The sequence below is a fragment of the Chelonia mydas genome, chromosome 1 (assembly GCF_015237465.2).
Source record: "Chelonia mydas isolate rCheMyd1 chromosome 1, rCheMyd1.pri.v2, whole genome shotgun sequence".
In the NCBI taxonomy this organism is placed as follows: Eukaryota; Metazoa; Chordata; order Testudines; family Cheloniidae; genus Chelonia; species Chelonia mydas.
The window spans coordinates 272806407-272878495 of NC_057849.1; the positions used below are offsets into that span (position 1 = coordinate 272806407).

At 41.8% G+C, this 72089-nt stretch overlaps 1 protein-coding gene across 3 annotated transcripts; it reads left to right on the forward strand.

The window, feature by feature from the left end:
* The first annotated feature begins 4554 nt into the window (after nt 1-4554).
* On the forward strand, nt 4555-59807 carry SLC6A15 (solute carrier family 6 member 15). 3 transcript variants are annotated; one of them, XM_027831736.3, is made up of 13 exons: nt 4603-4890; nt 7944-8055; nt 24292-24781; nt 34528-34685; nt 35134-35260; nt 40487-40668; nt 43383-43493; nt 46161-46402; nt 46507-46699; nt 49396-49588; nt 52745-52904; nt 56143-56305; nt 57412-59799. In XM_027831736.3, exons 3-13 carry the CDS (start codon nt 24493-24495, stop codon nt 57781-57783), a joined length of 2190 nt encoding a protein of 729 aa, XP_027687537.2. In that variant the 5' UTR covers nt 4603-4890; nt 7944-8055; nt 24292-24492; the 3' UTR covers nt 57784-59799. The 3 variants fall into 3 exon arrangements, with proteins under 3 accessions (XP_007069664.2, XP_027687537.2, XP_037741604.1); XM_037885676.2 differs by lacking the exon at nt 4603-4890 and adding an exon at nt 5196-5302 and having other exon boundaries at nt 57412-59788; XM_007069602.4 differs by lacking the exon at nt 7944-8055 and having other exon boundaries at nt 4555-4890; nt 57412-59807.
* Nucleotides 59808-72089: the final 12282 nt, after the last annotated feature.

Consider the following 72089-nt stretch of genomic DNA (forward strand, 5'->3'; position numbering starts at 1 on the left):
GGGTAGAAATGGGAAGCTTAATGGGGACCTCCCAGGCCGTGATGCTTCTCTCCCCTTTCCAGTCTCCTCTCCACTGCAACAACAACCAAAGCCCAAAATAAAAACAAACCATTTGTCTCTGAGTTCTGGCTTATGACTGATTCTGGTAGTAGCTTCCAGCTTGTTCTGTCGCCTCCCTGTAAGTGAAGCTATCTGGGAAACTGAGTCCTGAGCTCTGTAGCCATTGCTGCTGTACTCCAGGGGCAAGTCCCTTAGCGGCTTAGGGTAATATGTCAGGAACAACCAACTCCAGAGAGGGTTACAAAAACATGTACGTAATTTGTTTGATAATTAAATTTAGATGTGGATTGTGGAAATCTTTAGTGAGGAGGGCCATCAACAACAGCAAAAAATACAGAAAACCTTCATGACAACATCTTGTTGGAAAATGAGGTAAGAAAATTGACTTAAGTTTCCATTCAAACATTCTGACCAACACAGTACCCCTGAAACAGCAACTTTATAATCCTTTTCAATGAAAAATATTTGACTAGTTCTTGCATTGTAAAAATACTAAAAAAAAAAAAAAATGTTTTTGGTGTTTTTGTTTTAATTTGTAAGTCACTTTGCAAAATAAAAGTTATAAAAGGAGAGTTAGAGATAGAGAAAAAATGCCTCTGAGGATATTTTCAAAAATAGAATAAAGAAGATTCCACTTAGAGAAAACATAGCACTGTATACGTCAGGTTTAAGTAGCTGCAATAATTATGCACACAGACACACACGCTATAGGCAGCCCTTTCTAAATGTCATTAAGATTGTCCAACATTTCCCACCATACGATCCTGTTTTCTGTTGTTTATAACTTTGTCAAACATAAAGTGTTCACGCTGAAGTTTTCCAAGCCAGGTATGTGCCCCAGGCTGAATATTTCGGGAGAATTTCAGACAAAGTGGTTCAGATTTTTCCGAGAACAATGACTGAGAAAATCATATTATTTTCCCCATGTTAAAAACGTCTGGCAACCTTTTTTAAAAAATGCTCTAGAGCTCCTTGTTTTGGAGCATGTTTTTAATTTTGGCAGTGGGGTCTCCTTTCTGTCATGGATGTGCTTGTTGCTGTACCCATGAAAATCTGTCCAAATTTGGCCAAGTTATAAGCATTTGAAAAATCACAGTTTGCATATGCTCAGTAGAGACTGGTTGGAGCTTATCAGCTAAAATCTCAGAAGATCCCACCCTCTCTGAACATGCTTCAGCCTCTCACAACATAAAGTGGTGACCAAACTATGCATGTGCTATTCCCACACAGTAATTGAGCATGTTCCATGCCCTCACAGCTCCTGTGTTTGACCAGACTGCACATGCGCTGTCCTCACAGAGTGACTGATCATGCTTTCTCCAGCCCAGGGCTATAACGGCTCAGAGTAGCCATACCTGTGAAAGCTGCTCCCAGCTGCTCAGGGCCAGTGTCGGGCCAGGCATTAGAACTGAGAGCAGGAACGTGTTTCTCCTGTGCTCTCAATGATCCATCTGCTGCCACACTGGATGGAGGAGGAAACTGACTCAAATGCACCTGGGACAAAAACTGGACCGGGGAAAAGGAAAGGAGTAGACTGGAACAAGGAGTCTGGTGAGACTGGGACTGGAGGTAGGGGTGGGGGAGTGAAACTGTGGGATTTGGCGGGGTGGAGACTAACAGCTGGAGGGAAGAGAGGGTGAAACCAGTTGGGCAAGGAGACAGGGACTGGGAGACAGTGAGTAAAACAAGACTGGGAGCCAGTTGGCTGTTGTTGGTGGGAACTCTGAGATTGGATGAGAGCTGGAGGGAGCACGAGAGACTGGAACCAGGAATCAGTGGGAGAGGGAAAGGGAAAGGAGGAGGAGCAACAAATTTGACACAGAGAAGAGGTGTGGGTTAATTGGGATTGAGTGGGACAAGGATCCAGGAAGGCGTTGAGGGGGAAGTTGAGATCAGATGAGGAGCTCAAGGACAGAGACTGGGACTGTGAGCCACTGAGATGGAAGATGAGAGACAGATTGGATGAGGAGCCAGATGGAGGAACTGGTACTGGCTGGGCAAGGAGACTAGGGACAAGGTGTTCGGATGGCAGGGGGAAATTGGGACTAAGTGTGGGGAGGGGTAGAGACTTGGACTCTGACAGCGAGCTGAAAGGGGAGACTAGGACTGACCAAGCAAGGAGACTGGGTCTGGTTTGAGAAGCCTGAGGAGTGAAGACTAGACTAGGTGGACAATGAGAATGGGCGTGGTATAAGGATCCTGGGGTAGAAGACAGTCAGGACTAGGAAAGGTACAAGTTAGAGGGGATGGGGCAGAAGGGGTCGAGCTTAGGGGAAATGGTCAGAAGAATCTGTGAACACTGGAGCACATTCCCCTCCAAAGCTTGGAATGGAAGCCAAGATTCTTGAGTCTCATCATTCCTCCATTGTCAGTGAAACCTACAGGCACAGTATGTGTCTCACTCCCCACTTGTGCTAGTTCATATAAAGGATGACCACATACTATTGCTATTAGTTGCTCAGTTAGCTCAAGTGGCAGAGGTAAAGTTTCCAACCCTGCTGATGTGGGTGTCAATATGATGCCACACAATGCAATTTCTATTTTTTCAATACGATTTTTTAAAAACCTAGGAAATTACACAGAAAAACTATGTTAAAAACACAATTAAGGTTGCAAAGTCAAGCACTCAAAAGTTAGGAAATGCTAGATTTAAAGTTGTCTGTATTACCTTGATTCATCCCCTTTGTGTTTATGCCTTGTGATAGTCTTTAGTAACATGATCACATATGATTTTTTTCCACAGGACTCCTGCCTTATTCAGCGTATAGAATTGTCTTGCTGCAAGGATGAATCAGGGTTATGTAATAAAGGAGGTTGTCACTTGTAGGGCCTCTCCTCATTTGTTGCAGAAATTGAAGGGTGTGTAGTGAATAAAGCAGGGATTAAGAGAAGAGAAATGATGGTTTCATGGCCAAAGCAGTTGGATACTGCCCTGGAGAACTGGATTCTGTCCCTGCCTCTGCCACTCCTGTGTGATGTTAAACAAGTCATTTAACCCAAGCTTTTCAGAGGTGGTCACTACCTATGTGCTCCTCATTTTCTGGATGCCTGACTTGAGATCCTGAGGTCTGACTTTTGCAGAAGTGCTGTGTGCTCACAAATGCCACTGCAGTAATTGAGAGCTGTGCTTCAAAGTGCTATATAATGCTAAGTACTCTGAAAAGTCGAGTCTTAGGTGTCTCAAATTGCACAACCAAAATTAATGGATATATTTACCTTAATCTCTGTGTGCCTCAGCTCCCATCTGTAAAATGGGGGTACCACCCTATCACTTTACAGGGGTGTTGTGAAGATAAATTAATTGTGGAACACTCAGATACTATACTGAAAAACACCATGAAAAGCCCATGAGGAAATTAATAATTTGATCTTCATAACAGAGTTTGAATAGTGTACAGTAGATAACGCCCAGGACAACACACTGAACAGTGATGAAAAAACAAAATATTCCATAACTGCTCATTAAGTGAACACAGTCTGTCCTGTGTACTGAATGAAGCAAAGCATCCTGTGGGAAAAACAGTATGTGATCACATAAGTAAAAACTGTATTATAATGCGTATGCACAAGAGGACAGAATTAAGGTTGCACAAGGAAATGTCTCCTCTCCAAACTTTTGCAGTCCTTTCGAAGTCACCCACAGGATGGCTGCAGGACTCATGCATTGTTACTCCTGATCTCAATTTTTCAAATGTATGCTCTTCATGATCAGATCCTCATTCCCAGGCCTCCGTCTCACTAATTTCCCAAATCACCTCCTCACGTCCACTCTTCCATCTTCCTACTCTCCCATCCCTCAGAGATCTCTTCTTCCTCACTCCTCCATTAACTGTCCTGCCCCCAACTCCCAGCACAACTCCTCACCCCTGAACCCTCCATCCTATCCAATTCTACAGAATACAGCTGGGCTCCTCACCTACTCCTGGGCTCCTGCACCACCCAGCTCAGCTCCTCCACATCCTCTTTCCCTTCTGTGTACTTTTTAGCTCTTCACTCCTGTGTTTCTACACCCCTGGGTGCCCACCCTTCTCTATCAGCATGTCAACCACAAAACACACACAAATACACACACCCCTCCCACCCACTGCCTTATAGATCCCAACTCTCCATCCCGCCGGGCTGCAGTGGAAGCGCTGGGCCTGGGCCAAGGGCATGGTAAGAGCGGTAACTGCTTCACTTTCCCACAACCCTTGGGCAGACAGATACCTCGCACGCGTGCGCTAGGGGTGCAGTGGTGGTAGCAGAGGGGAAGAGGGTGGAAAAAGGCGCCTCTTGCCTTTGTGAGGCAGGGCAAGGAGCATACTGCGGATGCCACGGGCCGTTCCAGCGCAGGAGCCAGGGTGGGGCCAGCTGGGGGCTGCTGATGGTTCTTGAACACAAAGCTGAAGCAAAGCCTTAAACAAACAGGGCTAAAGACCACCAGGCAGCGGCACGCTTGTGGAATGGAGCCCTGGGCCCCGGCTCCACCCCTCCGCTCCCCACACCCATCACCCCCATCGCTGGCTGAGCCAGGATGCAACTGCGGGCGGGTGTCGCAGAGTTTCCTCTGCGTCAAGGGAGGTGCGGCTCCCCCTGCTCAGCCCTGCCCTCCCTCCTTCCACCGGCGCCGCCCCCCCCCCCCTCGTTTTCTCTTTTTCTTTTTTTTTTTTTTTGTTGTGTCCGCCTTTAAGCCGCCGCTGCATAGAGGGCTGGGCACATGTGCGCCTGCATCTCGCTCTCCATCACGCACACAAGCCCTACGACAAACACGCTCATTCATTCACTCCAAGCACACAGGGCGAAGCCAGCCTCCGCCGCAGGTCCTCGCCCCGGGGGACGCCCCAAAGAAAGGTCGGTAAGGGGGCCGCACCGCCGGGCAAGGGGGCATGTCTGGGGCGCGGGGAGCGGGATGGAGAGGGATCAGCAGGATGCCCCACAGGATGCTCTCGGCTTTAGTGCTCCCAAGCCATCTTGTGTGGGTCCTGGTCTGGCAGAGCGGGATGGAAGGAAACGCAGGATCGGGAGGCACCGTTTGCCGGTGGTGGGGTTCGTGGGCACCGGAGAGCTCACGCTGGGGGTGTAAAGAGAGACCCGCCCGCTTATCTGTGTGCGCTGGGAGGGGAAGTGGTTTCTCTCCGCCCGGTGTTTCCCCTCTCGTAGAAGCCAGGGGCATTGTCACTGAACATCGCCTGTTCGGAGGGAAGCGTGTTTGGGGAAACAACAGTATGGCCAGATGGAAAGAGCCGCCTGGTGCTTTGATTCGGTGGGGTTGGGTTTCTTTCTTCCTTTCTTTCTCTTTGGCGGGCAGTTCCTCTCCTGGTGTGGATCAAAAGCATTTCGTTCAGGTCCCGCGGGTTGTGTAAAACGCCTTCATTGCTGGTGTGTCTGCAGCGCAGGGAAGGGAGCATTTAATCTGGAGATCTGCCTTTCTGGATGGAGCTATTTCGGTGGCTTCAAGGCTTATTAAGAGGAAACTGCCTGATCTTAATCGTTTAAGCTATTTGGGGGATGAAAGAGGATGAATAGCGCCGGTTGCGCCTGTAGCCGTTCCCAAATCTGCATCTCTCTCTCTCTCTCTCTCTAACGGGAGGGCGGCGAACGGAGGAGAGGTTTAGGGAAATATCTTCAGAAGGCAGGATCTGCTCAGCTGAGGCTACTGGCATATTATTTTGGAGACGGGGTGGATGGGCCTGGATCTAAGATCATTTTAGCGGTGGTGGGGAAGAAGAGGTCCGGATGCTGTCTCATTCTGTGTATTCAATGGTCATGGCCAGTGCGTGTTCCTCCTTCTCCCCCGCCTTCCGAATCCCAGTCTGGCTGGAGTAACTCGGGGGCGGGGGGGGGGGGGGGGGGGGGGGGGGGGGGGGGGGGGGGGGGGGGGGGGGGGGGGGGGGGGCAAGGCTGGTCTACTGTGATGTCAGCCATGTTTGGGTGGGTATGTTAATGAGGATTTCTCCCCAGCCTTGTTCGGTCTTGGGTCCCCCCCCCGCATTTTAAGGCTCATCCCCTCTCTCCAGCACTCATGTACAAAATATATATCTCAGAGAGAGGGGAGATTCACGCCTGTAATTTTCATGCTGTGTTTGGACTCTGCGCTGTCGGATTCCTTTGATAACCCTCCTCATTGCCTACATGCTCCTGTAGTATTTTCCTTTGGGGCTTGCTAGGATGAGAATGAACTGCCAGCCAGGCAGAGAGGTTCAGCATTTCTCTGCCATACTTTGTTTCGGTTGAGGAAGCACATAGGATTTTTAAAAGGTATCATCGCCTCCCTGCCCTTAGGGATGCAAAGGAATGTGGATTTCTATTGCAGAGAATTGAATGCTATTTGTTAAATTTTGCAGTCAAAGTTTTATATTACCGTGTGGATCAGCCATTTTAGACCATCTCGTATTTAGTATTGCTACATATCAATCACAGTGAGTGTAGTAGCATTGGTTTATAGGAGACCCTAACTATTTTCAAAACACAGTCTTCCTCTTAGGAGGCAATTATTATTTTTAATAGAGAATATAAATGCTGGTTTCTCCCAATTTCTTTTCCCCTCAAAAATGCATAAATTAGCACTAGTGATTTCATAAGAGTCAGGTGTTACATCAGCCGTTATGCATGTGCACACAGATATGTTCTCCAGACAACTTTCTCCCTTTGATAAAAATGACACAATTTCCCCCAAATCCTTCTGTGTTGCAACTTACTTCCCAGACAACCATTTGTATGGATCTTTTCTGCATTAAAAAGAAAATTTAGTTAACTAAATGTTAGAAAACCCAAATCAGGGTTTCTCCATTTTGGACTCCATTATTGAAGGATTGAATTTATGCATTGGTGCTATTAAGAAAATAGCTCCTTACACACACACAACTCCCTAGGAGCTCAATATTACACTCCAAATACAAGGGGAGGGGAGCCTTCCTGTTGATTTAGGTCTTAGAATCCAAAATTGGGTCCACTCATAGAAGTTCAGATGTGCCACCAACAGTGGAATTAAGAAGTTGCTGATGCAATTCCAAGTTACTTTTTCAGAATACAGCTGATTCATAGATTCCAAGGCCAGAAGGGACAATTGGGACCATCCAGTCTGACCTACTTTATAACATAGATCATAGAACTTCCCCCAAATAATTCATTTTAGAAAAATAACCAGTATTGATTTAAAAATTGTTGGTGATGAAGAATCCACCACAACCCTTGGTAAGTTGTTCAAATGGTTAATTACTCTGATTGTAAAAAACGTATGCCTTATTTCCTGTCTGAATTTTTGTTCTCTGTATTTTAAATTATTTTAAAATGTTGGTATCCTTTAATATTAAAGTAAAATATTTTCCTTCATGTTCCTTCCTATCAGGCTTCTCTTTGTCATCCTCTTCTTTTGGTAATTATCTCATGACATAAGTATCAGTAGCAATTTTTCAGGCAAGCGATTTGGCAACTACATAGTTTCCTGAAGGTGCTGTCATGTTGTTAAATTATTTTTGGTTAGTTACGGAGACTATTTTGTCCACACTTACTACATTTTTCATTTTAATCCCCTCTAATGCAAAAGAATATCTGAACTTTTCACCAATTAAATATTAAGTTCTATAAAATCTACTATGAAGTTACTTACAGTTGAGTGAATTAAGATGGCTGACAAAACTGCTTTACTTAATGCAAGCTTTTAGCACTTTTGGTCCTTATAATCAGACTTGGTAACAATCCTTATATTTACATGGCCTAGTAGCTTCTGTTATAAAAGATTCTTGTGAGCTTTTTTTAGAAACGCTAACACATCCACTGGTTGCAGCAGGTCTTTGAAGTTTTGCACAGAGAAGCACCCAGGCTAGAGAAGTACATTTTTCTTTTGTCCTCTGAAATTTCATACAGATTTAACTCCTTTTCCCTTTTTCACTTGTATTCCTCAGGGAAAATTTAGCAAACTGCCATAATAATAACTGAATACCAACGTTCTAAAGACCTGGGCCCACACCACCAAATAGCAGCAGAACTCACTGTACTTGGTCTGCCACATCTCAGGTGAGTACCCTAAACACTGGGCTAAAAGTTAGGAGGGAAGTCATTTTGTGTGGAACTGCACACCTACAGGATCGGGCCCCCCAGGTGAGTAAGACGGAGGAGGCCATTAGTGCATCACACTGGGGCTTAAGAATCTGGATGTCTAGAATAAGGCAGCAGTGCACATGCTCAAACGCAGGGACATAGGTGTTTAGGGAAGTTTTGCTGGAAAAACATAGGTGATGAGTGAGGTTAGATTGCAGCTGAAAAAGGGGTTTGGGAATAGTAGTGGTACCTAAATCTGGGATTTAGGTGCCTAAAGTGGCAGTTAGGAAGCTAGATCCCTTTGTGAATCTGGCCCTTTGTAATATTTAAAATATCTTTATATCCTCTGCCACCTTAAGTAAGACTTAAGGAGTAAGGGTTTTTGATAAACTCTTGATCATAATGTAATGGCAAATACATGATTAGGGCAGAAAAAGGAAAATCTCTGTGAATTTGCTTACCTTTGTGCCTTGTGTTGGCCTGGTGGATGTTTTCACTATTGCTTATCCATTGCCTCCTCCCAGTTATAACTGGAGTTATGGGGACTTAAGCAGGGGTGCTGGAACAATTTGTATAGTGCGGGTGCTGAGAGTCACTGAACTGAACTGTAAACCCTGTATATGATGGAAACCACTTCAAGCCAGGGGGGTGCAGCAGCAACCCTATTCCAGCATCTATGAATTTATGGTAGTAAACAATTGGCCCTGACTGACATACCCATAGAAAATAATCACAAAGCAAGTGAAGTCTTCACTGCATCTAAAGTGGAAATATCTGTAACTACCCCCATGTAAAACTGTAAAAGATTGTGTCCAGAAAAAATGGACATGGTGCACGACTCATTCAGTAACTCTGCGTTGTGGGTCACTGATGGGGTCTATCAGGTCTTCTCTCCCTCCTGCTGTGGCATCAGAGCCCTAACATTCTCCACCAAAGGAAAATCCACTCAGACTGGGTAACCAACAAGACAGTTCTCCAGCGGCCTGAAAGGACCAGAAGGAAATACCAATCAGGAACCAGCAGATCAGTTAAGAAGGCTAGCTTGCTTTTGCTCAAGGGCAGAGCTGGATGAGATTGGGACAGAGGAGGAGCTCATCAGGGCAAACCGGGAAACCATGCCAAGACCTTGCCCTAAGCACTGCAACTAAGCATTTGCATTTTGAAGGAATTTTCCCCCTCCTTGTTTAAAGGTGCAGACAGCCAAATCATGAGTTGCTGTTTTTGTTTAGAGCTTGATGCCAAGCTTACAGCCCCAAGTAGGTGGCCAACTTTGCAGACTAAGGTGTGGAGTAGCTGCAGTACCACATGCAGCCCTGCCTGCCACACCCTTGGACCCAGAAGTGGGACTGACTTTTTTAGTAAAGGGGAACTATGGAGCAGATCACACAACTCCTAGCTCAGCAGCAGCAGGTCTAGGCAGAGGCCCAGCAGGAGACTCGGCGAGCCACCCAATAGCAGCAAGCAAGCAATAATGGCAGTAACAGTTTTAGGAGGCAATACTGGAATGGATCACCAGCTGCTCCCACTCTGAAGTGACTCAGCCAGCCCCAGTATTGTCCTTTCCAAATTGGGACCTGCTGCTAACCCTGAGACATATCTTGTTATGTTTGAGTGCATAGGCACTGCCACACAATGGGAGAAGGCCACATGAGCCACACGACTAGCCCCTTTTCTGGCTGGGGAAGCCCAGGTGGCCTACATGGCCTTAGATGATGAAGCTGCAAAGGATTCTGGTACCCTGAAAGCTACTGTTCTTGACCAACAAGGGGCATCGCCTAAGACGATTCTAGACAGAAGATTTCCCACTGGGGGCACAACCCCAGGCTGTGGCTTAGTGGTTAAAGGATTGAGTTGCCCACCAGCTCCAGCTGGCATCCCACCCTCCAGCCAAGATTCTGGAGGTGTTGGTGCTCAAACATTCTGCCAACTGTCATCCAAACCTGAGTATGCTGATACAATCTCAGCACGGTGACAGTTCAACTCACAGAGGACTTTATGGCAGCAGGTTGGTCCAGCCAGAGTGAATGGCCCTTGTCTGGTGAAGCCTGGCCCCAACCTCCTGAGGAGTCAACTTGAGGTACTAGAAAAGGCCCAGGTGGCTCCCAGAGAAGTCCCCAAATGAGGGGTACCCTCCAAATGAAACCCAGAAGGCACCGCTTAAATGGCGGCAGTCAATGAAAGACACTAAACCTTGCATTACTTGATGGTATCTGGAGTTAGAACGCTATGCCTTTTGTGTACACCAGCCAGGTTCACAGCATCAGAATGCAGATTTCTTTTCTTGGGAGGGTGGCATTATTGCAGAGGAGGGAGATTGGGTCAATAGGCCCATTCTTCAGGGTGGAGGTGTGTGATGGGGTTTATTAGGCCTTCTCTGCCCCCTGCTGGAGGCATCAGTGCCCAAAACTCCTAGCCCAAGGAAAATCTTCTAAGAACAGACGATCAACAAGCCAGTCCTCCAAGGGCCAGGAGAAAATATTGACTGCTCAGGAACCAGCAGGCCAGTTAAGAACTTTGCAGACTAGGTGGGGAGAGGTCCTGAAGGGGGCACTACAGAGCATCTCTGCATGTCACAGTGACAAGTGATGAGAAGTCTATAGAATCTGATGAGAAGATTAGAGGCACAAGAGATAAAATTAGGATCTGTTCAGGCCTCAATTGAGATGATTATTAGAGACAACCTACAAATGCAGAACAAAAATGACACTCAAGAATTCCAAAATAAAATAATCTTAGATATTCCCCAGATGTGTGATTGGAGATCCCCAAATATAAGTCCCAGCTGTGCCACTGATTTGCAAGGAGAAAGTTGTCATTGAGTTAATGAACCAACTGTCAACAAATATTTACTGAAGTCTGACGATTCTGTGAAGAATAGTTTCTACCCCTAGCTAAGCCATATTGCTTGTCCAAAAGTTTCAGAATCCTCCAATGGACCTGAGTGTCGGGATGAGAGAACAGGAGGGAGAAATGAAGGACTTATTTGGCTTGTATTTGAGATTGTGAAAGAAGTCCTTGTTCTAAGAGAGATCCCAGGAAGAGCATTTATTAGGAATTGAGGGCTATATTCACTTTTAAAATAAGAAAGCATAACTTCATTGAAGTCAAAAGATATGCACATACTTTCATGAGTGGTAAATTTGGTCCTGAGTCTTTAAATTATTTTCCCAGGGTCAAAACATTTAATTGGGGTTGGGGCATTTCAGGGGGAGACACTCATTGTTTCTCATGCCTCCAAACCAAAGGTCCATTTCTGAGCCTATAAGCAAGATTGTAATGTCACATTTTCTATGTTATGTTCCTGCACATCTCAGGTAGAATCACAAGGGAACACATAGAACTGGGTCCCTCTTTATATGGATGAGTTCACATCTTTCCTAAGGGAAAGTTCAAGTCAGATGCAGCTTGAGTCCTCGTCTGTTTCTACCACACTGGTTGATAATTTTTTGGAGTCGAGCCTTAGAGACAATATGGATGAAACTGAGAACACCATGTTTTCCTAACAGATTTAAAGTTCTTAATGTACACTTGTATAACTGTTTTATAATGGGAAACTTGTATTAACTTTTTGGTATGCATAACTACATTAATTAACTGGGGCAAAATGCTATAACATGCAGCTCCTACTGAGGAGCAGTGTAATGGCCACTCCTATACTTTTCCATCTTATAGGGTGCAGAAGGGTAACAATAGGCTTCACTTGGCTGGAAGAAGACAGTGCAAGGAATATGCTGCTGCATTGCAGCAATAGTTCGTGTCTATTAAACAGAGTATGGTAACATAGTGTAGCTCTTCCTCTCAGCTGCCTGCAAATAGGTCTTCACCAACCTTAGCCATTCTTCACAATCACAGCCTGCCTCCAAAACTTGGATCAATCCTACTACCTTTCCCCACCCATTCCTATTTCCCAGTCAGAACTGATGTCCTTCAGATCTTCCCCCAGGTCCTATCAGCAGCACTGGTCTACTTCTTCTCAGATCAGCAAGGCCCTCTACTCCTGCTCTTTTTCTTTTCCTCTCCCAGCATCAGCTTCCACTGTCCTGCTCTATATTTGAATCGACTCCTGCAAGGTTCCTGTAAGGTGCTGAGCATCCTCATCTTAGTTTTGCAGTTTTTTGCACATAAATCTCAGGGATGGGTAAGCATCATCATCATTTTACAGATGGGAAAACTGAAGCAAGAAGATGTGACTTGACCAAGGTCAGAAAGCCACTCAGTGGCAGAATGAGGATAGAATCTTGACGACTTGTCTAGTATCTTATCTCCTGAACTACACGATCCTTCATGGGAGTCAATGGGACATTTTGTGAATGGGAGAAGAAGGCACTTAACACCTTGCAGACTGGACTTTAAACTGTTCTGGCACTTTCTCACAAAGTTAGGTGAATATGGCATGAACTCCATAAATCCTTTCACACCATGCATTCCACCTTTTCCTAACTCTTCAAAGTTATGAATAGAGCTACTCCTGAAAGGAATATTGAGCTCTGAGAACACGAATCTCTTACTTCTGTTAGTGAGTAATCTTGAATTTAAAAGGAAATTAATTCCATTTTTCTTTTTTCTATTTTGAATGTGTAGGAATAGTGTATTATATTATAATTGAGACTTTTCAAACTAACGAGAAATTCTGCTCTATTTGGTGTTTGTTGCTAGTCTTTTATAAAGCTTTAAAATGTGATGTCTTCATTTTGTCTTTGTTTCCTTTATGTAAATGTCCAAATGAGGCTGAAACCAAATAAATAGAATGTATTAATTAGTGTATTTAGACTCTTTCACATTCTTTTTGATGAATGCTTTTAATTTTGATTAAATACAAAATAAACTATAAAAATAAAATAAAAAAGAAATAAAATACATTACAATACACCTTCCATTAAAGGTGTGTTGGGATCTATATATTTTCAGATGATAGTATGTTCCCTTTTGAAAGCTATGAATCTAAAAACAATTATGTTTTACTTTATGTCAAAATAGATCTTTTCTATGGCTCTTTGCTGTTGAGTTACATCAATCAGTGTAATAATATTCTACTGTACTTTATAAACTAAAATTGCCTTACATATATATTTGCATATAGACTGATGCTGTGATTACAGCTATAGGATTTCTGGGTCAGCTATGTTTATTTTACTTTCAAATTTGTATGCAAGTCTACATAAGTTTTGTGCATGTTTTTCCCTATTTGTGAAAATCTCCAGCACCATCACTTTTTAATTATTTATTCATACTACATAATTGACAGCGCTTGGAAAACAGTGCATATCCAGAAAGTTGCACTCATATATTAATATATACATCTTAGCGGATAAGCCTGAAAAGGATTGTTGAGCCAGATTCAAGTTTAAATGCTAAAAAAAGGATTTAAGTATTGGTGATGGTCTCTGGTATGGTGGAAGACAGTGCAAAGCTGCTACAACTCTTAATGAAAGAGCAGGAATGGGTGGCAGTGAACCCCCCCTAAGTGGGCAGGACCAGCAGAAAAAAGCTGTCTAGCCAGGCTGCTTAGAGAATGTATCTATTCAGAAAAAAGAAAAGGAGTACTTGTGGCACCTTAGAGACTAACCAGTTTATTTGAGCATAAGCTTTCATGAGCTACAGCTCACTTCATCGGATGCATACTGTGGAAAGTGTAGAAGATCTTTTTATACACACAAAGCATGGAAAAATACCTCCCCCCACCCCACTCTCCTGCTGGTAATAGCTTATCTAAAGTGATCACTCTCCTTACAATGTGTATGATAATCAAGGTGGGCCATTTCCAGCACAAATCCAGGTTTTCTCTCCCCCCCCCCACACAAACCCACTCTCCTGTTGGTAATAGCTTATCTAAAGTGACCACTCTCCTTACTCCCACGAGGGGAGAGGCGGAGCTTGGCTGCAGGTGGGTGCTGAGCACAATCTGATTTTTCTCTGTGGGTGCTCCAGCCATGGAGCATCCATGGAGTTGGTGCCTATGATACAGGTAGTACACAGATTTGATAGGCCCTGGATTTTGTCTTAGTGCAAAGATGTTTTTGGGTCCGTAAGCGAGACTTGTACCCCAAAAGCAATGTAGTTTGGTGAAGGATTTAAAATGGTTATAGGGAAATGTTGGGTCTATTATAGTATCTTGTGTTGGAATGTCATTACCTCCTAACTACATTTGTAATGGTATTATTATTGGGGAACTATTGGGGAATTATTTGTAATGGTATTATTATTGGGGAACTATTATTGGGGAATTATTTTTCCTTAATGCTAGATAACATATAAGTGACATGGTCTAAATTTACCTATCAGTCAGTACTATATGACTTTATCAGCCTTCTTAGAAGGTAACCAGGAATGGGCCTAATGTGGCTGAACAGCAGATTATCTGGCAGTAATGCCAAATTCAGGAGTTTACTACTTGGAAGATAAACCAAAAATGAGCCCATGAGATTTATTTCCAACATATAATGCAAACACAGTCCATTTCTAGATTAGGCACTTGTGACAGGTTCGCCGTGGGGTGCCACCTGGAACTGGGATATCACTGAGCCCTCTGACTCACCAGCCTGGTCTCTCTCTCTCACACTGCGTTGCTGTGACAAGTTGCAAAGGCCTGTAACCTTGCACTTTCACCAGCATTCACACAGATAGGGACACACCCAGCTGCAGTCACAGCAGGCTCTTTAATAACCAGCCTCCCATCCTGGGTCCCCAGAGCAGTACCTTCCTGCCCTGGTCAAATCTGGCCAGTATATGGGTTTAACACCCGGTCCCTCAATGTGAAGAGGAGCATGCACACTTGTGGTAACCAAGCTGAGATTTTCCCCCAGACACTTTAGTCAACCGCATACTGGTTTGGATTAAAACATAAAATAAGTTCATTAACTACAAAAGATAGATTTTAAGTGATTATAAGATCAAAGCATATTACAGAGCAAATAAACAAAAACACAACCTAAGCTTAATATACTAAAGAAATTGGATATGAGTAGTAAATTCTCTCCCTAAATGTTGATTCAACAGGCTGCAGAGATTCTTAAGGGGCTAGCTGCACTTGCTTGCAGCTTAAAAGCCCCAGGTGTTACTTTCACAGGCTAAAAATTGCTTTTAGCCTAAGTCCAGCACTTTCTCCCAGTTCAGTCCTTGTTCCTCAGGTGTTTCCAAGAGTCTCGTTGAGGTGGGGAGTCAGTGAAGACCCTCAATGATTTCACTTTCCTTCCTTAAATATCTTTTGCATATGGCGGGAACCCTTTGTCTCCACGCTTCCTTCCCTTGCCAGTCAGTGGAAAATCATTGATATTCCAAGATGGAGTCCAGTACCAGGTGACCTGGTCACCTGTCCCTGTAGAGTCCTGGCAGCCATGAGTCAGAGGCTGTTTACAGTGTCCTCAGAAAAGCTCCAAGGTGGGAGATAAGCTTTTCCTAAGGTCTATTGTTCTTCCTAATGGTTCATTAACTTCCCAGCCAGCCATCTAGACTGAGTGCATTCTGCCTAGTGGGCATTCCCCATGTGTAAACACATTTGTAATTTATACATAGACAATATTCCTAACTTCAGATAAAAAAAGGCACATGCATACAAATAGTATAAACATAGTAAATCATAACCTTTCCAAAGATATCTCACATGGCCCTATCTTGCATAAAATACATCATAGTTATGCTATAATCATATCATAAATATATCACTGTCAAGAATATGGGGTGCAGAGTCACAGCATTACAGTACCATCCCAAGGAAACTTAAAGGAAAATACCCTAGGGTTGGGATGGGCAATACCATGTTCCCTGTTTGTCCATCAGGAGCCATGTTTTGTATTTTGCCATATCACTACCTCCTCATCAGTAACCAACCCACTCCAAGTAAACAGAAGGCCTGCGTTACACAGGAGGTCAGACTAGATGATCACAATGTTCCCTTCTGGCCTTAGAATCTAGTAAAACTCATGTTAGAGTGCTTAGTAGTTTTGGCTATATCCATGACTCCAGGTAATAAAGCCCAACATTTAGTACAACACAGAGGTTCTTTGTATTCAGCCTTATGAAAATCACTGGTTTAAAGTACTCTTTGTTTTATTTTATCATTTTAGGGACAAGGTCTGTCTTCTATTCCAGCGGTTCTCAAACTTTAGCAAACCAAAGACCCCCACATTTTGATTTAAAACAGACAGAACAGAATGGAAATGGCTCATACAAAATGTGAAGGGGTGATAGGATTTCATTACAAATGCGTATTGTCTCAGATAAGTAAAGAGAAAAGACACTCCACCTTTTTTGTTGTGGCATGTTATTGCTGGTTGTCATATGCCTTTCGCTTTATGGACGTGCTATAATACATATCACATTATGCTGAAACTTTCACTGTTTTTGTTGGGAACCTAACTGCTTGGTGAAAGAAAATCTAACTTGACACAGGGTCCAGGACATGATTTACCATAATATTTGCCCTATTGTGACAGGTAACATTCTTGGCATATGTTCTCTCCTAAATGACCCATTCTGGAATAAATCACATAAATCATTGGGCTAATCTGATTTTTCTTTAGAAAATTAGTTATGCCGCATATAATGCTCTGTCCGTTTGCTTAAGTGGACAATAAGGTGCTGAGGAAATGAGGCAGCAATTCAGGTTGTTTTATAAAGGGAAGAAATAATGCATAGTTTACAATGAGATACATGGGCTGAACGTGAAATTATATAAGGGCAAAAGTGGCCGGCAATTTGATCATATTGAGCTTGGATTGAACACAGCATATATGAAAAAAGCATTCCCATTACTATATGTATAAGAGCTGAAAAGCAAGAAATAATAATAATAAAAATAAAAAAGAAGTAGCAGAAGCTAGGACATGTCATAATTCCTGTATGCCCCAACAGTGCATAGAAATACTTCAGAAATGAACATTTATGAATCTTCCTCTTCAAATTTGTTCCTTAAGATTAAAAGTATTTGAGAGATTAATTTAAATTATAGGCTAATTTATATGGAGCCAAGATAGTGAGGCTAGGAATTATTTTGCTTTCATTACAAGATAACAGTTAAACATGTGGTCATGATCCAATTTTAGAAGATATTGATTTAGGTTAGATATTAGGCAAAAATTTCCCCAAAGGCTTAGGGGGTAAAGAGAATCTGATCTGGGAACCTGTAGAAGTTACAAGCATCTGAGAATTCACAACAATTTGAATATGACATGTTGGTCATTCAGTGAAGTAGTGAAATGGACTAGATGAACTGATTATACTTAGTACTGTTTTTTTTTTTTATGTTTTATTTTCCCTTCCATTCAGTTACCAGAGGTTTTTGAAAATAATTCTATTCTAGTTTTTTAGTCTTTGGGAAAGATTGCTTGTTCCATCATTCACATTTCTTACTAGAAGAAATTACTCTTATAGGTTACATTTTAAAATTGACAGGTTTCAGAGTAACAGCCATGTTAGTCTGTATTCGCAAAAAGAAAAGGAGTACTTGTGGCACCTTAGAGACTAACCAATTTATTTGAGTATAAGCTTTCGTGAGCTACAGCTCACTTCATCGGATGCATACTGTGGAAAGTACAGAAGATCTTGAAAGTCTTGTTTAAGAAGTCTATTTCATTCTCTGGAAGCTTAAAATATAGTTCAAGAGTATACTACTGAAAAATCAGTGGAAACACCTATGTCTCTAAGGATTACGGTTGTGACTTCAATGGAATGACTCATGTATTTAAAATATTATTATTTATATCCTGAGAGCGCCTAAAGATTCCAGTCAGGGTTGGGACCGCATTGTGCTAGGCACTGTACACACAATAGAATAGAACAGCATTTCTCAAACTGGGGTCGGCGGATACCTGGGGGTCTCTGAGGGTACTCCAGGGGCCCCACGGGCTCCGCTGATCAACTCCTCCCCCTTCCTTCTAAGCACCTTCTGCATGCTGGAAAACAGCAGTTCAGCAGTGTGCAGAAGGTGCTGGGAGGGAGGAGAAGGAGCGGGGACAGAACGTGCTTGGAGGAGGGAGTGGAATAATTTTCAGGTGCTGCCGGCCCCATTGATCAACTCTTCCCCCTACCTCCCACTGCCTCCTGCTTTGCTGAACAGCTGTTCCCCAGCATGCAGGAGGCACTGGGAGGGAGGGGGAGGAGAGGGGACGAGGTGCGCTTGTGGGAGGGGATGGAAAGGGGTGCGGAAGAGGAGGGGGAGAGGTGGATCAGGGATGGGAAGAAGTGGGGTGGGGTGGGCCTTGGGGAAGGGGTGGGGTGGAGTGGGGGGCAGGGCCTGGGGCTGAGCAGGACGCTTGGGAGTCTGTGACATTTTTTAAAATCAAAATGGGGGTCTTCGGGTTGCTAAAGTTTGAGAACCGCTGGAATAGAAGACACAGCCTCTCCCTAAAAGGCAAGGTAAACATCCAGAGATAAACAACAAAAAGTATGATACTATTTCTTGTCACTTTTCCCTTTATATAACACCCCCACTCTCCCACCAATCTCTGCTGTGTTCCGCTGCTAGTTCATTATGTGCTTAAGTACTTTTCAGAACTGGTGCCTTTGTAGGCCCCATTTCTAGTTCAACACGTGCCAGAATGCCCCTTAACTGATGCACATGTACAGTACGCTGCACAAACAGTATTAAAGTGTGGAAAAAATTCTACTCAGCAGTCACCCCATGTACAGTTTTTGTCACCCATTTGCAGATTATTCTGTCAAAGTAGAAATTAAAGGGGTAATATGGATTGTGCATGGGAGCCAATTTCAGGCCTGGAGGCATACATGCACCAATGGTATCTTCAAGACCCTGCTCCAGGATGCTCCTCTGGGGCATGTGACCCAGAAGGCCTGCAGAGCAACCTTGCTGCCACTTTTAGGGAAGCCAAAATAGGAGTGGAAAACTTTTGTGCATGGGAGTCTGGTGGGTGCCTTGTCAGGATGTGAATCTTGGAATATAGAGTAATGTAGTCATTAATGCTAATTTAAAAGGGCTTTTTGAGGCCAATTTATAGTCTACAGTATCCTCTAGAGACTTGAAAACAGATACTCTTGATTTTCCCTTCTTCTACTTAACAAGTGTTTATTTTATGTTTTTCTATCAAGGCAAGCGTACAAATAGGTTTTGTTTATTTCTCTTCCAATGCATGGGCTTTATTACATAATCTATGATAAAAATAGATATGTGCACATCATTGGCAATGCTGCTTTGTACCATGGTAACAAACAGATATGTATGACCCATTCTTATTTTACCTCTTTAAGAGTCAACATCCGTTTCAGAGCAGTAGGTTCATCTCAGGTAGCAAAGTAGGCAGTGCACACATTGACCTAGCTTCACTGAGAAACTGCATTTTCTAATGCTGCTGAAATGAGCTCTGGATTTCTATTGCTGCATTTATTTCCCTTGGCCCACCCTTTTGCATTCACAAACCTATATGCATTGTCAGTTACAGTGAATGGTGTTGTGTGTTGCCTTTATACTAACATGGCAAGTACAGTTATAAGTGTATTGCATCTAATATTATTTAGTTGTTATTCGGAAAAAAACTTTCTTTGTCTACATGGGAACTTGTTCTTAAAAAAAAAGATCCAATTGTCCAGTCAGAATGACCATATTAGAGGAAGGGAATCTGTGTAAGTAACAATCACAAACAGGCATGACTCATGGAAGGTGTGGTGGAGATATGTGCTAATGTGCTCATCCCTCCTCTCCTGAAGCATTCAGGAGCCCTCCTGCATTTTGGATTCCATGGATGAAGAGGGATGGGAAATTTCTGATGGGCAGGAGATGAGATACCTGGGTCATACCACTTTCCATGGCATTATCTCCCTCTAATCTTGCAGGCTTTCCCCACTCAAGATGATAGCACTTACAATGACAGTGAATCCAGCTCTGTTTCTGCAAACACTCCCCTTGATTAGCTGCAGGATGAGGACTGGGGCAAAATAACTCCCTTCATTGCTGTCATCTGGCATTAAGACCTGGAAAATAGCCTAGCTGACCTCTGTACAGATAATCTGCCCCTCTATAATTAGTTTGAAATTCTTAAAACCACCCTGCAGATCTCAAACTGTCCAAGGGTTTGGCAGAGCACTACCACTACAGTGTAGCCCTACCACTAGAGGCCAGATGCTGCTACAGAAACTTAGAAGTCTAAAGGCTAGAGGAGTTTTCATGCATCACGTAAAACATCAATTGGGACTTCAAGATTAGGCGTTTGGGGTAAATTTACTTACTTCAGAGGGCCTGCACTAAGCTCTCCACATCACTTAAGCCTGAATTATAAGACCTCTGTCAGGGGTTTAAATTGTCCAGATGGCTTCATACCAGTCCTCTGCAGTAGGCTGAACTTCGCCCTATGAGAGGATGAAAAATTCCTTCCAAAGCACTTCCCCAGAAATCGGATAGCCACTCAGATATATCTACAATACTTTATGAGCAGTTGCAAGCAAGACCAAGTGTCTTTTGTGTCTATTGTGTCTATTGTGTTTTGTGTCTATTGTGTTAAAAGAAAGCATAATTATATACACTTTTTATGTCTGTGCTAATATATATATGTTCAAAAGGGAAGGGTTTTTAAAAACACAGGTTGTCAGACATTTCAGCCTATGTTCAGATATCCTCTTTTTCCACAATAATTGTATCTAAAGCACCATTTCATCTCACTCCTAAGAAATGGAAAGCCCTACCTTGAAATTGTGTTTGGGGGCTCTTACATTTCTCGTGCTATATAGTCATGCACACAATATAGGCTGTCCACACTATTAAAGCAACAGCACTTCTCTGTATATTAAATTTGAAAATCTGACTGATGTCTGAGTTTCAGGAAACAATTTCAGAACATTTAGGCTGCCCCTTTTAAAGATTCTTAATAAATAAATTCCAGAAAAAAATTAAAAAAATAATTTCAAGTTTTTAGCCACAAGTCAAATAGAAATTCTGAACTGAGATTTTTAATTTTATTTTACACATGTACCCAATGGTACAATATATGTAGGTATGACTACATCAAAATATTAGCAGTTGGCATGCTGGTTTGTAAAGACTTCTTAAGAACATAAGAATGGCCACTGTGTCCATTGATTATCCTCATTCCACCAAGTTTCTGTGATCCCTATTATATCAATATACTCATTTAATATGAGGCACTCTAGTTTACCCATCTTATTATTTAGACTTCTAGCATTGGTATATAAGCACTTCAAAAACTTGCCACTTTTTAGCTGTCTGCCATGATGTAATTGAATGAGACTTTTTAAATCTGTTTTTCATCAGATCCTACCTGTATTTTATCATCTTTCTTCCTCTCCTCCTTACTAGGACATACAGCATCTCCATTAATAGATCCTCCCCTAAGGGATGTTGCTGTCCGAACCATGTGCTCCTCCGCACCTGTCAGCTCTCCCCCCAGTCCTTAGTTTAAAAACTGCTCAATGACCTTTTTAATTTTAAGTGCCAGCAATCTAGTTCTGTTTTGGTTTAGGTGGAGCCCATCCTTCCTGTATAGGCTCCCCTTTCCCAAAAGTCTTCCCAGTTCCTAATAAATCTAAACCCCTCCTCTCTACACCATCATCTCATCCACACATTGAGGCCCACCCTGCGTGTGGAACTAGAAGCATTTCAGGGAATGCTACCATGGAGATCCTGGACTTCAATCTCTTACCTAAATTTGACCTCCAAGACCGCTCTCCTATCCTTCCCTATGTCACTGGTACCTACATGTACCACGACCACCGGTTCCTCCCCAGCACTACACATAAGTCTATCTAGATGTCTTGAGAAATACTCAACCTTTGCACCAGGCAGGCAAGTCACCATGAGGTTCTCCTGGTCATTGCAAACCCAGCTGTCCATGTTTCTAATGATCGAATCCCCCATGACTATTACCTGTCTCTTCCTAATAACTGGAGTTCCCTCCCCCAGAGAGGTATCCTCAGTGCGAGAGGATACAACAACATCATCTGGAAGGAAGGTCCCAACTATGGGATCATTTTCCTCTACTCCAGTTGGATGTTCTCCTTCCCTGAAAAAAGAAAAGGAGTACTTGTGGCACCTTAGAGACTATCAAATGTATTAGAGCATAAGCTTTCATGGGCTACAGCCCACTTCATCGGAGGCATAGAATGGAACATATAGTAAGAAGATATATATACATACAGAGAAGGTGGAAGTTGCCATACAAACTGTGAGAGGCTAATTAGTTAAGATGAGTTCTTATCAGCAGGAGAAAAAAACTTTTTTAGTGATAATCAAGATGGTCCATTTAGACAGTTGACAAGAAGGTGTGAGGATACTTAACTTTAGGGAAATAGAATCAATATGTGTAATGACCCAGCCACTCCCAGTCTCTATTCAAACCCAAGTTAATGGTATCTAGTTTGCATATTAATTCAAGCCCAGCAGTTTCTCATTGGAGTCTGTTTTTGAAACTTTTCTGTTGCAAAATTGCCACCCTTAAATCTTTTACTGAGTGGCCAGAGAGGCTGAAGTGTTCTCCTACCAGGTTTTTGAATGTTATGATTCCTGATGGCAGATTTGTGTCCATTTATTCTTTTGCATAGAGACTGTCCGGTTTGGCCAATGTACATGGCAGAGGGGCATTGCTGGCACATGATGGCATATATCACATTGGTAGATATGTAGGTGAACGAGCCCCTGATGGTGTGGCTAATGTGATTAGGTCCTATGATGGTGTCACTTGAATAAATGTGTGGATAGGATTGTCATTGGGCTTTGTTGCAAGGATAGGTTCCTACGTTAGTGTTTTTGTTGTGTGGTGTGTGGTTGCTGGAGACTATTTGCTTCAGGTTGGGAGGCTGTCTGTAAGCGAGGACTGGTCTGTCTTCCAAGATCTGTGAGAATGAGGGATAATTTTTCAGGATAGGTTGTAAATCTTTGATGATGCGCTGGAGAGATTTTTGTTGGGGGCTGAAGGTGACAGTGGTGTTCTGTTATTTTCTTTGTTGGGCCTGTCCTGTAGTAGGTGACTTCTGGGTACTCTTCTGGCTCTGTCAATCTGCTTTTTCACTTCAGCAGGTGGGTATTGTAGTTTTAAGAATGCTTGATAGAGATCCTTCCCTGAGACTTTCATCCTCCTCAACAGCACAGAGGCTGTCAAACCAGGGGTGGGACCGTTCTACTGTGTCCCGGAAAGTCTCATCTATATACCTCTGTCTCCCTTAGCTCCTCTAGTTCAGCCACTCTAGTCTTCAAAGCCTGTACATGGTCTCTAAGGGCCAGGAGCTTGCATCGAATGCACACATACACCACCTGCCCATGTGGCAGGTAATCATAGGTGCTGCACTGAGTGCAGTAAACTGGGTAGCCCCCACTCTATTGCTGGACTTCTGCCTGCATTATCTTTTTACTCCTGCGGCTCGTTCCTTTGCTGTTTTGTTTTTATCAGGGGGTGTTTGGCTTTACGTTTAAAGAATGTTAAGTGTATCTAGCCCCCTGGCTCACACTCCCTCATCTAAACTCCCTCACGAAACTCCTGTTAACTGCTCCTGATGGGTGATAAAGTGCTTAGAGATTAAAGCTTCTTTAGAAGCTCTCAGCCTTGCCTAGCAGGCTGCTAGGCTTAGCACACACACGGTCAGCTCACGGTCCCCCAAACAGACCACACGGTATATTTCAGAATGCTTCAGGCAGCAAGCACACCACAGACACAAACACACTTACACTACAGACAATCAACTTACCCCAAGGGTCACATAATCGCTCCTCATTCACCTGGAGAACTCCCTCGTGAAACTCCCCTGTTAGCTGCTCCTGTTCGCTAGTTCCTCTGGTTGCTTAGGGGTAGGCTTTTGAAAGCCCTGGTCTTCCGGAGTAGCCCCAGCACCTAGTTAAGGGTTGATGGGTGCTAAAGGGCTTAGGGATCAAAACCTCATTAAGAAGCTCTCAGCCTTGCCTAGCAGGCCACTAGGCTCATCACACACACAGTAGTTCTTAGCAGTTGAGTAAAGCATATTTTAAATAGATGCTTGAAATCTGAAAGGTAGAGTTAAGTGGATTATCATAATTTAGTGTAAATCAGAATTTGGACCTCCACATATTGATGGTGTCTCTCTGACATTTTATTTATAAGGAGAGGAATATGACTTTCAATGTAGTCTACAAGCAAATTAAAACAACCATCTAAAAGATGAGTTAGAAGTTTTCTTGTAACCTAATGTGAAAATAAACTGAAATAGATAAATGGGCAAATAACTTTCCTAATTACATTTTCTTGTATAATTTAATAATGTATTCTTTTTTTAATTTCACAGATATATATAGTTCAAACATTTAGAACCAGAAATCTTCTTTCTTCTGAACACTCTGTATGAAGGACTAATCTGACATCCTCTTCAGTCTAACTGTTCAGTGAATTACCAACATTTTTGGTTTAGCCAAAGGAAAGCTTTCTTTGAGGCTTGTCAGCTTGCCTGAACTGAATCTGACCCACTTACACCTTTTCCTTATTGCAAATGCCTAAGAACAGCAAGGTGGTAAAAAGAGAACTAGATGATGAAGTCATTGAGTCAGTTAAGGATCTTCTCTCTAATGAAGACTCTGCAGATGATGCCTTTAAGAAGAGTGAACTGCTGGTTGATGATCAAGAAAATAAAGATGTAGATGTTGAAGAGGGGTCAGACGTAGAAGATGAAAGACCAGCTTGGAACAGCAAACTTCAGTATATTCTGGCACAAGTTGGATTTTCTGTAGGGTTGGGAAATGTGTGGCGATTCCCATACCTGTGTCAGAAAAATGGTGGAGGTAAGGGTCAGTGTTTACTAACTTGCCTTGCTGATTTCATTGTAAAAACCCGATGCATTTCTCCAGGATCTCAAATTTATCTTAATTTTGGCAAGTGTTTATGAGAAGAAAGCACCCCCATCTTTATTTTAAAGAGCCAGATCTGCTGAAGGAAGCAATACATTAACCTGATAAGCTTCTTTGGCCTTGTGTTTTGTGGTAGAATTTCCCTGTTCACGTGACTGTTTTATATTAACTTAAATATTTGCTAAGCAAGGTCCTCTCACTTGTTATTTTCGTGGGCAGATTATGGTATGTGAAATAGTTAGGGCCTGATTCTTAGTCAGACTAGGCCTCTTTACATCATTCAGACAGTGTAAAGGGGCATTAAAATGGACATTAATGTACACTCACTTTAAGGACTAAAGCAGTTTAATGGGGACTTAGCATAATTGAGCATCAAGTCCTTTTTCATTAGATCACTACTTCCTAGATAGTTTGATCATGACTAGGTCTTTGCCAGAACAAAATATTATGGGAATGCAATGGTGGTTCTATAGGTAATGAATAACTTTAATCATACAGTGTATAATATGAGACAAAAAGGAGCTAATCTAGATGTTAGAAGAACATATTATGCTAGGATATAAATTTGCTTCACTTTTTCTTAATACCTTTCACATAAAAAGGAAACCACATCAAGTTGCATATTACTTGTCTGTTGATTCATGTCTTAGATACATGAGCTGGGGCCTTCCTTCAAGATATGCAACAGTAGCCTATTAATCCACTCCCTGGTACGGCTGAATGCTCAGCTGAGTTGAAAAAGAGTCTGTCCATATTTGCTGAACAAAAAATGAGACGGTTCTAGAGAATTGAAAACAAACAAGAACTTTTATTCATGGTGGACATTAAGGGCCAGATCCTTCAAAACGTACAGACTGGGAAAACAGATGCCATTAAAGGCTACCGAATCAGGCCTAAAATAGTTATTTGAATTCCAACCTGTGGTCACAATGGCCCACATTCCATAGCTGCATAGTTTTCATTCATTTCAAACCCTTCCACCCTTCGTTTAACTTTAATATGTACCTTTATTCTGGGCTAGAACCATTAAATTGTTGGGTCCCTGTGGAATCTGACTCATTTCCTTGTCTCTGTGCTAAATAGGAAGTTCTGATCCAGAAAGTGGAAATTGGATATAGTGTTCTTGAAAGCCATATATTCTTTCTGTTTAAGGGCTTTTGTAGGCAGTATATGGGTAGGGTAGGGCTGATCATGTATCCTTATTGGCTAACACAAACAAATTAAACTAATTCACATTCATCAAACTTATAGTTATTTTGTGAAGCTTTGGTTAGTGCTAATCAGTTATGAATTTTGCAAACTCATTTCTTAATTCTGTGAACCAGCAGCACCAGTCTATCAGCTGCTTTCCTTAGACCAAGGAAAGATTGTTTTGACATGGTCAGGCATCTTTACAAGTACTGTGTCAGCTTGAGCTTGCCAAATTAATCCAGATGAAACACAAATTTATTAATAAAATAAATAATGTATATTTAATTAAATTAATTAACAATACAAATCTAGGGTTGTTCTGTGGTCTGGGAAAATAAATCTACAGTGGTTGACATTAAGAGCTCAATATTTGTCCTTCCAAAGTAACCGCAGTATCATGGTATCTCCTATTCTAAGTATAGGTAGATCAGTGGTGAGCTGGAGCCGGTTCGCACCGGTTCGATGGAACCGGTTGTTAAATTTAGAAGCCCTTTTAGAACCAGTTGTCCCGCGAGGGACACCTGGTACTAAAAGGGCTTCTAAATATAACAACTGGCCAAAAGTGGCGCCTTAGGCACCGTCTCCGTGGGTGCTCCGGGGCTGGAGCATCCACGGGGAAAATTTGGTGGGTGCAGAGCACCCACTGGCAGCTCCCCGCCCCGCCCTGCACCCGGCCCCAGCTCACCTCCGCTCCGCCTCCTCCCTTGAATGCACCGCCCCGCTCTGCTTCTCCACCCCCTCCCGGTTTCCCGCAAATCAGCTATTCGCGTGGGAAGCCTGGGAGGGCTGAGAAGCAAGCGGTGGCTTCGCGCTCAGGCCCAAGGAGGCGGAGCGGAGGGGAGCTGGGGTGGGGGAGGGCGCGAGGAGGGCAGCCCACGCCACAGCAGGTAACCCGGGGGGTGGCACGCAGGAGAACCGCTCCCCGCTCCAGCTCTCCTCCGCCTCCCTGGCCTGAGCACGAAGCCGCCGCCTGCTTCTCAGCACTCCAAAGTTTCCCGTGCGAACAGCTGATTCGCAGGAAACCGGGGGCGGGGGGTGGGCGGAGAAGCAGAGCGGGGTGGTGCATTCAGGGGAGGAGGCAGAGCGGAGGTGAGCTGGGGCCGGGCGCAGGGCGGGGCAGGGAACTGCCAGTGGGTGCTCTGCACCTACCAAATTTTCCCCGTGGATGCTCCAGCCCCGGAGCACCCACGGAGTCGGTGCCTAAGGCGCCACTTTTCAAGTGATCAATGGGGGGAGCGGCCGTTCCCCCTGCTCCCCCCCAGCTATGCTACCCCGCCCCTAGGAGCCCTGGGAGCCGCCCCAGGTAAGCACTGCCGGGACTCCCCACCTCGCCCCCTGGCAGGTCCCTCTGGCTTCTAGGGGCAGGGTTGGGTGGGCACCCACTATGGCAGCCCACGAGACTCTCCTGCCCTGTTCTATGGGCAGTCAGGGGACAGGGGAGGGGGGTGGATGGGACACGGGTCCCGGGGCGGGGTGCGTCAAGGAACGTGGGGGGTTGGATGGGCCAGGAGTCCCGGGGAGCAGGGGCAGGCCATGACCCCCTCATGGGGTGAGGAGGGAACCGGTTGTTAAGATTTTGGCAGCTCATCGCTGAGGTAGATGCTGTGTTTATTGCAGGGTGCTGGACCAGTGAATGCATGGCTTAATAGTGCCTACTGCAGTCTGTTTTCTTTACTTATTTTATATTATTTTGGGGACAAGGTCAGCTTCTGACTGGTTGAGAAGAATGAAAAATGTATTGCTCTGTTTCCTGGTGATTTAAAATAACAAAGCAAGATGGGGAGACTTTGATATAAATGGATACTCAAACATAGGTTTTGATTCTTCTCTTTTTGCACACTCCACATTTTAAGACTGTTCAATCTATTTTGTATTGCAATTAGAGTGCTTTTGCATAAATTTCACAAAGCCTGTTCTAAATGTCTTTGTTAGAACTGCTCTACAATCTTGCATTGAGATCACTTGATTAAAATGTCTGTATGAGTCCTGCTTATATAGCAAAGCACCTTCATGTAGATTTTCCAATAGAACAGCTTTTCCAATATGATAATATTTATTGACCTACAAACTCTAATCTAATCCAAACTTTTATTCTTTAACTATAAACTACTTATACTTGACAAATAATTGCAGACAATGAAAAGCCCCGTGAGTATTTTTAGAAGTAAACCAATCAATTTCCAGCTACCAAAAAACAATATATTTATTGACTAAAAAGCTTTCCACTACAACAATAAATTTACTATATTTCCTTCTATATAATGTGTTCTAAAATCATTAATAGCATGTAAACTTTTATGATGGGCTAACCTTCAACATTTTTATCTTTGACACTTGTGACTTTAAAGATGCAAATAACTATAAAAAAGAATTGTAGACTTGAGGCTGAATTGGTTAATGATAATTTCTCTAGTGAAAATATTGGTCTTATCCCAGTTCCTTAATGGGACGTGGCTAGACTGGCGATAGGACTTGGGTGCCTCCAAACCCTTTTCCTTTCTCTGGTTCCAGATCTCCCTATTCACTTTGACTCCCTAGTTTAATAGCTTTCTCTCCCTGACCTTGGGATTTGAGACCCTTTTTCGCTTGCTCCGTCCTTGCACTCTTCCACAGAAACTTATCAGTATTTTGATTCATATTTAGTACTGGACATATTGTTGACATACAGAGCACACCATGGTATCCACAGATTGGTATGGAGACAGTTCTAATGTTTGTTTTTCATTATAGTCTGAGAAAGAAAGAAAATGGAAATTGGTTGGGGGGAGTGATATCACGGTTACACGGATAAAATAATGTCAGAGTGTCAATTAAGGACACCTTACTTACTGTGACCGGGGCCCTGGTGGGGAGCCAGCTATGGTAACTCAATTAGGATGAACTGCAAAGAATGGAGGAGATAATCCCCATAAAGCTGGTGGATATTCCAATACTTAGATTTTCCAAGACAGCATAAAAACAGCTTCTTTATTACCTTACTGGTTACTCAGAAGTCCAAACAACACAGTTCCCTTAAAGTGATCCAGCCTCAGGCCTCCATTCAGGTACCCACGTCAGATATGATGAAAATTTCTGTTAATCTTATTTCATCATATAAAAGAAAAGGTTTTACCAATCCCAAAGGATTGGACACATTACCTCCCAGATTAATGAATGTGTCAGATCTTACCCAAGTAAACGCTACAGCCAATTCTTATTAACTAAAGTAAAATTTATTATAAAACAAAAGAGAGAGTATGGTTAAATGATCAGTGTACATACAGAGTTAGAGTTCAATTCATTGAGGTTCAGATTCATAGCAGAGATGGTGAGCTTTGTAGTTGCAAAGAGTTCTTTCAGAAATAGTTCATAGGTTGTAGTTCAATGTCCAAATCTCATATTCAGGGCGTACCAGCATAACTGGGACCTCAGTCTTGGGACTCAAACTTCCCTTGATGAAGCCTAAGCAGATCTGAGATGACAGAATCAGGATCCAAGGATCTTTTATACAATTTCATGTCTTTTGACAAGTTGGAGTTCCTCAGGGAACAACAGGTAATTAGGGTGACTTTGAAGGAGATCCAACACCGGTACTTAGCTATACAGATTAACATAAGGCCATTTGTTTGTTCCTCCACCATTCACAGTACATTTCAAAGAGAGATGAATACTGAGATATCCTGTGTTTACAATTCATTTAAATGATAGGATGTTCTTTTGACCTCTGAATTATCAGAATACAGCATAGACAGGGACTGTTGATTACATCATTGATCCTACTCATACATATGTAAATACACAAAACCACAAACATTATCTCCCCACTTGTATTTTGAGGGTTATTTATTTTGCAGGCTGTTTAACCCTTTCTAGCCATGCATCACACTTACATACAGCATGGCTCTGTAAATCAGTGGTTCTCAAAGCCGGTCCGCCGCTTGTTCAGGGAAAGCCCCTGGCATGCCGGACCGGTTTGTTTACCTGCCGCGTTTGCAGGTTCGGCCAATCGTGGCTCCCATTGGCCGCGGTTCGCCGCTCCAGGCCAAAGGGGACTGCGGGAAGGGCGGCCAGCATGTCCCTTGGCCCGTGTCGCTTCCCGCAGCGCCCATTGGCTTGGAGCAGTGAACCGTGGCCAGTGGGAGCCGCGATCGGCCGAACCTGCGGACGCAGCAGGTAAACAAACTGGTCCGGCGCGCCAGGGGCTTTCCCTGAACAAGGGGTGGACCGGCTTTGAGAACCACTGGTGTAAATGATGTCTAACCAAGATTTGCAATACTGGCCCACAAGGCAGACTTGCTGGGTCATATATTTACATTAGGAACTCCACAAAATACAGATCTAGGAAACTGTTAAATATTGTCAACAGTATTTTTCTACCTAGAGCTCTTTTGGAGTTGATTATTTCCATGCACATATTTGATTGTGATACATTTTATTTAATCACACATTATTTATATTGCAGTTCACAGCTTTCTCTAATGTGCTGAGTCATGCACAGCTTTAATCCAAGCATTCTGAAATTGATAGTTTGGGATGTTAGGTCAGAAAATATGACAGTAACATCCTATTACAATAGATAATTTTATTAGAGGACAAATTATTTTATATACAGATCTGAACTATAAAGCTATATTAACACATATTTTAATGTTACAACTTGCACCTTCAAAAGGAAAAATATTTTTAAGATATAGAACAGAACTGTGGCATGAAAATACAGAAATCATACCAAGCTGTGACACTCAAAAGGGCTATCTTGATAGTTGGCATGTGGAGCCACTTTTACCTGTGTACTCTGCTAATTTAGGATGCTGTTAGGAAATATGGCCAAATGTTGCCCAAATTGAATAGGAATTATCCTAATTTGTCATGTACACTAGAACACCCATGTGCCAAGTTTTCATGCATTGGAAAGAATGCTTTCATATAATTCCCATTTGTGACAGTGTGAGGATGACACTGCAAGACGCTGAAACAAAACATATTTGTTCTGATTCTATGCTGACTTGGATGATCAGATAGTAAATGTGAAAAATTAAGATGGGGTAGGGGGAATAGGCACCTATATAAGACAAAGCCCTGAATATCAGGGACTGTTCCTCTAAAATCGGGACATCTGGACACCCTGCTGCTGACCTATACCTGTGCACTGAAAATAACAGAGTTGTACAGAATCATAGAATATCAGGGTTGGAAGGGACCTCAGGAGGTCATCTAGTCCAATCCCCTGCTCAAAGCAGGACCAATCCCCAATTTTTGCCCCAGATCCCAAATGGCCCCCTCAAGGGTTGAACTCACAACCCTGGGTTTAGCAGGCCAATGCTCAAACCACTGAGCTATCCCTCCCCCCAAAGATATAAGGGTATAAGACAATGCAGAATTATGCAAGGGTAAATTTGGCCCATTGGTTTAATTGATAAATCTTGCAACCTACAACTGGCGTACAAGAGGGCCCCAATTCCGCACAGGAGTTAAGTATGTGCTTAACTTTAGACCCTTGTGGTTAAGCTTGTAGGTTGAGATGTTGAAGACATGGGTTCAGTTCTTGCTCTAGTACAGACATGCTGGGTAACATTAGTCAGTTAAGTGGACATTTTTAAAGGTATTTAAGCACTGCTCCACTCACCATTACAAGGCCCAAGAAATTTAGACAGCTAAGTCTCATTTTCAAAAGTGACTTAGGTACTTAGGAGCCTAAATCTCACTGAAAGTTTTTTGCAACATCACACAATCCCTTTATAGGTCAAAAATGTGCACTTTTGCTGCTCTGGTGGCAGTTAACACACACAGTGTCTGAAGGTAGGTTGATTTAGCATGTGATTATATCACTACTATTCTGATGAGTGTGATTATATGCACACAAAATCTAGCACAATCAAGTAGCCAGATCAGAGAGGCTCACTCCTTGGGAAGGTTTGGCTGGAAATGATATACATTTACTTAACAAAAAGCGCTTTGTAAACATGAGATTTCTTGGTTTTTCTAATTTTAAAAGATGCATGAGCATTTTCCGATGAATACTACACTATCTGTATGATGGAAAACCATTTCTACAAGTGACAGGCAGAGATTAAAACTGGAAGGGTATCAACTGCTTTAATAGAATCATAGAACTATGGGGCTGAAAGGGACACTGAGCGATCATCTTGTCTATCCCCAGATGCTGAGACATGATTAGTATGCCTAGACTATTTCTGATAGGTGTTTGTCTAACCTGTTCTTAAAATCCTCAGTGACAGGGATTCTGTAACCTCCTAGATAACCTGTTCCAGTGCTTAACTATCCTTATAGTTAGAAAGTATTTCCTAATACCTAACCTAAATCTCCCTTGCTTCAAATTAACCCCATTACTTCTTGTTCTACCGTTGGTGGACATGGAGAACAATTAATCACAACAATCTGTTACATATTTGAAAATTACATATTTGCTATCATGACCAAACCCCCTCCCCCCCCCCCCTCAGTTTTTCTTGTCAAGAATAAACGTGGCCAATTCTTTCAATCTTCCTTTGCAGGTGATGTTTTCTAAACCTCTTATTTTTGTTGTGCTCCTCTGGACTCTCCCTTTTTTCCACAACTTCCACAACAAGTGTGGTGTCCAAAACTGGACTCAGTACTCCAGCTGAGTCTGCACCAGTGCCAACTAGAGCGAGACAGTTGTCTCCCTTGCTCTAGATATGACACAACTGTTTATACACCCCAGAATGATATTTGCTTTTTTTGCAGCAGCATCACATTCTTGGCCCATATTCAGTTTGTGATCTGCTATAACCCCCAGCTCTTTTTCTGCAGTACTACTGCCTCGCCATTTATTTCCCATTTTGTTTTTGTGCACTTGATTTTTCCTTTCTAACTGCAATACTTTGCCCTTGTCTATACTGAATTTCATCTTTTTGATTTCTGACCAATTCTCCAAGGTAATCAAGATAAATTAAAATTCCAATCTGACCTTCCAAAGTGCTTGCAACCTCTTTAAGCTTGGTGTTGTCTGTACATTTTTCAAGTGTACTCTCTACATTCAATGAAATTAATGACAATGTTTAATAGTACCAGACCCAGGAGTGACTGCTGTGAGACCCCACTTGATATGTCTTCCCAATTTGACAGTGAACTACAGATAACTATTCTTTGAGTATGTTTTTTCAACCTGTTGGGCACCCACTGTATAATAATTTCATCTAGACCACATTTCCCTCATTTGCTTATGAGACTGTCATGTGGGACTGTGTCAAAAGCCTCACTAAAGTCCAGATATATCATATCTACTGCTTCCCCCTATCCATTAGGCCATGTATCCTGTCAAAGAAAAATAAGAAAATTAGAGTAGTTTAGAATGATTTATACTTGGTAGTCCATGTTGGCTATTCCTTATCACCTTATTGTCCTCTAGCTGCTTACTAATGTATTATTTAATAATTTGTTCCGGTATCTTTTTGGGTATCAAGGTTAGGAGGACTGCTCTATAATTCCCCAGGACCTTTTTCCCCTTTTTAAAGACAGGTACTAATGTGTGCTCTTCTCCAGGACCTCATCTGTCCTCTAAAAGTTCTCTGAGATAATTGCTAATGGTTCACCTTGCTTCAGCTAGTTCCTTAAGTGGTCTTGGGTAAGTTTCATCTGGCCCTGCTGACTTGAAGATATCTAACTTATTTAAATGTTCTTTAACCTGTTCTTACCCTATTCTGGTCTGTAATCTTTCTCACTTGTTAATATTGTGTTAAGCATCTAGTCACAATTAATCTTTTCAATGGAGCCTGAAGGAAAAAAAAAACACACACACACTTTAAACACTTGAGCCATTTGTAAAAAGAAAAGGAGTACTTGTGGCACCTTAGAGACTAACCAATTTATCTGAGCATGAGCTTTCGTGAGCTACAGCTCACTTCATCGGATGCATACTGTGGAAATTGCAGAAGACATTATATACACAGAGACCATGAAACAATACCTCCTCCCACCCCACTCTCCTGCTGGTAATAGCTTATCTAAAGTGATCATCAAGTTGGGCCATTTCCAGCACAAATCCAGGTTTTCTCACCGTCCGCCCCCCCCCCACACACACACACACAAACTCACTCTCCTGCTGGTAATAGCCCATTCAAAGTGACCACTCTCCTTACAACGTGCATGAAAATCAAGTGAGCCATTTCCAGCACAAATCCAGGTTTTCTCACCCCCCCACCCCCATACACACACAAACTCACTCTCCTGCTGGTAATAGCTTATCCAAAGTGACCACTCTCCCTACAATGTGCATGATAATCAAGGTGGGCCATTTCCAGCACAAATCCAGGTTTTCTCACCCCCCCTCCCCCCAAACACACACACAAACTCACTCTCCTGCTGGTACTCCTTTTCTTTTTGCGAATATAGACTAACACGGCTGTTACTCTGAATTCAGCCATTTGTGTCATCCATTATTTGTTCTCCTTTCAGAAATTTACACCAGCCCCTGACTTAGAAGACTCTTCCTCATCCTAATAGTGATTGATGTCCTCTTGTTTTCATAGGTGCATATCTTGTGCCATACTTAATTTTGCTGATGATAATAGGGATTCCACTTTTTTTCCTGGAGCTTTCTGTGGGCCAGAGAATCCGACGAGGAAGCATTGGCGTATGGAATTACATCAGCCCCACGCTCGGTGGAATTGGTTTTGCAAGCTGTGTGGTAAGTTCGTAATTTACATAGTTTGATGTTCTCCAGAGCATCACAATGAAATACATTGGGACTTTCTGCTCAGTTTTAACCAAAGGTTAATAATTTTTGTTCTAGCTCCAAAGTCAATTCACAATGTTTACAGAATCCGTAAAGCTCATATTCTAATATATAAAAATATTAGTCTTTTTGGAGGAAGAGAATCTGCTAAAATATTAGCAAGGTATGCATGATAAACACAGGGGAAAAAAAACCAAGAATTTGGAAAGTATTGGACTTTAAATATATCCACAAGGGCCAAATCACGGAGCCTTTATTCATTCCTTACTTAGGCAAAATTCTCATTAATTTCAGTAGCAATTTTATGTAGTGCTGGATTTAGATCATTGTTTTATTTACTTTATCTTATGATATGCAATTGTTCAATAAAGCTTTTAAAATATCTTGTTTTATACTTCAGGTATGTTTCTTTGTGGCCCTCTACTACAATGTCATCATTGGATGGAGTTTGTTTTACTTTTCTCAGTCGTTTCAGCACCCCTTGCCATGGGATCAGTGTCCTTTGGTGAAAAATACTTCTCATACCTGTAAGTCTTGGATATATTCTTTTTTTTTTTAAAGTCACGTTGGGCTTGATCCAAAATCCACTGAAGTCAAGGGCAGTCTTTCCACTGATTTCAGTGGGCTTTGAGTTAGACCCTTTATTTGGATATCACCATTTAAAAAACAACAACTTTTTTTAAGGCTGTCAAACAATTTAAAAAATTAATCACGATTAATCGTGCAATTAAAAAAAATAATTGTGATTAATCACATGATTAATCGCACTGTTAAACGATTTATTTAATTTTTTGGATGTTTTTTACATTTTCAAATATATTGATTTCAATTACAACACAGAATACAAAGTATACAGTGCTCACTTTATATTTATTTTTTATTATAAATCTTTGCACTGTAAAAAACAAAAGAGTATTTTTCAATTCACCTAATACAAGTACTGTAGTACACTCTCTTTATCATGAAAGTTGAACTTACAAATTTAGAGTTATGTACAAGAAAAAAAACTACATTCAAAAACAAAACAATGTAAAACTTCAGAGCCTACAAGTCCACTCAGTACTATTTCTTATTCAGCCAATCGCTCAGACAAACAAGTTTGGTTACAATTTGCAAGAGATAATGCTGCCCGCTTCTTGTTTACAATGTCACCTGAAAGTGAGAACAGGCTTTCGCATGGCACTGTTGTAACCTGCATCGCAAGATGTGCCAGATGCGCTAAAGATTCATACGTCTCTTCGTGCTTCAACCACCATTCCAAAGGACATGGGTCCATGCGTCCATGCAGATGACGGTTCTGCTCGATAACAATACAAAGAAAAGCAGACCTACACATGTTCATTTTCATCATCTGAATCTGATGCCACTGGCAGAAGGTTGATTTCCTTTTTTGGGGGTTCGGGTTCTGTAGTTTCCGCATCTGAGTGTTGCTCTTTTAAGACTTCTGAAAGCATGCTCCACACCTCGTCCCTCTCAGATTCTTAAACCTTGGGTCCAATGCTGTAACTAATTTTAGAAATCTCACAATGGTATCTTTTTTGCGTTTTGTCAAATCTGCTGTGAAACTGTTCTTAAAACGAACATGTGCTGTGTCATCAACTGCGAATGCTGTAACATGAAATATATGGCAGAATGTGGGTAAAACAGAACAGGGGACATACAATTCTCCCCCAAGAATGTCAGTCACAAATTTAATTAATGCATTATTTTTTTAATGAGTATCATCATAATGGAGGCATATCCTCTGGAATGGTGGCTGAAGCATGAAGGGGGCATATGAATGTTTAGCATATCTGGCACATAAATAACTTGCAACGATGGCTACAAAAGTGCCATGTGAAGGCCTGTTCTCACTTGCAGGTGACATTGTAAATAAGAAGCAGGCAGCAGTATTCCCCATAAATGTAAACAAACTTGTTTGTCTTAGTGACTGGTTGAACAAGAAGGACTGAGTGGAGGTGTAAGCTCTAAAGTTTTATGTTGTTTTGTTTCTGAGTGCAGTTATGTAACAAAAAAAATCTGCATTTGTAAATTACACTGTCACAATAAAGAGATTGCTCTACAGTACTTGTATGAGGTGAATTGAAAAATACTACAGTAAAAGCTGTTTTATCCGGCACTTCACCAGCTGGAAAGCTCTATAAACTGGCATTTCTGATCTTCATTGAAATTCCAGTTTATAGTCCAGTTGGCGTGAGGCCAGCAGGGGGTTGGGGTTTGGGAGGGAGTGTGGAGCGCAGGCTCTGGGAGGGAGTTTGGGAGCGGGAGGGAGCTTGGGGCGTGAGAGGGAGTGCAGGGTACTGGATACGGGGCTCCTGTCCTGGCTGCTCCTAGGCGTAGGCATGGTAGGTGGCTCTCGGCGCCGTGCCTGCCCCACCCCAAGCACTAGCAACGCAGCTCCCATTGGCTGGCAACCATGGCCAATGGGAGCTGTGGGGGCGGCGCCTGTGGGAGGAGGCTCAGGCAGTGCGCAGAGCTGCCTGCCATGCCTACACATAGGAGCAGCTAGGATGGTCACCGCTTGCAGGGAGCCACTTGAGGTGAGTGGCTCCCAGATCCGGCACTCCGCACTCCCTCCTGGCCCCCAAGCCACTGCCCTGAGTCCCCTCCTGCACCCAAACTCCCTCCCTCTTATTTAACCAGAATTTTTCACTTACAACGTGAGCTTTTGATATGCCCTATGCAGGTTCCGGGGCAGCTGAGGAGGCGGTATGTGCTACTCAACTTTCTGGGTTCATCAGTAATATCCCTGGACTCTGGAGTGATTACTGATGATCCCGGGAAGCTGAGTAGCAGATACTACCTTCTCAGCCACCCCAGAACCTGCATGGGGCATAATAACAAGCAAAAACTTCCTCCACCAAACCCACAACAGGGCTTCCGGAGGCAGTGGCTGTGCCATGGGAGGCTGAGCTGGCATATTATACTCGCCGCCCATGTCCATTTCCCCCTTTCCCCTATATAATGCTTCACTTATCACTTTGCCTTTGTCTGAGATTTTTAAACAGCACAAGGGGAGAGAGAAAAAAAGCAACACATTTCAAACCACAAATATTGACAGGAGGATTCAGGGACAGGTTTCTGGTCTGTACAGGCATCAGTACTGTCCCGAGACTACCTTTACCTCATTGAAAAAAACACTGACTAGACTTCAAACCTAAAATAAGGCAGATATGGTGTTATGATGCATAAAAAGAAAAATAACCCACCTGACGTCTAAGAAAAAAAGGCAGAATTTGGAAAAGGCCTAATAATGTAAAAAGGTCATTTGAAGGATAACCGGGCTGATTGAATGCTAACCTCTTAGGAAATATTTTGATGAGGAAAGTTATAGGCTAAACTATAAATATACTTTTCTAATTTTAATCATGAGTTGTATATTTACTTTGACTTGGCCACAAATGGAAGATGTAATCGCAGAGGAAACTTTTCTATATTTAATACTGTATGTCAAAGCTCCCTGTGGCTACATTAAGATGTTTTCTTTGAGGACATAGTTGTACGCTGATAACATCTGGATTATATTTTCCATTAGTGATTTCAGTGGCATGTTTGTTCAGTGTCCTAATGAAAACACGTTAGACAACAGAAAGCCCAAAAGAATCAGTGAAATACCTGTGAATTAAATACCTGTCTGACTCATAAATAAGTAGGAATTGGAGAATTAGCGATTGGTTTATAGTCATAATGCGATAATCCTATCCTGGCACATCATGAAGCACAACTAAGTGCTTCTTGTACCTAGGATTTGATTACCTCATGATGACTGACCATACACCTAGAAGTAGGAAACATTTCTTTTGATTTTTTTATTTTTATCTTAAATATTCAGTGTGTGCTGTTTGTTTATTTTCTGCATGAAGAAGACGACCAATTTGAAATGTTGCAAATAATTTCTTTATGAAGTCTTTTCCCAGTTTTGATTGCTTTTTCAATACCCGGAGGCAGATTTCCAGCTCATATAAGTTGTCATAGCTTCATAATTGCCAGGAAAATGCATACTAGCCATAATGGAGCTAGGACAATTTATAACAGCTGAGGATCTGCCCTTTGTATTAATTAGACTTTAAAATAAACCTCTTTCCTCCATAAGCTATTTTGATTCAAGAGCTAGATTAGAAATGCTATTATTTAAAAATGTAAGTGAATTTTATGTGTCTTTTTTAAAAAAAATCCTTTAAAATACATTTTAAAATACATTAACAGTTTGATAAGTATAAGATTATTGGAAAACTCATGGTAGCATTACAGTACTATAAAATATCACTACTGTAATACACATAACCACTTTCAGTTCAACATAACAATATAAGGACCCTGTTTTCAAGTGCTTTAACACTTTGGTATCATTAAATCATTATTTTGACTTGTAAAATAGTCATTTATGTGCCTACCTGCCAGACTGAGTGTGTGTATGGAGGATCTGGATATTCTTTTGAGGCACCCTGTAAAAGGGCACTCACCTCTTGAGCACCTCCTACTGGCTGAACCCCTGCATGCTGCGGGCCAACTTTGCTGTGTCTTCAGTAGCTTGGCCATGTGGCCAAGTCAAAAAGTCCAAAAGAATTCCTTCCAGGTATTAAAGAGTCCAATAACTAAACAGTCTATTTCACCTCAGTAGGGTCTTCAGCCCTGGCTCTTGGCCCTTTAAATATGGTGCATTGTTTGGGCTCCCAGATAAGGCCTCTCCTCTTCCTGGCATTTATGCCATTTTACAAATGCTCCATAAGGGAACCTGGGCCCATCCCCTCCTCTGGGGGCCCACCTAAGGACTCTATACACAGCAGCCACATACTGCTTACTCCAATCCTCTGCTGCTGTTTCCCTGGGCCTCTTCCTTCCAGGCCCTTTTATTTCCAGCTCTATCTCAGGGCCAATATCTGCAGTCTCAGAGTAAGTGCAGCTAGCCTTAAACTCTAGCTACTTGTCAGGCTCCTTTGGCCAGAGAGGCCCTCCCTCACTCCTCTGGTCCCAGCCAGCAATTGATCTGCTAAGGCCCTGCAGCTCCTTTTATCTAAGCCTGCTGGGCTCTGATTGGCTGTTGCTTGTCCTTCTAGCTATTGGAGGACAAGTCTCTCTAGCTTCCAAGATGGCTTCTACAGTGAGGCCTCTTTAGGTAGGCCTGGAGGACTCACTTTTTCTACCTTTTCCTCCCACCGTGCTGCTTCCTGGGATAGGGTGTGGCAGAGCAGTGGGGCCTCCAGAGGCGGGCCATGAAGGCCTAGTACATCCCATCACACACACTTGTTTGAAAATGGCTTCACCGTATTTATTCCAAAATTAATATCATCCACATGTCAAAATAACTTTACAGTACATTATTTTCCCTAATGCTAATGGAAAACCTGGAATTCAGCCTTGTGCAGAAAACTATGTACAAGACGTGCACGACTCAAAGCTCTATTTTGAGGGCTTACATGGGATTTAGGTGATTCATAGGCTTTGGGTTGGTGTTCTGTGCACGAATGGATTTCATTTCCAGGGCGTAGAGTTGGGTATTTTTTCAAGGGCTGTATACAAAACTTTCCATTCAGTGGCCTCAAATTCCATCTTTGAACTGTGATATTTTCATATTAATAGACTTTAATCACTTTGTGTGTGTGGATTTACTTTTTCAGTAAAATGATGCCACCATGGTAATAAAATATATCAGAACTAATTCCAGGTTGGTGTGATGATTTGCTGGAAGACTGTGAAGGTACTTTCTACCCAATGTCCAAAGATCAATAATGATTTATTGACTTTTTTGCCAGTTGTGGAGCCTGAGTGTGAAAAAAGCTCTGCTACCACCTATTACTGGTACAGAGAAGCACTGAACATTTCCAACTCTCTCTCAGAGAGTGGGGGTCTGAACTGGAAAATGACTCTGTGCTTGCTGGCTGCCTGGGTTCTGGTTTGCCTGGCAATGATCAAAGGCATTCAGTCTTCAGGCAAAGTGAGTATATTCTTTATCTTAATTACAGTGTTTTACTTCTCTGTACATTCTTACTTGCCACTTCCTTTGCCTGCCCTCTCATAAAATCTGCATGGTCAGACTAAAGGTTGTGACTCATCTAGCATTTTTATAATCTCAAGTAGAGAACTGTTGGTACCTATGCATTAAAACTATAGACATAACATTTGGTTATAAAGAAAGAGGGAGGGCTGAAGTCTGAGAACCCTTTTTGTTTTCATTCGACATAAATAATGCAGGTAATTTCACCTCTGTTTTATTGCATCACTGATACATGTGCATATGTTTCTATGTATCAGATAAAGAGGTGAGATGCTCTTACCACATCCATGCCTATTTACAGCAAGGTAGATTGGGTCCTTATGATCCATTATCATTTTGATCCCATGTCTCACAGGCGTCCATGCTGCTGTAACATCCTTTATCATGAGGGCCGGATACAGCTCCCTTTGGAAGCCGGGATTGTTCCTTTTTTATCAGCCATCCCCTTTTGCTGCTGAGGAGGAGGAGGACAGCAATAGATGCTACAGAGTAATTCTCATGCTCGTACTCTCTCATGCACTCTCTGTGTGTCAAAGAGTCATTTGGGCCAGCAAGAGAGTAAAAGAGAGCACAAACATGAAAATGACTCCATAGTCCAGTGGTTAGAGCACTGAGGACCCAGCCCTCCTGTGCCAATGACTAATTATCCAGAGTGTGCAGCTTCAGCAGGAGAGAACTCCCACAACAGAATATGCCATAGCCCAGTGGCAGATCCCTGCTCAAATCCCTTCACCTCCTCAGGTCTTGAACTGTGAGTCTCCCATGTTCCAGGAGAATACCCTAACCACTGGGCTAAATGTTATGAGGGAAGTTGTCCTCTTCCTCCTTCTCCTGTCTGTTTTGTGTAAACTCGCCTGAGGGGCCCAATCCATTAGCTGTATTTGGAGGCTGTCCACAATCTGGCCCCACACATGACTGAGGTGACAAAAAGTCTTCACCGGATCTGTGAATTGCTCTGGGGATTAGGCAGGAGATAGGCGTGCAGGTGCCTAGAGTGAGGCAGCAGTGTACATTCTCAGAGGCAGAATCATAGGTCCCTAGGGAAATTTTAAAGGAAAATCTTAGGTGCCAAGTGAGTTTAGGCACCTACAGGGTTCAGTGGAAATTTTATGCGTCACAGTAAAGCCTAAAACTGGGACAGTCAATAAAGTTACACGTGCGTGAAAATATTTACAGGGTTAGGTCGTAAGTAGGGCTGGCTCAACTAGCATTTAGAAAGGAGACACCTGAGGTATGCTGCAGGAAGGTCTGAAGTTGTGGAGGGGCATTTTGGGATGGACCTAGAAGGTGGCAATGGCAATAATCCTCTCCCCACGTTCATCCTCCAGTTATTCCTGATCCTAAGTGAGTCTGCAAAATTTGTATTTAACATGACTGCAAGTACTCACCTAGAACTTCCACCCATAATCTCCTGCCCTGGAGGCAAGAGGATTGAGTCATGCCAGGCTGTATTATAAAATACTAGCCAAATTTAAGGGAATTCATCTTTCCTCCACATACAGTCCCAGATAAGAAAAAAAAAGTTGCCCTTAAGACTGGTTGGTTCTGATGCCTCATGGTTGACAGCATCATCTGCCCCCTTCTTTGCAATTAGAAAATCTTGTGATAGGATGTTACATCAGATCATTGGAAATTATCACATGCCTCTTTAGCATATTCCAGTAACAGAAATGATTTAAGTGCGGCCTGTTTTGACACATTACAAAACGACTGAGCTTTTCAAGCACCAAATTAATTTACTGGCCTTTTCAAGAACAGTTAAGGAATGACAGATAGCATTTCACTTACTGGATACTGTTTTCTTTCCGCTATGAGATCAGATAAATTAACAGTAAAGCAAAAAGATATTTATCACCAGGGGTGGAAAGTATCTCAGAAAATTAAGCTTTATGCTTTTAAAACCAAATGAAGTCAGGCCTCAAGTATAATGTAAAAACCTGGTCCTTAGCTGCATGGGTGCTGTAGCATCTATGAGTAGGGTTCTCCTGGCTCAGAAAGTTGACCAGGATTGTATTCTAGGGCTCTAAAGTGTACTAACTTCTGTGCCTACTAGCCCAGTGAGATGTTATCTTCAGGTGAGGGGGAATGGTCCAATCCCTATGGAACATGGCTCAAACCCCATGGATCTTGGGGCATTTGCACACTGTTTTGGACTCCCCTTCCTTCTTGGCAGTACAAATTATTTGGTGGGGTGTACCCACTGGGCTACCTGTTATCCCCCTCCCAAAGAGTGTACAAGTTGCAGATTATAACAATGCTGCAAGAAGCAGACACATTCTTCATCATGATTTCTGCCTGAAACAGAGTAAATTTAGAAGCGGAAGCAAAGTGCTTAAGAATGGCTGCTCCCCCAAGAATGGCTGCTCATCAGGACTGACATACCCATTGGATTTCCATGGAACCCCAATTCTGTGTTGTTCAACCAACCAGACCAGATATTGTACTATAACTGTTTCTGCAATTTGGGGAACGATTTGAGTAACATTATCTTGCTTTTGCTCCTTTCTGCACCATAGAGAGGAACAGAGAGTCTGTCTTGCAATTTAATCTTGTTCATGCAATTGTACCATGAAAAGGCACTGACTATAGAAAATGAAACTCTGAGAAAATAAAGGCCATAAATGTCTTTTAAATGATCTTTTAATGTTTTTCAGATCATGTATTTTAGTTCCCTTTTCCCTTATGTGGTACTTATATGCTTTCTAGTCAGAGGACTGCTCTTAAATGGTTCCATGGATGGAATTCGTCACATGTTTACACCTAAGGTATGTGCTTAGTTTCCATTGAATGTACACTTACGGCTTCAATGGCAAATTGTTCATTTATGAATTCTTTGAATAATAAAACACTGGACTCAGCAGCCTTCTTTCAGTGCCTGCTCCCATTGTAATTAATGGGAATTTTTCCATTGACTTCAGTGGCACAGGATCAAGCCCTTAGAGCCTACCTGCTCAGAAATACATACGGGATCTATTCCTGTTTCTGTACAAGTCAGTTCTACAGCTGAGTTAAGTGGAAGCAGGACTGGCCTTCACAGATAAATGTTAAATAATATATGATAAAACTGAAGGGGCCATAGTGGCCAGAGAAAAATAACAAGAATGTTACCCCTTGTTTGAATGTAAGGAGCACCATCGATAGGTTAAAATGACCTGCGTTAGCAATCATATTATTTTTTACTTTCATGATAGTAATGCTTAGAGTCCCTAACTGAGATCCAGGCCCATTGAGTTAGGCCCTGTACAAACGCATAGTAAGAGACAGTCCATGCCCTAAATTAGCTTACCATCTAAATAGGCAAGACAGTTGCCAGGTGGTTGTGAGGAAGTCTTATTCCAATTTCTACAGATAGAAAACCAAGGCACAGAGATATTAGGTGACTTGCCCACGGTCATACAGGAAACCTGTAGCAGAGGCAGGAATTGAACTGAGAGCTCCTGAGTTGTATTTCAGTGCTTCACCTGAGAGCTCCTGATTTACATTTCAGTGCTTCAAACACAAGACTATCTTTCTTTTAATCATAAAGACACTCTGGGGCCAGATCCTGAAGGACGCTAAGCTCCACAACTCCCACTGAGTAAAAGGGACTCAGCATCTCTCAGGATTTGGCCCATCATGATTTAAATATAGTCGTGAGTACATTACAAATAATGTTTTATTTAAAATACTGATAATTTTTTAATTAAAAGAGTTTAGTAATAAAATTGTTCAAATAAATAATGTTTAAAGAAAAATTGTATTCTTAATATTTTCTATTGGTCTCGAGAAGTGTGTCTCAAAACCTGATTTTCTTTACTATCAAGTGATGGTGTAAATACAGGAGGGGATCATGTTGTTTGCAGTGTATATAACCAGAAGATTGTCAATTGAACATTGGCTTGATGTAAATAGAGTAGCAAACAAAATACATGTGGGCCTGATTCAAAACCCATTAAAGTCAGTTACTAGGGCAGAAATATCACAGTATGTGGAGAAATGTTTCCTTTTACTGCACAAAAACTGAAATGAAAATGCTTTATATTAACAGAGTGAATAAAAATGTGAAAAAAATGTTGTGACATGCTGGTAGGAATTAAGAGTGTATGTTTAGCTCCATCTAGTGAGCAAGCACTAGAAATGATTGTGTGATAGATACACACAACATTTGAAGTATCGGTAGAGTATATCTGTTTGTATCATTTGTAATTACAGTACTGTGCATCTTTACAGAAAAATATATATTTCCACCTTCACGCTAAAGATCCGTTTGTCAGGACTTCCAGGACCAGAATTAGCTTTATGAAAATAGCTCCTTTACTGTTTACATGCGATATATATAATCTTTCAGCTTTTCCAGGAAGTTGGAAACTTTTCTAAAATTGTATTAAAGTAACTTGAGGCATATTTTGCTTAAAGTAAGGAAAAACAATTCATATTTTGATGCTTTTATTTTCTTATTAAACTAATGACATTTAAATATAAAGTATGTCATCAAACTTAAGGTCTTTTAATGTTATATATAATTTCATAACATATTTATGAAGGTATGGTTCAGTTTGATCTCAGTAGACAAATCTAATATGACCACCTTAACCATCAACTTCTGATCTTCTTTGAGATCTATGGAAGAAAAACAACATAGAAGAACTAGACAGTGTTGCTATTCTGTTGTGATCTACTAATTGGGTAGATACAAGATAAACAGGGGATGGAGTATAAATTATCTAGTTTCACCAAAGGCATTCATTGAAATTGGATTGGCTGAAGAAGCAATGCAAATGGAATTTACAATCAATTTTCAGTGCAGGGCCAAAATTTTCACTTGGATATGTGATCTATTTAAGTCAGCAAGAGGTTTATGTGTATATTTGAAGACAGAATTTGACCCACAAATATCAGCATAGGTTATAGTGGCCAGAGTTTACTCTGCTCAGTGAATCTTTCTGCACAGACTAGAACGTAAGTGCATTCACAGAACTCTCTCCTTTTTATACAACAAAATTCCACATGATGCTTCATGTAATTCATTTTTGCTATTCAAACAATCTTCAACATACTTTATTTTAATTTTATAAAGGAAATGTACCCCAAAATATCTTAACAATTGCAGCTCAAATCAGTTAATCCACAGTTAAACTGGAAACGTACTACAATGTGGCCTCCAATACCGGGGTAAAACTAGCTACCATTTTAATAATGATCTTAACTGGCCAATGGTGCCTCATTGTGTTCCTCTTGCACCATGTGTAAAGCCAGTAGAAATCTTGGCCCATACTTTCCTCCAATGGTATAATTAATATTCAGCTTTGTTCTAATACTGTATAAATAATTTTACATTTGTGCTTTAGCATTTTAGTTGGTGTGGGTTATTTTACAGGATTATATGTTGTCTATCCATACAAAAGAAGTACTGTATTTTGTAGCTGACGTATATTGTGTCTAATTTCAAACAGCTTGAAATAATGCTGGAGCCCAAGGTCTGGAGAGAAGCTGCTACTCAGGTGTTCTTTGCCTTAGGGCTTGGATTTGGTGGAGTCATTGCCTTTTCAAGCTACAACAAGAGAGACAACAACTGCCATTTCGATGCTGTTCTGGTGTCCTTCATCAATTTTTTCACTTCTGTGCTGGCAACTTTGGTGGTGTTTGCTGTTCTGGGCTTCAAAGCAAATATCATAAATGAGATATGCATTACCCAGTATGAATATTCATTTCTTTTCTTCATTTTTATGTTATATTTCACTTAGGAATTCACACAAGAAATCCTCTGATTTATTATCACTATTTCATTGTGTTTTACAGAAATTCAGAAAAGATTTTAAAACTTTTGAAAATAGGCAATCTGAGCCAGGATATGATCCCCCATCATATCAATTTCTCTAGCATTACAGCAGATGATTACAATTTAGTTTATGACATCATTCAGAAAGTTAAAGAAGAAGAATTTCCTGCTCTTGACCTGAAATCCTGTCTGATTGAAGATGAACTTAATAAGGTTAGAATGATGTTTGTGTCTTCAATGCAAAGATTTTGAATGATTGGGTATTTTATTAGCCATCTGTTATTGTGAAATATAAAGAATGCAATATTTTATACTAGGTATTGGCAACCTTTGGCATGCAGCCTGTCAGGGAAATCTTCTGGCAGGCCGGGATGGTTTGTTTACCTGCAGCATCCGCAGGTTTGGCCGATCGCAGCTCCCACTGGCCACGGTTCACCATTCCATGCCAACTGGGGCTGTGGGAAGTGGCGGCCAGCACATCCTGCGGCCTGCACCGCTTCCCGCAGCCCTCATTGGCCTGGAACAGCCACGGCCAGTTGGAGCTGTGATTGGCCGAACCTGCGGACGCTGCAGGGAAACAAACCGTCCTGGCACGCCAGCGAATTTCCCCTACGGGCTGCATGCCAAAGGTTACCGATCACTGTTGTATACCTAAAAGTTGCTTTATTTTCTGAACAGCCTCATCTGTAAACAGATGGGCCTGATCTAAAGCCCCAATCAGATTTTTTTGGATCAGGCCCCTAATCAATGTCTCTGCACTGAGTGACTGTATGCTATCGTCATAGAATCATAGAATATCAGGGTTGGAAGGGACCTTAGGAGGTCATCTAGTCCAACCCCCTGCTCAAAGCAGGACCAATCCCCAATTAAATCATTCCAGCGAGGGCTTTGTCAAGCCTGACCTTAAAAACTTCTAAGGAAGGAGATTCTACCACCTTCCTAGGTAACGCATTCCAGTGTTTCACCACCCTCCTAGTGAAAAAGTTTTTCCTAATATCCAACCTAAACCTCCCCCACTGCAACTTGAGACCATTACTCCTTGTCCTGTCCTCTTCTACCACTGAGAATAGTCTAGAACCATCCTCTTTGGAACCACCTCTCAGGTAGTTGAAAGCAGCTATCAAATCCCCCTTCATTCTTCTCTTCTGCAGACTAAACAATCCCAGTTCCCTCAGCCTCTCCTCATAAGTCATGTGTTCCAGACCCCTAATCATTTTTGTTGCCCTTCTCTGGACTCTCTCCAATTTATCCACATCCTTCTTGTAGTGTGGGGCCCAAAACTGGACACAGTACTCCAGATGAGGCCTCACCAATGTCGAATAGAGGGGAACGATCACGTCCCTCGATCTGCTCGCTATGCCCCTACTTATACATCCCAAAATGCCATTGGCCTTCTTGGCAACAAGGACACACTGTTGACTCATATCCAGCTTCTTGTCCACTGCCACCCCTAGGTCCTTTTCCGCAGAACTGCTGCCTAGCCATTCGGTCCCTAGTCTGTAGCGGTGCATTGGGTTTTTCCGTCCTAAGTGCAGGACCCTGCACTTATCCTTGTTGAACCTCATCAGATTTCTTTTGGCCCAATCCTCCAATTTGTCTAGATCCCTCTGTATCCTATCCCTGCCCTCCAGCGTATCTACCACTCCTCCTAGTTTAGTATCATCCGCAAATTTGCTGAGAGTGCAATCCACACCATCCTCCAGATCATTTATGAAGATATTGAACAAAACTGGGCCCAGGACCGACCCTTGGAGCACTCCACTTGATACCGACTGCCAACTAGACATGGAGCCATTGATCACTACCTGTTGAGCCCGACAATCTAGCCAACTTTCTACCCACCTTATAGTGCATTCATCCAGCCCATACTTCTTTAACTTGCAGGCAAGAATACTGTGGGAGACCGTGTCAAAAGCTTTGCTAAAGTCAAGAAACAATACATCCACTGCTTTCCCTTCATCCACAGAACCAGTAATCTCATCATAGAAGGCGATTAGATTAGTCAGGCATGACCTTCCCTTGGTGAATCCATGCTGACTGTTCCTGATCACTTTCCTCTCGTGTAAGTGCTTCAGGATTGATTCCTTGAGGACCTGCTCCATGATTTTTCCTGGGACTGAGGTGAGGCTGACTGGCCTGTAGTTCCCAGGATCCTCCTTCTTCCCTTTTTTAAAGATTGGCACTACATTAGCCTTTTTCCAGTCATCCGGGACGTCCCCCGTTCGCCACGAGTTTTCAAAGATAGTGGCCAATGGCTCTGCAATCACAGCTTCCAATTCCTTTAGCACACTCGGATGCAACGCGTCTGGCCCCATGGACTTGTGCACGTCCAGCTTTTCTAAATAGTCCCTAACCACCTCTTTCTCCACAGAGGGCTGGCCACCTACTCCCCATGCTGTGATGCCCAGCGCAGCAGTCTGGGAGCTGACCTTGTTCATGAAGACAGAGGCAAAAAAAGCATTGAGTACATTAGCTTTTTCCACATCCTCTGTCACTAGGTTGCCTCCCTTATTCAGTAAGGGGCCCACACTTTCCTTGGTTTTCTTCTTGTTGCCAACATACCTGAAGAAACCCTTCTTGTTACTCTTGACATCTCTTGCTAGCTGCAGCTCCAGGTGCGATTTGGCCCTCCTGATTTCATTCCTACATGCCCGAGCAATATTTTTATACTCTTCCCTGGTCATTTGTCCAATCTTCCAATCTGGTCAAGATATACTGATCCTGAAATCATAAAATATAATGAGCCTGATTTTCAGAATTTCTGAGCATGCAATATTATGAGTGGGAGGCAGAATTTGTGAACGCAAGCTTACAAAAATATGTAAATAAATACTGACCTACTATTATTTTGACTCACAGTTTGCGCTGTTGTTTCCATTAATCATCTTATGTGGATTTCTTATTGACAGGCTGTTCAAGGCACCGGTTTAGCTTTTATTGCCTTTACAGAAGCAATGACCCACTTCCCTGCTTCTCCTTTCTGGTCAGTGATGTTCTTCCTCATGCTGGTAAATTTGGGACTTGGCAGTATGTTTGGAACCATTGAAGGAATCATCACACCTATTGTTGATACTTTCAAAGTGAGGAAAGAAATTCTTACTGGTGAGTTTTACAAGTTTTCATCTCTCGTTAGCCCCGTAAAATAGGTCTCCTCCTTACAGATGGAAAAGTCTTTGGAGAAGAATAAGAGGTATTTTATGTTTTTGTTGGCATGAGGAGGTGCACCATGGAATATAGCATAGTGTTATTTAACTGCAGTCCAGTCTGTACTCTCTATCCCCCCCGACATACATAGCTCCATAAAGAATTTTTCTTGTTTGCAATTCAAGTTGTATAATAGTTTCCACTGTGAGCTCCTTTATAGTCAGTCATTCTTAAGTCTCCCAAAATGTTGGCCATTCAAGCATGGACAAGTATGACAATGTAAACAAAAAAGAATGAAAAAAAAAATAAATATAAGATGCTAAAAGTTATGCACAAAGAGGAATGGAAGTTTCACATGCAGCCTTAATAGTGAGTGGCTTGTCCTGATTTATGAGTGATTAATGGGGCATCCTTAACCATCTTTTACTAATCTTTTCTTTGGATAGAGAAAAAAATGAGGTAAAGAAATAAACAGTGAGATGAAATTTGCTGTTCAAAAAGTCTGTAGAACTACCACAGTGGACCAAGGAAATTGCCCATTCACTCTGATAGCCTACCGCCAGAAATGGCCTATGTCAGACATTTATGAAAAAGATAGCATCCCTGCACCCACCATTCATAAAAAATACATTTTTACTGAGAGTCAGGCCGAGCCAGCAATGCACTAGGCTCCTATGCAATTTTGAAAACCCCACTAGGCGCCTTTCTAAATCTTAGGTGCCTGAATATCTTTAAAAATCTGGCCTTGGAGAACTTAGTTAACAAAAAGAACAGGAGTACTTGTGACATCTTAGAGACTAACAAATTTATTAGAGCATAACATTTTGTGGGCTACAGCCCACTTCATTGGATGCATAGAATGGAACATATAATAAGCAGATATATATATACATACAGAGAAGGTGGAAGTTGCCATACAAACTGTAAGAGGCTAATTAATTTAATTTAATTTAATTAGCCTCTTACAGTTTGTCTGGCAACTTCCACCTTCTCTGTATGTGTATATATATCATCTTACTATATGTTCCATTCTATGCATCCGATGAAGTGGGCTGTAGCCCACAAAATGTTATGCTCTAATAAATTTGTTAGTCTCTAAGGTGCCACAAGTACTCCTGTTCTTTTTGCGAATGCAGACTGACATGGCTGCTACTCTGAAACCTGTCAGTATGTAAGCCACTTAGTTAACAAGTGGTGTTTAAAAGGAAACATGTGCTTCAGTTGTTTGCTGGATCAGGGCCTTACCATTTGCACAAAGGCTAATCAGCAGATATTCATGAGTGCTGAGCCATTGAGTAGAAATGCTCACCACTTCTGAAAAACAGCCCTTACGTTCTTTTGCTTCTTTAAAACCCTATCAAATAACTCATGTAACATTAACATAGTTTGAAAATTAGCTACTTGTTCTGAATGTGTATATGAATGCCCTGTTGCCACGGAATACAATTTTAACACTTCACAATAAACCTTTGTTATGATTTAGGAATTTAAATAATAAAAAACGAAATAAAGTTCCATGATACTACTTTAATCTAACACTTTTTCTGAGTGCTGTGCATTGGTTTTACCTCCATGATTCCGTTTATGTCAGTTGGACTCAAGGGATTACAATTTAGTGTAATGTTTTCAGAATTGATCTCCAGTCTCCAAATTCTACCCTGGATTACGGCAATACAATGCCAGTTGAATTGCGCAGCATAAAAAACAACAGGAGAATTTAGCGTGAAGAGTCATAGATACCCACAAATCTGCAATTTTGATTAAAGTGTTCCTGCATTAGTAACTTGCAGAATTATGGGCCTGATTCAGCAAAGCACTCAAGTATCTTCGAATCTCCATTGCCTTCATTGAGACTTATCACATGCTTAAATGCTTTGGGGTGTATGTGTTCAGTTACATTAGTGCTCTTATCAGAGTCTCCATATACAGATTGTTGCATACTCTGGCTATATACAACATGAAGGCACAGAGGGGAGAGTTAACAATTCAGGGCTAATCTAAAGTCTGAGGGTGGGATTTTCAAAAGTACACAGTATGGGTCTAAATCTGTTTCCCTGAAGTCTCTAGGATCACTCCTATTGACTTCAGGGGGAGCAATTAGGCCAGCGCTGAGCACTTCTGAAGATTCCACACTAACTTTCCCTGCTTTTGTCAATTTGTGTTGGGCCCTGAATGCTATGGTTAACATCCATTTTTTAGTTTAATAGACGTTTCTTCTGCAATGCTTTAATTCAAAACTTTTTCTCCAAAAGACATTAATAAAGTAAACAACAGCGGCTACATGATAAAAAAAGAGAAGTTTATTTTTATATGACCATATTTACAAGATTATTGTTCTCTTCCCTTACAGTACTTAAGTCAATACATATATTGGCTGGAGTATAACCAGTGGCCATTATGGAGTACTGTTACACTTTGGGGCCAATCCTAATTTTTTCCAGAATTTGTCTCACTGTATTACTGTTGTAGGGCCCAGTCCTGCTCCCACTGAAGCCAATGGCAAGAAATCCCATTGACTTTCATCATGAATTTCATTGACTTTGGGACGGAGATTTCCAGCTGGACTTTAGAAGAAGAAAAGGTTGTGATGCTCTTGCTTTGAAAGCAAGTAAATGCAGATAGTTCCCATGGCAAGTGAATGCAATCTGAATTGAAGTGACAGTGAATGATTCTACCTAGTAAACCTATATAGCTGTTTGGTTTTGAAAAATCTGGTCTAAAACTTTGACCCACTTAACTTTCTTTGATGGAAAGAGAGAACTAAGCATGCACTGCATTAAATGTTCTGTTTTCCTGGATTCTACCCTTACATTCACTTTAAGTGTCTAATGATAAATAGTCCTTGGTTCAGCAAAGAACTTACTTTGCTGAGTAAGGGCTGCCTTTCATTCTAGTAATTCAGATTGTGACTGTTTGCTGCCTAGGGAACGGCTAAGATTCCTTTTATGGCTTTACTGTGCCAGTGCAAAGGTGGAAAGGAAAGAAGGGAAAACTAGTGTCACCCTAGAGTAAAGCAAAACAATAATGATTTTGATTAGGTAACTCTTTCTTTCTTCCTTTCTTTCTCTGATGCATGATTATGGTTACAATTCTCATTTCTGTCCTTTGTTCCAGTCATCTGCTGTCTGGTAGCATTTTCAATTGGCCTGATCTTTGTGCAGCGCTCTGGAAATTATTTTGTCACAATGTTTGATGATTACTCTGCTACTCTGCCTCTACTTATCGTGGTCATTTTGGAGAATATTGCCATTTCTCAAGTTTATGGGATAGACAAGTAAGTTCAGGAAATGGAGTTGTTCCTTTCTGTGATGGTTAATATGTTGACACTATTCATCGTTATCCTTGTTATTGTTTTAGTTGTATAGGATCAACAGCCCTCTGGATGTGGTAAAAACAGATCCCTGCCCCAAAGAGCTTTCAGATTATCTAGGCAGAATACAAAAGCAGAGAAGGGAAGGGGAATGATGAACTCAAGGGTGAAATCAAGCCTTCATCTTGGGGTTGTTGTTTTTTTTGTGTGCGTAGGTACATTATTTTTGGTAGGTTATGGGTATCAGGGTGGGTGAGCCTGTGCTTGTAGGACTCCTGAGTGAAGTGCATTTTTAAGGATGGATTTGGAGAATATATTGGACCAGGGTAGGAGGAGGGTTCTAAATCTATGGGGGCAGCATGGAAGAAGGCCTGCAACAATGAGTAGTAGGGGGACACAGAGTGTTGATTAGACCAGTGCAACAGAGGAGAGGAAATCAGTGGAAAGAGACAAGGTCAGAGAGATGGTCAGGATGAGAAAGGCCTTGAAGTCAAGGAAGAGGAGTATAAATTTGATCTAGACAGAAAGGGGAAGCCAATGGAAGGATTTCAAGAAGAGATAAACATACAGTAGTGGGTGAGGAACAATATATGATTTTTGACAGATTGAATTATTTTACATAGACTAGAGGGGGTATGAGCAGGTGTCAGGGAGGTCAACAATGAAGAAATTCCAGTAGCTGAGGTGAGAAATAATCAGGCCCTGGACAGTTTTATCAGTGACCTGGGAGAAAACATAAAGTCATCACTGATAAAGTTTGCAGATGACACAAAAATTGGGGGTGTGTAAGTAATGAAGAGGTCACTGGTACAGAGTGATCTGGATTGTTTGGTAAACTGGTCTCGAGCAAACTGTATGTGTTTCAATACAGTTAAATGTAAAGGTATAAGGAACAAAGAATGTAGGCCATACTTATAGGATGGGGCTCTTTATCCTGGGAGGCAGGAAAAAGTTTTGGGGTTTGTAGTAGATAATCAGCTGAACATAAGCTCCCAATGCAATGTTGTGGCCAAAAGGGTTAATGCAGTCCTTCAATGCATAAACAAGAAAATATCAAGTAGAAGTGGAGAGGTTACTTTACCTCTGTATCTAGCACTGGTGCAACTGCTGCTGGAATGCTGTGTCCAGTTCTGGTGTACACAGTGCAAGAAGTAGGTTGATAAATTGGAGAAGATTCAGAGAAGAGCTACAAGAATGATGAAAGTGGAAAATATTATAGTGCCTTATACTGATAGACTCAAGGAGTTCAATCTATTTAGCTCAGCAAAAAGAAGGTGAAGGAGTTACTTGACTACAGGCTGTAGGTGCCTACATGGGGAACAAATATTTGATAATGGGCTCTTCAGTCTAGCAGAGAAAGGTATAACATGATCCAATGGCTAGAAGTTGAAACTAGACAAATTCAGACTGGAAATGAGATGTACATTTTTAACAGTGAGAGTAATTAACCACTGGAACAATTTACCAAGGGTCATGGTAGATTCTCCATCACTGGCAATTTTTAAATCAAGATTGGATGTTTCTCTAAAAGTTGTTCTCTCAGTCAAAGGTCAGGACCATACTGTAGTAGATGCTGGACAAACACAGTACAAAAAGGCAGTGCCTGCCCCATGGAGCTAATAATCTAAGTGTAAGAAAAGAGACAACAGGTGGGTACAGATCAACAGGGGAATGCAAGGAAACATGAGACAATATTGATCAGCCTGGTAGACAGCGGTCTCAGCACAGCACCTAACCCTCAAGTTTTCTGTAGGCATCACAGCAAGGGAAAGTTTGAGGGAGGTGACCTTGTGGATGTTTATGTGGAGCTCCTCCCAAGCGTGAGGAGCAGCATAGGAGAACGTAAGAAAGTGTGATGGAGAAACTAAGAAAGTGGGTGATGAAGGCTGTCACCATTGGCAGATCAGAGGCAGGAGATGGCACCTTGATAGTATATGAGAGACGATAGGTAGTATGGCGATAGGACATGAAAAATCTTAAAAGTGAAGACAAGTAGCTTATGTTTGCTGTGGTGGAGGAAGGGAGCTATATACCAAGGGTTAAAGCCATTTGTGAAATCAGTTATTTTCACTGGTTTTAACTACGTGTCTATCTCTGTCCTTTGCTCACAATGAAGTATGTTCTCAGTGGTATGTTTCCAGGAATTAGATGAGATTTTATGTCATAGTAACCTTGCATGGGACATTTCTTTCACAACGTTAATTACAGTAGAAACGTTTTGTTACAGTAACATTCAAATAGGGAAATGAAACAGCAAAGGAGTTAAGATGTCATCAGAGTTTGCTGACAAAACCCAAAAGGAACCAGTTCTAAGTTAACACTCTCATTTTCTGCTGGCATTGGCGTATGTGTACTTTTTCATCAGAAAGTCCTAAAATTGTAGGCTTGGTTCAAAACATATGTTGCACTACTAAGGCACAGTGGTAGAATCAAGACCTCACACAGTCAGTCAACAACTGATAAGGTGCAAAACGGTAGCTTGTTGATAATGTAATTTATTATAATATATAGCACACTTAAATACAAATTAGTTTTGTGACACCTATTTTGTCCTTTCTGGTGCCCTACTTGTATATGAATTCAAAAGCAATGGCACATTCCTAAATAGATATCCCAGCACAAATATAAACACTTCAGTAGGTTTTGAGTTGGTTCAGGGTAATATTTCTTTTTACACTTATACTGGTTTGGGGTAGCATATTTGAACTAGCACACAGCTGCAAGAATGGGTTGGAAAAGCTCATAACAGTGTGTGTGTGTGTGGGGAGGGGGGGGTTCTAATGTATCACACCGACACAACAGTGTTAAATCTTTCTGAGCTGAACACTGTGGTCTTTCACAATGATTCATCAACAGTCAGAATATGTTTCTTACTTATTTTAAGGTAATCTAATCTATATTTGTGACACATCAGGGACTAACCATTGGTCTAACATTGTTTAGGGATCACACTCATTTCTGCTTGTGACTTAATCAGGATTCGAATCTAAGTTTTCTAGCACTCTGAGTGAACTTGATCTGAGCTGATTCAACCCATTATTAATATGGGTACTATCTGTAAACCCATACAATTGATCTAAGTGCAGATATTTCTATGTGTACACTTTATTGGTGTGCCGATTGTTGCAAATTAGCTGATACGTCTGAACTACAGACACTCAAAACCTCAGTTTCTGAACTAATAATGTGCTTTTCCCCCCAGATTTATGGAGGACCTAAAGGATATGCTTGGTTTTACTCCAAACCAATATTATTACTACATGTGGAAGTACGTTTCTCCTGTAGCATTGTTATTTTTGCTGGTAGGTAGTATTGTCCAAATGGGATTAAGTCCTCCTGGTTACAATGCATGGATTGAAGAAAAGGTAAGTAATAACGTATACCATTGCCAGAATAATGTAACTTGTATTTAAAGTGCTTTTGCTAGCCTGGGAAAAGATACTTTGTAATTCATATAGTTCATTACAAATGTAAACATGGCCACTTTTGTTTCTAGTTATACTAATACAAAAACATCATTACCTTTAATATAGCATTAGTTCTTTCATTTCCAAAAAAGGTAGTCACTGGCTGACAATGGCATTTGTTTGTTTGAATTAAAGCAGAATACATGGTGGTGGCACTGAGCTAGCATCAATTGTTTCACCACTTTGTTGTCATCAGCTATCATAGAACTCAATATTCAGATTAGGCATTTCATGGCCACTCCCCTTGGAAGCTGGTACAGCATATCAGTGAACAGCTACTTTATAGAACAATCTGTGATTGTCCAGTATAGTGGGATAAGGACATTCAGTTTTTGGGAAATCTAGCTATATTGTTTTTCAGTGAAAAATTGGTAATGTTCTGTTTTCTAGTTTTTTTGCAACATTAGCACTACTCTTAGTGCTTATTTCATCTCATTTAGCAACACCAAATCTGGGGTTGACTGCTAATCAAAATTTGGGGGAAGTTGATGTGTGATATCAATAGGAGTTTCGCCTGGGTTAGGATTGCAAGCATAGGCGCTGACTCCGTCGGTGCTCTAGGGCTGGAGCACCCACTGGGAAAAATTAGTGGGTACTCTGCACCCACCGGCAGCCAAGCTCCCCTCACCTCTCATCCCCCCTGAGCACGCCGCATCCCCGCTCCTCCGCCTACTTCCCAGCGTTTCCTTTCCAGCTGCCGCCAAACAGCTATTTGGCAGCGTTAGCACACTCCGGAAAGGAGGGGGAGGAGTGGGAATGTGGCGCTCTCAGGGGAGGAGGCGGGACAGAGGCAGTGCCGAGGAGGTGATTTGGGTAAGGAGTTGAAATATTGGCAGGGAGGGGACGGAGTTGGGATGGGAACTTTGGGGAAGGGGTTGGAATGGGAGCGGGGCAGGAGGGGGTCGAGCACCCAAGGGAAAGAGAGGAAGTCGGCACCTGTAATTGCAAGCTGTGTCTCTTATTAAGTAACAATGTATTAATTGTGTTTCTCTTGGCCCGCATAGGCTACTGAGGAGTTCCTGAGCTATCCACCATGGGGAATGATTATCTGTATATCTCTGATGATATTGGCCATACTTCCTGTCCCTATAGTCTTCATAGTCCGCCGCTGCAACCTGATTGATGATAGCTCTGGTAGTTTGGCTGCTGTATCCTACAAAAGAGGACGGATAATAAAGGAGCCTGTTAATCTAGAGGGAGATGATGCAAGTCTGATTCATGGGAAGATTCCAAGTGAGCTGCCATCTCCAAATTTTGGTAAAAACATATACCGGAAACAGACTGGATCCCCAACTCTGGATACTGCTCCCAATGGACGCTATGGTATTGGCTATCTAATGGCAGATATGCCAGATATGCCCGAGTCTGACTTGTAGCTAGAGAACAAAATTACTTTTTTTGTTGTTTATACTGTATCACTGAACATTGGCTCTCTAAGAGAAGTTGTCCGCTTCACTTACTAGAATGTGATCTCAGGTGCCCCCTAGCTACAGTCTTTAAAATATCATGACGGTACATATAGTGTAAAAATTCCCTTTGGATTGATCTTCTGGTTTTATATTGCATTAGAACATAAGAACAGTCATAGTGGGTCAGATCAAAAACCCATCCAGCCCACTATCATGTCCTCTGACAGTGACCATTTCCAGGTGCTTCAGAGGGAATGAATGGAACAGGCAATCATCAAGCAATCCATCCCCAGTTACCCAACCCCAGCCTCCGGCAAACAGCTGCCAGGGACACCATCTCTGCCTATCCTGGCTAATAGCCATTGATGGACCTATCCTCCATGAAGTTATCTAGTTCTTTTTTGAACCCTGTTATGGTCTTGGCCTTCACAACATCCTCTGGCAAAGAGTTCCACAGATTGACTGTGCGTTGTGTGAAGAAATACTTCCTTTTGTTTCTTTTAATCATGCTGCCTATTAATTTCATTTGATGACCCCTAGTTCTTGTGTTATGGGAAGGAGTAAATAACACCTCTGTATTTACTTTCTCCACACCAGTCATGACTTTATAGACATCTATCATATCCCCCCTTAGTCGTCTCTTTTCCAAGATGAAAAGTCCCAGTCTTATTAATCTCACCTCATATGGAAGCTGTTCCATGCCCGTAATCATTTTTGTTGCCCCTCTGTGAACCTTTTCCAAATCCAATATATTGTGTTTTTAGATGGGGTGACCACATCTGCATGCAGTATTCAAGATGTGGGCATACCATGGATTTATATAGAGTCAATATGATATTTTCTCTCTTATTATCTATCCCTTTCTTAATGATTCCCAGTATTCTGTTCACTTTTTTGACTGCTGCTGCACATTGGGTGGATGTTTTCAGAGAACTATCCACAGTGACTCCAAGATCTCTTTCTTGAGTGATGACAGCTAATTTAGACCCTATCATGTTGTATGTATAGCTGGGATTATGTTTTCCAATGTGCATTGCTTTGCATTTATCTTCATAGAATTTCATATGTCATTTTGTTGCCCCGTCACCCAGGTTTGTGAGATCCCTTTTGTAACTCTTTGCAGTGTGCTTTGGACTTGACTAGCTTGAGTGTTGAAGGGAATACACACCACACAAAAAAATCAGTGATGGCTTAGGTCTGTCAAGATAGCCAAGATTTTTTTTAAATTTAATTTGAAAGCTTTCTGTCTATAAAGTACAGGTGTTACCTCAGTTTGCAGCAATTTCTCAAATGATGTAATATTTCTGACTTGATTTAACTGAAAATCCCTTTTTTGATGTCAGGGTAACTCCCCAGTATTAGAAGTGAGCTCCAAAGTAGTTCACCAAACCCATATTTCTGCACACATTTGTATATACATTATGTAGATACGCTGTACTTATTTTGTTAGCACTGATAATTACTTAGGCTATTAGCTGAGTACAAAATCTTGCAAACTATTTTCTTATGTAACAGCTGTATAGAAAAATAGTATTAGTAAACCAAGGAGGAGGCTTCTAATGGGAATACGAGTCCCCAGTTCACTGAGGACTGCTTAAGCTGTGGCTGTATATTTTATGTAAAATATTTTCTTTTTCAGTGTGAAAATGATGTAAGAGTGAGTCACTCCAAGACTCTTAATGATTGTGCAGATTCTGCATTTTTTCTATGCTGTGTGCCTAAAAAACCTTCTTGATATTTATTGTGGTTACAAGATTACATATATATTATATTTATATAATATACTTGTAATGTAAATATGTATATTAATACTGTATGTAATGGTTTCAAAACTTGAAGCAAGATGGCTTTTTTAATTAGTATCTTTCTGTTTTGCTTCTGGTTTATGCAAAAATAAATCCTTGGTTTTCTTAGCGAATAATTGTTAAGAACTGTATTGCATTACATTTTAACCTATGAATAAAGAGAGTGAAAAAAGACGTTTATTTGTTATTTCCTGATATGTTTTTATAGTGTAACTCTTCTGCTTATCAGCTGGGCTAGCTGAAAGAACAATGTTCACAAAGAGAGGTGGAGAGAGGTGCTCAAAGCCTCTAAAAGCAAAAATATATTTAACTTGGAGGTCATGTTTTCATTAAATTACTGCATCAGGAATAAGGATTTTTTGTTATTACTACAATAATTTATGTAGCTCTGTAAATTTACATAGCATTTTACAAATCCAGACATATTATATGCCCTGAGGAGCTTATAAACTATAGACTCAATTCTGCTTTTGCCACAAGTCCTGAGCAAAGAGTAAAGAATGGCTATGTTGCCCCAGGGGCAGAACAAGGAACCAGATTGTGTCTCTGGGAGGGGAATGCAAGGAAGTTAGAGCCACTCTCTGGTACCTTGTTCTCCTTCCACACCCCTTCCTCTGGGATTGACTTGCACCTATCCTCATCCTATCCCTGATTGTCCCTCTTCATGTCTACATCGATAGGAGAGAAAGTTGTGAAAGCGGCTTTGTTTCTCTGCGGCTACCTGTGCTTCTGGTAGCCCACATAGGTAAGCCCTATGTTTGCTTATGTCTTTGCACAGGTGCATAAAGTGGCTCAGAATTGAGCCTTAAGCTATACTACAACAGTGTGTGATTCAGAATAAAATACTTGCATGTGAAAATAAAGGTCCAGGGCAGGGATCGGCAACCTTTGGCCCACGGCCCGCCAGGGTAAGCCCTCTGGTGGGCAGGGCCGGTTTGTTTACCTGCCGCATCTGCAGGTTCGGCCAATCGCAGCTCCCACTGGCCGCAATTCGCTGCTCCAGGCCAATGGGGGCTGCAGGAAGCGGTGGCCAGCACATCCCTCAGCCCGCGCCACTTCCTGCAGCCCCCGTTGGCCTCGAGGGGCGAACCACGGCCAGTGGGAGCTGTGTCACTGTGCCTTCTTGGGTCACAACTCAGAATACCAAATTCAGAACAAACTGCTGAGAAATTGGGCAGACGCACCCCAAAACTGGTGGTTATTCTCCCATAGGATATACCAAACCAAGTAAACTGGTTTCACTGGCTAACAAGAAGTCAGAAAAGCAGTCTCCTTAGGCATTCCAGTCCTGATTCAACATCCAGGCACTAGACTTAAAGATGAGTGGTTATTTAAAACCAATTTCATTAAACAGAAGGGTTCTTCTGATTCCAAAGGACTAGCCACATACCCAGGTCAATATATTACTCAGATCTTACCCAAAAATCGCACAGTTGCCATTCCTTTAGTATCTAAAATCTAAAGGTTTGTTTATAAAAAGAAAGAAAGGTGAGAGTTAAAATTGGTTAAAGAAATCAAATACATACTGGTTGCTTCCAAATCACTCATAGGTCCTCAGTCCTTTGGTTAGAATGCTCCCATTAGTATAAGTCCATAGTCCAGAGATTTAAGCAGGAAAGAGGCAAAATGGAGATGTTTCCAGAGACTTTTATAGCTCCTCTCAAGTGAAGGGAAACCCATTTGTTCTCACTGTGGAAAATTACAGGTGACAAGATGGTGTTTGGAGTCACATGGGCAAGTCACATGTCCATGCATGATTTCGCTTAGTCACAGCAGGAAAGTCCGTTAAGTGTAGATGGGCAACTTCCATTGTGAGTTAAGTGTTCTTTAATGGGCCACTCAACTCAAATAGTCCCTTCAAGATGTGCAGGCTAAATACCTTGTGGGCATTACCACAGGAGCACACATATTTAAAATACAGGTATAGAGCCAATACTCATAACTTCAAATACAAAAATGATACATGCATACAAATAGCAAAATCATATTCATCAAATCATATCCTTTCCCTAGACACCTTACTTGACATACTTTGTACAAGATTCGTTGCAATTATATAGCAGTGGCAGCAACAATGACCTACATGGTCATATTTTATCAGATAATGTCACATATACCACAGCAGAATAGCAAGAGATGTAAAGGAAATGTGTACAAAATGTAGAGATGTGCCCAAACCTGCCACATGGAAGCAGCAGAAGTGGAGGAATGTACTATCATCTCCAGAGGGGGGCAGGGGGGAGTCAGGATGGCTCAGGGAAAGGCAGTAAGGTCTAAGAGGGCACAGGCTTTGACTGCTGGCTAGAGGGTCCCTGAGCTGGAACCTGGAGTAGAGGGCAGGCCCATGTTCCCCTGCCTGCCACTGAGGGAGTGGCACTATGTGGCAGTGAATGAGAAGACTACCCAGCATTGCTGAGAGAAGACCCCAGAAGGGGAAAACACAGATGGTAACCTTGCCAGAGGGCTGAGTTACAAAGAGGCAGCTGCAGCTTGTGGAGTGAGAGAGGGGCTGCAGACACTGAGAGAGAGAGAGAGACAGAGACAGAGAGACAGCGGCAACTGCAGGATGGAGTGTCAACCTTGAAAGCTATTACCCAGAATGGGCAGGAAGAGGCATCATCCTGGCAGTGACGGGCACACCCCATCACAGCTGAACAAATGGAGATGATCATACTAACATCTGTCAATGGAACTACCCTTTCCCAATGGACAGCCCCTATCACAATATACCCTATGCTCAGGCCTGGTTACATTCCCTTTGCCTATTCCAGAAATATAAAAAAGACTTCAATGCAACAATAATCACAGAGTGAAGGATTGTCTCAGTATGGTAGAGGCCATGCCATCAGGAGAATCTGTTAGCTCTTTCTCCTGTTTCATCTACTTTCTGTAATATTTTTATCCTTTCCTTAAAATGACCACACATTTAAACTGCTAACTCTTGATTAGTTTCATCACAAGAACCATACTTTGATTATTCTGCCATAGCGGTTGCATGGAATGTGGTGGGCTCCAGGAATCCCTGTGCTTTAGTGCACATCCTGTCTACTGCCACTCAAATGCTTGGTGCCTACTGCTGCTAAACATCCTCCACCGTTGATGCTGAGTCCTTTGAAAAACAAAAGTACTGCTGGAAATGTGTAAGTAAATGTGGAGGTCTTCAAAGAGTCACCTTAAAAATAAAGAGTACAAAAGATTCTGTGCAACATCCCAGCCCTAGGAGACAAGCCAAACATGAATACATACTGCCTTTTTCAATCTCTGGTGAAAGTCCATTGAAATCTCTGTTGAATTACTACGAGTAGAAGTTTGCCTCAGCGTGTGATTTTTGTTGTGCTAGCCATTAGTGGAGATAAAATACCCTCATATGAAGTAACTATAACATGACCAGTGAGTAATTTAGTATTGTCTGCGAACTTTCCCACCTCACTGTTTACCCTCTTTTCCAGATCATTAATAACTATGTTGAACAGCACTGGTCCAAATACAGATCCCTGGGATACAGCACTATTTACCACTTTCCATTGTGAAAACAGATCATTTAATCCTACCCTTTGTTTCCTATCTTTTAACCAGTTACTGATCCATGAGAGGACCTTCTCTCTTATAACATGACTGCTTACTTTGCTTAAGAATCTTTGATGTGGGATTACATTTCAAAGGATTTCCAAAAGCCCACACTATAGCAACTGGATCACCCTTGTCCACATGTTTGTTGATACCCGCAAAGAATTCTAATAGTTTGTTGAGGCATGATTTCCCTTGACAAAAGCTGTGTTAACTCTTCCCCAACATATCATGGTCATCTATCTCTGATAATTCTGTCCTTTACCATCATTTCAACCAATGTGCCTCATTTCAAAGTTAGCTTACTGGCCTGTAATTGCCAGGATTGCCTCTAGGGCCTTTTTAAAATATCAGTATGACATTAGTTATCCTCCACTCGTCTGGTACAGTGGCTGATTTAAGTGATAGATTACATACCACAGTTAGTATTTCTGCAATTCATATTTGAGTTCCTTCAGAACACTTGGGTGAATACCATCTGGTCCTGGTGACTTACCACTATTTAATTTATCAATTTGTTCTTAAATCTCCTCTGTTGACAACTCAATCTGGGACAGTTCCTCAGATTTGTCATCTAAAAAGAGTGGCTCGGGTGTGGGAATCTCTATCACATCCTCTGCAGTGAAAACTGATGCAAAGAATTTACTTAGCTTCTCCACAACATTTGTCCATCTTGATTGTCCCTCAGTGCCATTGATTGTTGCCAGACTTCCTGCTTCCAATGTATTTTTAAAAAATGCTGTTAGTTTTAGTGTCTTTTGATAGTTGCTTTTCAAATCCTTTTTTGGCCTGCCTAATTATACTTTCACATTTGAGTTCTCAGTATGTATGCTCCTTTCTACATTCCTAACTAGGATTTGACTCCCAGTTCCTAAAGGATGCCTTTTTGTCTCTATACGCCCCTTTTACTTTGCTGTTTAGCCATGGTGCCACTTTTTATCCTCTTACTGTTTTTGTTTTTTTTTATTTGGGGTATACATTTCATTTGAACCTCTATGATAGTGTTTTTAAATAGTTTCCATGCAGCTTGCAGGCATTTCACTCTTGTGACTGTTCCTTTTAATTTCCATTTAGCTAGCTTCCTTATATCTCTGTAGTCCCATTTTTTGAAGTTAAATGGTAATGTGGTGGGTTTCAATGGTATTTTTCCCCCTACAAGGATATTAAATTTAATTATATTATGGTCAGTATTACCAAGCAGTTCATCTATATTCACTTCTTGAACCAGATCTTGTGTGCCACTTAGACATAAATTACAACTTGCCTCTCCCCTTAGGGGTTTCAGAACTAGCTGCTCCAAGAAGCAGTCATTAATTATATCTAGAAATGCTATCTCTGCATCATGTCCTGAGGTGACATATAACCAGTCAATATGACGACAGCTAAAATACACCATTATTATTGAGTTTTCTTCTTTTGTAGCCTCTCTAATCTCTCTGAGCATCTCACAATCACCATTACCATCCCTGGCTAGGTGGTCAGTAGTATATTTCTACTATTATACTCTTATTATTCAAACATGGATTCCACAGATAAATGACAACACAATGAGTGACGATTGTTTTAGATGTACTGGGGCCTTGGTCCAGTTCTCTCGCATCTCCCCATTTCAGATTGCTTCAGCATTTTTAGTCACTACTTGCTCTGCCAGAAATGGAAAAAAAAAACATAAAGGGGCAAGGGAATATAATGGAGAAAAGGAAGGAAGACAACACAGAAAAGGCAGGCTTCAGACATTTAGCTACAAGCAAGTTGGAAGGCATGGAGTGTCATGCCAACCTATTAACTAGTAAGTCTGTTGAAAGAAAAAAGATCATCATGCAAGGCAATTATGCCCCCAATTAAAGAAAAGCTTCTTTGTATCTAATACATTTAGAAAGGGCCCAAGGACAAATCATTCATGTGGAAAGTGAAAATATATTAGCACTATAATTTACTGCAAAAGTTAAAATGGACATGCTTTCTGTGGTCTGATTGCACAAATGAAAGTTATCAAAGACCGGCATCAATATAATTAGGCTTGGCAGAATTCAATATTTGTGTATAATTTTAAATGGATGATATCAATATTCATTTTTAAGCTTTTTTAATGCTCATAAGTTTTAATTTTCAACAGTTGCAGGAAATTATGGATGGATCAGGCATTGAGGGTGTCAGACAATTATTTAATTAGAGTAGACACATAGTCAAAAAACTGAAGCTTTAGGAAAACACAGATTGTCAACATCACACAAAATATACAAAGTAAATATCCTGAAATCAAACTCTAACGAATTCTCATGCAGCATTTTTCTTACTTTGCCTTAGTAAATTTCAATGATCATCAATGAAAATATGTTTTCATTGGTTTTTGTGTGTATGATGAAATTGACATTTACCAACATTTACTGATAAAAATCAAATCCTTCCAAGTCTAAATATAATGTAATCATACTCCACAACATTTCCTCCACATCTTTGGTTAGAGGGCTAATGGGCAGAGAGGGCAATGGGTCACAATCCAAGGACTGTACTATATCTGTGGCTCTGTTCCTACCCTTTCCCTGATCCCACAGAAATTTTGCCATGGATACCCCAGAGGGGTGCAGTATCCCTAGAAGGGAAGGAGGCATTTCAGTCTCACAGAGCAGGCAGTTTATGCTCAGGAAACCCAGGGTGCATTTGGACGTAAGTTGATGATGACCTAGAATTCTCAGGCAGATTGTGTGTGTTGTGGTGCAATCACAGAAGACATGAGTTATGTTTGTGACAGTGACAGGGGAGGGAGAGTATTTGTAAAATTGTTTCACAGCCCTGCACTAAAATGGTTCTGTAGAGAACAAATTACCACTCTGTTACTGATCATAGGAAAATGTGGGAGAAACGTATGTTTATCATCTGAGATGCAGTAAGGTATCTAGATAAACTGAAGTTTGCTCCCTCCTTAATGCTCTTTTTGAAAGACTAATAAATTTAGCTATGTCAATTTCCAAAAAATGCACTAAATTAAAAATTATCCCTAGAATACTGGGCTAGATTTCATGGTGTGTAAAAAGCAAATATGAAATAATCAAACACATAAGGTGTGAGTCAGTTCTACTGCCACTGGAGGGTGCTGACATTCCAAAAGTGTGTTGATGAGATGCAAGGTTCATGAGATTGTTGCCAGGGAAAAACTTTTACATTCACATCCCCTATTAACCAGCAACAGCGAGCATTTCGGAGCGAAAATAGGTTTCTATAAAGCAAGAACTGGAAAAACAAACAAAAAAAACCCTTTCATTCTGTGTTCTCAACGGCATTCATTAGTGTTAGTGTTCTCAGCTGCATTCGTTCATAAGCAACAAACCTGTAATGCTTATAAATATATGGACAAACTATCTTTTTTTTCTGTGCCAGAATGGTCTTCCTTCAGGTTTGAAGTGCCATAGTGACCAGGTAGATAATCAGCTTCTTGCTCTGATATTTTGATTTTTTTTTAATTACCACCATAAGAGGTCAAATCTTAAATGGATAGTACAGAAGTCAGCAAACTAATCAGCAAACATGAGATAACCTCTTAGATTCTAGCCAAGAACACTTCAGTATTGCTTCTCATTGCTGTCCTTCATAAAGACTGAAAGATGCAGTGAGGGGGATGAGGGGAAAGGAGGGCAACACTGGGAAATAGTGCAGCGCACATAGTGATTCATCTAAACTTGGGTGACTTGCTTCAGAAGGAAGGTAGTGGTTTGAATGCTGATATACTATGGTCTTCTCCTACAATGCCTCACACCTTGTGTAGTCATTTGCACCTGTGGATAAAGCAGGTATGAGATGTTTCCCAGTCACACAGGAGGAACAGTGCCACCTACTAAATTACCAACACCTCTTCTTTTTCAGCACATAGACGTCCCATTAATGCCTTATGTTCACCAGTGTTCAGAATGAAAGAGATTAATAATTAAGGCCCTACTTAACTTTTGATATTGCTGAAAACTGGGGATTCCGCAATATTAGGCTTCCATTGCAATTTTGACAGCGGGAGCCCTGCTATGTATGAGGCTGAGAGTGGGAGCCCCAGCCATCCCCGGACTGAGAGCGGGGGCCCCTGTTGTCAACCCTGGTCAGCCAACAGCAGGCGCCCCCACTCTCAACCCCGAGCTCCTACTGTTAGCCCTGCTCTCAGCCCTGGGTGGCTGACACCAGAAATTCAGGGGAAAGTAATAATGGACTTTATTACCGCAAATAATAAAGTCCATTATTATGTTTCCACAATTTTCTGTGGTTTGTCCACAACTCAGCTGCAATTTTTTGACAATCATCCTACAATTCAAGTAGGGCCTCAGGTCAGCAATAAGCTCTTTCTTAATTAAACAGGGAGAGGGGCTTTGGCAAAGGACACAGCTTTAAGATGGCTGGAGCCATCCCGTAATTTTAAAATTAGTCTGTTAGCATGAATTAGTCATTCAATGGAAAACCACACAAAGATACCTCTGGCTGTGTGCCATCCCACATTTATGCCAGCTTTTGAAATGTCATCCTGGATGTCCCACAGCCAATTCAAATGCAGTGTGTTGAAAGATAAACTTCTCTTCCCTTGCTTTATTCATCATTACTGATAACTGTTCACCAGATTGTTGGTAGTGGAAGCTGTGGCAGGTTTGAGCAGAAAGACAAAGTTAGAAAACAGATGCTGAAGTTCCAAGGATAAGCACTTACTACTCCTGGGGGAATTCTGTGCCACTGCACAATGCAGAATTTTCTTTCCCCCACAGAAATGGGCTGCAGTGCTGCTGACCGCCACTAGGGTCTGCTAGATCCAGCAGAGCCAAGCTTACGCATAGAAAACACTGATGGGGAGAGGTGGAGTGGGAGGAAGAGCTGGTACATTCCTGGCAGCTGCAGTTCCCTGCACACCCTGAGGAAAGGAGGTGGTGGTGTGCAGGAAACTCCACCAGGCCTAGGACTGAGTATCAGGCTGTTTCTCCCTCTGGCTCCCTGGGCTCTGAGGGTAAGGGGTGAGTGTCTGGGCTGGCGGGTGGCATGGCTGGGCTCTCAGGGGGAAGGGGATGCGGGTATGTGAGCTGGGGGGGATCCTGCAGCTGGGCTCTGGGGTGGAGTGTTTGTGGGTGTCTGGCCTTCCAGCTAGGCTCAGTGGAGGGAGAGGGCAGAGAAACAGGAACTAGGTTGTCGTAGGGGTTTCTTTAACTCTCTGCTCCTGGGGGAATTTTTGTGTGTGTCTGTATTGTTACTGACAGGCATTTTGAAATAAATTACCAAAATAATTGAAACTGGTGTGATTCTGTAGTGTTATTTTCACAAATAAAATTTGCAGAATTTTGTAGAATTTTTAATTTTTTGATGCAGAATTTTTAATTTTTTGGCATACAATTACCCCAGGAGTAGCACCTACCAAAGAGAAGAAGTAGAGCGGTTGAGTAACAAAAATGTCAGAGCTGCAGGAGAGAAGAAATCTGTAGTGAAGGAAGCCCACTTAAGCAATGGCAGAAGGTGAAAATGTAATGGGTGATGGGAAGGGAACTCTGAGGCTGTGACATCAGAATGCGTGAATGATTTGGTGGATAGGAGATTGAGAGTGTAATTAAGGTGATAAAAGGACAAGGCTCTTAGGTCAAATAAAAAATCAAAATGTAGGGTTGGAAGGGAGCTCAAGGGGTCATCTAGTCTATCCTCGCATGCTGAGACAGGACCAAGGAAACCTATACCATCCCTGACAGGTGTTCATCCAGCTAGTTCTGAAACATGTCCTGTGATGGAGATTCCACAAGCTCCCTCGAAAACTTAGTCAAGAGCTTAATTACCCTTATAGTTAATGTCTAACTTTAATCTCCCTTGCTATAAATTAAGCCCATTACTTCTTGTCCTGCCTTCAATGGACATGGAGAACAATTGATCACTGTCATCTTTGTAACAGCCGTTAACAGCCAAGTAAGCGATACTCTAAATTTTAAGCCTAATGAGAGAAATAACTATATGAAAGCTCTGAAAACTTTAATGCACTTGGGAAGAGTAAAAATTAAAACATTGTCTTGGTAAAGTCCATGGGCCTGATTCACCACAACATTACTGTGATTTGACATTGGAATAAGTCTATCTCCAAAATTGCAGTGGTGCAGTGATGAATTATTATTATTATTATTATTACTACTGTAGCACCTACAAGCTCTAGTGCTAGGTGCTGTACAAACCTAGAACAAAAACATAGCCCTTCCACCAAAGCGTTTACAATCTAAGCAAAAGCCAACAGATGAATACAGACTAGCCAAACTGGGGAGTACAAAAAAGCAATGAGTTGGTCAGTGGAGTTCTAAGGAAGGATTTCAAGAAGGGTAATGTGTTTGTTTTGCTGATGTTTACAAGAGCTCCTTCCAAGCATGAGGGGTAGCATGGGAGAAAGCACAAAAGTGCTTGTTTGAAAATTTAAGAAGTAGGCAATAGAGGCCAACACCGTGGGGTTACTGAAGGCAGGAGTCAACCTCTCATTAGTGAATGAGAAATGATAGGTATGCCGGAGATAGGCTAGGAAGGGTCTTGAAAGTGAAGACAAGTAGCTTATGTTTGATTCAGTAGAGAAGCGGGAGCTAGTGGAGGGATTCAAAGACAAGGATGACATGTTCAAAGCAATGGGTTAGAAAACTGATCTTTTCAGCAGCATTCTGAATGGATATGAGCAGGACAAGATTGCCTCTGTCAAAGCCAGAGATGAATTTGTAGTAATTGAGATAAGAGATGATGACAGCCTGGATGAGAGTTTTAGCTGTGTGGATGGATAGGAAAGGCTATGTTTTAGAGAAGTTTGCAGAAAGAACCTGCAAGTTTTAGACATAGCCTGGGTCTGAGGACCTACAGAGAGGTTACAGGCCTGAGTGACAGGTGGGACGGTAGTGTTGTCCACAGTGATCAAGAAAGGAGGTAGGGAAGAAGTTTGGAAAGGTTGAGGAGTTCTGTTTTAGCCATGTTGAGCTTGAATTGATGGCTAGACATCCATGAAGAGATGTCAGAGAGACAGGCCAAGATTTTAATTTAGACAAAAAGAGACCAGGCTGGTATAGAGAGATAGAACTGTGAGTTGTCAGCACAGAGATGGTAATTGAATTTATGTTTGTGTAACCCACACACCTCCTGGGTGTGGTGTTCTGTCCCATCTAGTGGCACAGAGAGAGAGAGAGAGAGAGAGAGAGAGAGAGAGAGAGAGAGAGAGAGAGAGAGAGAGAGAGAGAGAGAGAGAGAGAGAGAGAGAGAGAGAGAGAGAGAGAGAGAGAGAGAGAGAGTTTGCTCTACAGCCTTAGCTAAGATCCAGTTGGCTTTTAGCTCATGCAGCAGAGGCTCATGCACTAAGCTCCAGAGGTCCCAGGTTTGATTCTGCCTGCCGACAGATGACATTAGCCAGAAATAAGAAGAGAAAGTTACCAAGGACAGAGCCCTGTTGAATCCCTACAGAAAGTTAGAGGGATGGGGTGATGATGAAGATCCTCCAAAGGACACGCTGAAGGAGCAATTAGAGAGGCAGTAGGAGAACCAGGAGAGGACAGAGTTACAGAAGACAAGACTTCAAGAAGAAGAGCATGGTGGAGGGGAGTCAAAGACATCTGACAGGTTGATGAGGATGGAGTATTGGTTCTGATTGCTGGCTAGGAAGAGGTGATTAGAGATTTTGGTGAGAGTGGTTTCAATCCAGTTAAAGGAGCAGAAGCCAGACTGGAGGGCATCTAGAATGGAATTGGAGGAGAAGAACTCCAGGGATTGTAAGCTGTGTTCAAGATAAAAAGGAGAAGAGAGATGGGGCAGTCGTTAGGCAAGTGGAGTCAAGGCCAGATTTTTTTTAAGATGGGAGAGATTAAAACATGTCTGTATTCTTAAGGGAAAGAGTCAGAGCAGAGTGAGAGGTTAAGGAGAAGATTAAGAGAGGTGATGAGTGTGCATGAGGGAATTCAGGAGATGGGAACCGGTCATGGGGGTTACTGAGCCCCATACCTTTTTAGGAACATTTCCCTAACGTTCCTGATGCTGCAAAACACTTAAGCATTTTTTAATTTCAAATATGGGAGTAGCTTCATTCAATTCAGTTGGAGTACTCGTGTGCTTGAAGTTAGGCAAATGCTTCGTGCTTTGCTCAGCTGAGGCCTAAAATCATATCCTCCAAACGTGTTCAGTCCATGATGACCTTAAAGGAATCTCTTTTAATAAATTGCCTTCAAGTGTACATTATCTGGGGGTTTCGCTTGCATTGTATGCATTGGTAAATGAGTCCATAGTATGCCAAGTTTTCTGTTAAGACAAAATCATTTCTAGGAACTGAGCTGAGGCCAAAGTTAAAGTAACAATACACCTGGTTCTAAATTTAGATGGCATGTTTTCACACCCTCGCTTTTTGTGGTTAATTGCAAGGCATTGTAGCTGAACTGACTTGGAGAAGAAATTCCTCTCTCTGTGTAAATAAATGAATGTGCTCTTGGCCTCTGATTATAATAGTCATAATATGGAACGACTACTTTTCCTTTACAAGATGGCAGCCTCTAGCTTAGGGAGCCCATTTTTCAGAGATCCATGATAAGGTCTAAATAAAACCTTGGACTTGGCTACCAACACATCAAAATATATGTCCTTTATATATATATCACCAGATGTTTTGAGCATAGTCCAAGTGAGAGACTCGTAAACGCGTCCAAAGATAAATGTAACAAAAACTCACCATGTAGTGTAACAAATGTTCAGAGTAGAAATGAATGGGCATGGGTAGTGAAAAAGTAACATTGTGATACCCCCAAGTGATTAAGGGCTTAATGAATAATCACCCATAGATATCCAGAAACTACTATCGGAAGCCTACTAAACTGTCACACTCACAACATCAGGGACTTACAGCTGTGCCAGATTTTTCAATTTCTTCTGATTGACAAATTGAAGAAAAAGGGCAGC

Bases quoted from the DNA above. Each gene is read 5' to 3' on its own strand.
- SLC6A15 (XM_007069602.4), top strand. From the start codon at position 24,493: ATGCCTAAGAACAGCAAGGTGGTAAAAAGAGAACTAGATGATGAAGTC. The intron at 34,686-35,133 runs GTAAGTTCGTAA...TTTATACTTCAG, and splicing joins TTGGTTTTGCAAGCTGTGTG to GTATGTTTCTTTGTGGCCCT. The intron at 40,669-43,382 runs GTGAGTATATTC...AATGTTTTTCAG, and splicing joins GCATTCAGTCTTCAGGCAAA to ATCATGTATTTTAGTTCCCT.